This window comes from Rutilus rutilus, assembly GCF_951802725.1.
Source record: "Rutilus rutilus genome assembly, chromosome: 25".
NCBI classification, from domain to species: Eukaryota; Metazoa; Chordata; class Actinopteri; order Cypriniformes; family Leuciscidae; genus Rutilus; species Rutilus rutilus.
In genome coordinates, this window is record NC_140229.1 from 23,754,782 (window position 1) to 23,826,870 (window position 72,089).

Genomic DNA, 72,089 nt, shown 5'->3' on the forward strand with positions numbered 1-72,089 from the left:
AGTCTCGAGGGACTGATCTCCTTATTAGATTATTCATCGGTTACGTCCTGCCAGTAAACTGCTTCAGACCACCGATAAGCACATTATATCACCTGAGACTAACCCAGAGAAATTGATTCCTCTTGTAGATTGTTTAGACGCCTGGTCAGGCCTTCCGAATATATCTAAATGGACCCTGGGTATAGTTAAAGGATATAAAATCCAGTTTAAAGTAAGACCACCCGATTTTAACGGGGTATTTCACACACTGGTTTTCTCACATCAGCGCCAGGTGATGGAAAATGAAGTTGAATCTCTTTTAGCAAAAGCAATAGAAATTGCCCCTAATCAGGAGAGGGATTCAGGTTTTTACTGCCGTTACTTCATTGTTCCGAAAAAGGATGGTGGACTTCATCCTATTGTAGATCTTAGAGTATTGAATAAATCTTTGAGGAGATTTAGTTTCAATATGCTCACTATACCCAGTATCATTCAGCAAATCAGATCTGAAGACTGGCTTGTGACATAGATCTCATGGATGCTTATTTTCATAACTTCATCATCCATTATCATAGGAAGTTCCTTAGGTTCGCTTTTGGGGGGAAAAGCTTACCAATATAGGGTTCTTCCTTTCGGCCTAACTCTATCCCCTTGCACTTTCTGTATGGATGCTGCCCTTGCTCCACTGAGACTTCAGGGGAACCGCATCCTAAATTATTAGATGACTGGCTTATTCTGGCAGAACCAGAGACGCTAGCAATCCAACATCGAGATGTTGTTTTGCGTCATCTTCAGTGCTTGGGGCTAAGGCTCAATGTCAAGAAAAGTTCTCTGTCTCCTCTTCAAAGAATAACATTTCTTGGAGCTGAGTGGGACTCGCAATCTATGCAAGTTCACTTGACCCAGCCACGTATTTAAAGTATCGTGGCTGCAGTTAGAGCTATCAGGTTAGGCCAGGCCATCACTGTCAAACATTTTCAAAGAATTTTGGGCCTTATGGCAACCGCATCAGTAGTGATTCTACTCGGCTTGCTTCATATGAGGGCCCTACAGTGGTGGCTCAGGACCAGGGGGTTTTCCCCAAGGGGCAACCCCTTCCGTACGATTAGAGTTACGTCCAGATAACCTCGTTCTCTAGTCATATGGAAAGACATACGGTTCCTGTCCCAAGGCCAGGTGCTTGGAGCTTCGTGTCCCAGAAAAATTCTGACCACGGATGCTTCCCGCATGGGCTGGGGTGCGGTCATGGAGGGCCGGTACACCCGCGGGGTCTGGAAGGACCATCACCTCGCATGGCACATCAGTTGCCTGGAGATGCTGGCAGTATTCTTTGCCCTTAGGCATTTCCTTCCAGACCTCAGAGGCCATCAGGTCCTTGTTAGGTCTGATAATATATCGGTGGTCTTCTACATCAACCATCAGGGGGGCTTGAGGTCTCGTCCTCTGTGCAAATTGGCCCATCATATTCTATTATGGTCTAAGGACAAATTTCTCTCTGTGAGGGCCATGTTTATACCTGGGGTTGATAATGTGGGAGCAGACACCCTGTCGAGGCAGGGGCCCAGGCCAGGGGAATGGAGGCTCCACCCCGAGGTGGTGGAGCTTATATCGGAGAAATTCGGCCAGGCGGAGGTAGATTTATTCGCTTCTCATGAGAATTCTCATTGCCCGCTCTGGTTCTCTCTCTCGCATCCAGCCCCGTTGGGTCTGGAGGCCATGGTACAGACGTGGCCGAGGCAACGTCTGTACGCCTTTTCCCCCGGTCGCTCTACTCCCTGGAGTTCTGGAGAGGGTCAGAGGATTTTGAGTAGATCTTATTCTCGAAAAACCACACTGGCCTTCTCGAATAGGGTGATCTGGTGGCCGAGGTCATCAGATCAGCTACCTCCAGAACTCCCCGGCTCAGGAAGTTTTAATTGAGTTAGCTGGACCCAGCCTTTTACTGCCCTATGGCTTCAGTACTGGGATTCTTCTATACTCTAATCGGGACCTCTCGTCCACGCTCAGAGCCGCTATGGCGCCTACGGCCTCCGTATGCTCTCAGGGTGGTCCACCCGGGTTGTCCCATGACCTCCATATTTCCCTGTAGCCTTCTAGGATGAATCCTGTTATCCTTGCAGGCTGACAGGTCTGTGGAAAGAAAAGCCCCTGTCGGTTCTGCGGGATACGTGTATATATGTCAGATTAAAAGAAAATCTACATATTTTGGAAATCTGTTAGCTTTCTAGTAGGAAATTTCCCCGGTCACCAATAAGGGTACCGGAGGCTATCTTATGATTTCCTCTGGCTCTTCATCCTTCGTTGCTATAAGTGTGACAGGAGAGCCTTCTAGGCTTTTAGGGTTATCCATTAATGGTGCCTTGGAGTCAGTGTCCTGCCTTTTTAGGCATATGTATATATTGGACCTCACTTCTGAGGCTGTTAACTCAGCCTTTTTCTTACACCAAAAAAGACAAGAATAAAATTCTTAGTATAGTGGGTTCTATAAATTCTCCCCTGTCCTTAGCAATGATCCTCACCTTCAGAGTGCTTTCTGCCTCTGTATGCTGCGTCAGAATTTGGATGAACCCTGTCTCTGCAGGCTATCATATTAAATTGCTTAGAGCCTTTATTCGGCTCCGCAGAGTATATCTATATAGGGTATTAAATGGGAGTTTGTTAGCTTTCTTTGAGATATTTCTCCCCGGTGACCAAGGTACCGGAGGCTATTCTAAAAATTCCTCAGCTCTTCATCCTTCGTTGCATGTACGGTGTAAGCAAGAGAGCCTCTTAGGCTTCCAGAGATTATCCACTAAAAAGGGTGTTAGGAGTTAAGTGTTCTGCCTGTCATTAATCAGGCCTATCTACTTGGACCTTAATATCGAGGTTGCTGATGCGACCTTCCCTTTGTACACCAAACAAGAAAGAATAAAATTCTTAGCACAGTTGGATCTTTCACTCTCCCTTGCTTTAGTGCTCTTGAGTGTGCCAGATGCTTCACACCCAGGGCGCTTGTTCTCTGTGGGGGCTAGCTGGTACTCGTTCCCCGTAGCGTTGTATTCGACGCAGCGGGAGTTCCCCGTAACGAAGGGGAACGTCTCGGGTTACTGGATGTAACCCTGGTTCCCCGAGAGAGGGGAACGAGACGCTGCGTCCCCTCTCCCCACCTTCGGGGCGCCCTGAGAACAGCTGCTTTGAACCTTTTTCGAAGCTGTCATTTCCTTGTTCCTGTGACCCTTATATAGCGTCCGGGTCACCGTCACATGCAACGTCATGACGCACGATGACGCACACCAATCCAGATTGGAATAGTTGTATAGTGACTTCAGATAACGCATGCCGAAGGCATTCCCCGTAGCGTTGTATTCGACGCAGCGTCTCGTTCCCCTCTCTCGGGGAACCAGGGTTACATCCAGTAACCCGAGACGTTTTATGGCATTGAACTTCAGTTTATGGTATAAAAAAAAAAAAAAAACATGCCAGCTGTTGTTGCCTGTAATTTAAAAATATTGTATTACAAACCAATTTGTCATAAAAGTTATTATTGAGAACTACCAGAGGTTCAGACGTTGATGTCTAAAATAATAATAAAGTTTGAAGTCACCATTATGGAGATCAGTGTTTGCTTTAGTTGGGCTCTTGGGACTCTGTGCACCTTCATTATATTAATATGTGCCTCAGCTTGTGGAAAACTAATGGTGGGGAACTTTGAATCATCATGTGGTTTTCTTTTTTACCACCTGTGTTGGTGGTTATCGGTATATTACAGATATATACAGCAGATTTTAATACTTTCGTGAAAATAAATCAAAACGTTTATTGGTTAATGAAAAATAAGGGTTGTCCCGTGAAATCGAAAAGGTTACTACTGTATTTTTTATGGGGAAGTACTGGGAACCACAGCTGATGTTTTTTTTTACCACACATTTAAGTCCTGCTGTTTTTTTGTTTGTTTGTTTTTGCCGTAAATTTAAGTCCAAAGTAAGGTTGCTACCATATTTTTTTACGGTAAAATACTGGCAACCAAGCTGATGTTTTTTTTTACCGTAAATATCACAGCTTTTTTTACGTTGTGTTTTTTTTGCCGTAAATTTAAGTCAATTTTATGTTGCCCGTAAACATAAAAGGTTGCCGCCATATTTTTTAAGGTAAAATACTGGCAACCACAGCTGCCGGTTTTTACCATAAATTTCACAATTTTTTTTAACAGTGCACTGGTTCCTTAACCTGTAACCAAAAAGAATAACACACACACCAACACACAGCTTCTTCAAGGTTGGATTTGGCCAGGCTCTAACTATAAACGAGATAATACTTTCTTTCTCTCAATGAGAGGACACTTTAATCTGACGCAGTAAAGGAAAGCTTTAACAAAGAAATGGTCCCTTAGACTTCAATGACCCCTGTGACTTATAGTCTTCAGGGTACCCTAGAAAAACAGATGTATGTATTGACACATGTTGAAGACCTTTTTCAAACACAAAACTTCCATTTCTGGAAGCCGGGCTAAATGAGCAAGCACTGTTATTGCATTCCTGGCATTTGAACCAGACCCTCAGTCACCTCTCAGATACCAAATACAGACATTAGAGAATACATGAAAAGTACAATTCAGTATTCACACTTATAACTATAACAAAGTAAAATCTCACAAGCCTACAGAAGTCATTCAACACATTTGATATTTAGAAGGAAAAGTATTGATTATTATTATTAACCTTGATTATAATCACTCATTATATATACATTAAAGCAGCAGTGGATTCCAAAAACCACCCCTTCAATGTAGATGTAGCCTAAGAGCATGATTACAAAAGAAAATAAAAAAATCAGAAAAATCTCCAGAGCACTGTCACTACCTTCCGCCATGTTTTCTCGTACAAAAAAAAAAAAAAAAACCTGTAAGTTTCTTTTACTGTTTATCAGGTGTTACTCACTGAAGTGTAATTATTAAGAGTCTAGTGGTTTTTACAGAGTATTTATTGGTCAATTAATATCATATGATTCAGCGTTTTGTTGTTGTATCGTTTGCTTACCTGTTGATTTCTGCTGTGTCCTGGTTCAATCCAGAAGTGCGCGTAACCTATAATAGCAGTGGCAGTGGTCATACCATTTTATGTAGCCCTGCTGCTTCACATGTTATAGTTCTGATGTTTATGTGTTGAATGTATGTTTATTATTGTAATAGTTTACTTTGGTTAATACTGTGCTTAGTGTATTTATTTAGCTAGGCAAAAAAGAAGTTATTGTTTTGATGTCATTAATATAAATGGTTGTCCTCATATCTGTTTGGCTGTTTTACTTATTTAACCAGAGTGTTCGTTTGGTTAAGGGAGGTGGGGAGGCTGCTCTGACCATTTTCCTTTGTGTTCGCCCAGCAAACATTAGTTTTTAAATGTATTTATTTATTTATTTATTTATTTTTAGTTTATTGTTATGATGTACTTTGTACAGATTGCCCAATTATTGTTTATAAATTATCTTGCTTCAGAATCCATCTTGTCGTACTATTTCTTCCTAGCTCATCCTTATAAGCAACTTTCCCCAACCATGCTAGGATGGTGCTGTTAATCTTACTTATTTTGACCTAAAAAAAAAAAAAAAAACCTGTCAATTGTGCATTATTGAATAAGAAAAAATCATATATAGAAGGTTTCATGTCATTTACACTAATGCTATGTTAATACTACTACAACTACTGATAATAATAATACTAATACTTTTATACTATTATTATTATTTCATTTGGTTACTGAAAAAGGTACAAGAAAAGTTAATGATTTCACATATTAATATGCTGATATGAAATCGTATTTTCTTACTTCATAAAAAAGTTCTACTGATATTAAACCCCATTTAAAAATGATTCTTTTTCATATATTATTTTACATCATTTTTTTTTCTTAAATTGAAAAAATAAATAAAAATGAACACTTAAAACCATGTAATAGACATGCAATTTTAATCTTAATTAGTTACATTATTCATTAAAATCAAGACCTTCATTGTCAATGCATAAACATGATTTTATACTGTAAACTATAATCAATTGTCAATCAATCAATCAATACAAATCAATTGTATACTGTTATTTCTATATTCATTTTGTGTGAAAATATGATTAAAAAGCAATATTGCAAGTTATTGGCAGTTGTCATCATCACTCTTTCCACAGGTCGTGTTAAGACTGGCCAAATTCAGCGTAACACAGTTTGTGGGTTATCCTGTCCTTGGGGAGGATTATGTTGTCCTGACGGTGGTCGGTGGAGGGAATGTGCGTGGCACAATAACTTCCTCAGAAGATTCAGATTCACTTGATGCAGACTCATTTGATTCAGGGTTTGAATCCTGTCTGGAACTGGATCCTGAGTCTGATGAATCAAATCCTCTGCGCAAAGGAAACTAGGGGTTCAAACAGTTGAAAAAAATTATTATTAATAATAGTACTGTATGCTTTTGAAAGAAACTGAAGTAGCTATAAAAGTTTTTTTTTTTTTAATGCTGTATATAAAAATAAAAATGTAAAGGAAAACAGATAACTGACACTTACTGATTTTGAAAAGACAGATGCAATAAAAAGCATCAGTAGCATTGCCTGTATTGACTTCATCCTACAACACAAACGTGCTTAAAGAGATTAATGTCAAACATTTATTCTCTAAATATTTTTTTATCACAGAATAACATTTTTTTTATTTATAACACATTTTGCTTGCTCATATTCAGTGATTATTCAGTTACCAGTAATATAGATAGATTCAAAAGCCATAAATGTAGCATAACTCAAGAGATGAGTGAGTTACCTTGCGCTGATGCTCTCGTCCAGTTACTGTAATGTCACAGTCTGTATTACTCTGGCATCTGTGATAATGTGGCTTAAATACTGGATGGATGTGAATAAACCAGGGCTTGGTCCAGTGAATTCCCATGTAGATGACGTGACAATAAGACAACATTTGTGACACTTCCGGGTCTATATCAAAACTTTAAAAATGCCTTGCAAAATCCTTTACTTAATCCTCTTCATCCCCAATGGGACATAAAGCTGCCCCTTCAGTGTGTAGTAATCCAAACAATAGTGTAAATCATGCAACGCCGCTGTCCCAATGCATTGTTCAGACAAATCACATTGTATGCTATGTGTTTAGCTTGTGAAAGGCTCAGAACTTAAAGGACAAGTTCGGTATTTTACACTTAAAGCCCTGTTTACAGATCGTTTCTGATGAAATAGAACGGTTAAGATTAAAATTTGGACACATGCTGCTGTCCCGAGAATTTTAGGTTTATTTCGCTTTCCCCCCCACCTACAGAATGGCTGCATAGGTGCACTCGAACATATCCTTCCTAAAACGCATTAAACTTTCGTTTACAAAGAGATGAAACTCACCGAGTGGTCAGGGGTGTTCACTGATATGCTCATACAAAAATCGCTGCAAAATATGCTTTCCAACAGGTGTTTTACCATTTGTTGTAAAACTGTGGATCTATTTTTCCAAACGTCTCACACCCGTAGATTCTTCCGTTGAGAGCTTGAATAATAGACACTCCAGCCCAGTTGGTGGCGATAATGCACCTTTGCCAATTGCAAGCAAACCACTGGCATTTCATTGAATACACAGAAGAAGAAGCAGAAGAAGAAGCGGCGGAGTAATACCGTACCTCACACAGCTCTTTCAATACACAGACTGATCTCATGAAATGGCGTATGTATGACACGCCAATTCGTATTTCCATTTTTGGCGTGCTATCAACACGCATAATTGCTTTTCAGCGTGTTTATCAACGCCGTTGACTTAACGTTACGATATAAATATATGACCTACCCCAACCCCGTCCCTAAACCTACCTGTCACTGGGGTTAATACCATTTATGAGTCTTCCCCTACCATCCTAGGAAAAAAAATATCGCTCCCCAGATGTAGATATACATTTTGCTTCATTTCGCTCGGACATTTAATGGCGTACACATACACGCGGAATCACTCTGACATTTAACGGCGTACACATACACGCGGAAGATGACGGTTCATTTCGGCGTGGACATACACGCGGATAGCTCAAAATGCGTATAGATAACACGCCACTTGACTTGAAAGTGGCGTGTATGTTTACGCAAAGTCATGATGTCATGTTGCAATACAAGTCAATGGAGTTGGACAAAAACTACGATAAAACCTGTTGGAAAGCATATTTTGCAGCGATTTTTGTATGAGCATATCAGTGAACACCCCTGACCACTCGGTGAGTTTCATCTCTTTGTAAACGAAAGTTTAATGCGTTTTAGGAAGGATTGTTCCAGTGCACCTATACACCCATTCTGGAGGTTTTGGGGAAAGCGAAATAAACCTAAAATTCTCGGGACAGCAGCATGTGGCAAAATTTTAATCTTAACCGTTCTATTTCATCAGAAACGATCTGTAAACAGGGCTTTAAGTGTAAAATACCGAACTTGTCCTTTAAGCGTACTCTATTTAACTTATGTACAGGATTCACTGTACTTTACATCTCAAATCCACATGTGGGAAATTATGGCCTGTGACTTTGGACACGCTCCAGTGCTCGAAACACAGCTTGAGGGATCTTGATGGATCACTGGTTTTTATACTGTATAATACACTGCAAACTCACAACTGAAATGCATTATTTGTCAAATTATTTAAATAGCTATTTGAATACGTTTAATGCCTGACATTTATATGAACTAATGTTGTGTAACATAAATACAGCTTAAAACCTGAGATGTAAATAAGCCTATAAAGGGTTAAAGTGTTGATCTATGACACATAAGTGTGTCCCTGATCAAGAAAAGGACAAATCTCTTGGAAATCTAGTTCAAAACACATGTGACAAGTTCTTGGGGCAAGGTCGGTGGTGCGGCGGAGCTCTGCGACTGTGTCCCGACATCAGCGTCCCTCAAGAGGTCAACATGGTAGCTGATTTCACCAAGTACAACATGTTCCTGGAACAAAATTCCCATCAACCAATCGGATTTGAGGGTTTTATAGTATATTCCAAGTTTAGGCTTACAACCAGGGTTTGGTGCTTCTGCATCAGTGTTATTCACCTATCATTTCCCTCTGATTTTTAGGGATAACTTATGGGTAAGGTTAGGTTTAGGGGGAGGGATAGGGTTAGGACAAAAGTTTTGGACAGTAATGTTGTTACTGGATCAACAAAATATGTTGACCCAGGAACGTGTCTAACTCTGCAAAATCAAAATCGTGTGGCTTGGCACACCTGCAACACCACCAGGTTGGCCCACTACCGCTTTGCCCACAAGTTTAGATGTAAAATGGCAAGGCTTTAAGGGCAAAGTGGGAGCCTCGCCGGATGAGAGATAACCAGCTAACGATTCCTCCATCCAGGGCATCTTCACATACCCATGTTCCTCCAACCCCTTAATGTTAGCATAGCTGGACTTGCTGGGTGGGAACATACAGGCAGAAAAAGATTTCCCCCAAGACCTCAACACCTCATCGTAGAGGTCTGGGAGAAACGGAAGGCTTGCAGGAGATGAATGTTTGTGACCTGCCATGAACCGCTCGCCTAGCCACCGTCCAGTTTAGATTCAGTCTGACGCTGGTGCAAATAATTACATCCAGTAACTCCTCGTACGTTGGTGACAAGGAAGAGGCGGGCTCAGACAAAACATCCGCCTCAACTCCAGTCACATCTAGTTCCTCGGAACTACAGCGGCCAAGCAACAAGCTCTTCGCCGGACCGGAAGAAACCAGTGAGTGGGCTTACAGATTCAGAGCAAGAGCCTCAGGAACTGGCAAAAGGGAAAGACTTGCCCAAGCTCGTCGGCCAAATCAAGCTGCGAAACCCACGACCATAAACGCCACCCAAAAGGTGGGAACGAAGCTTTCTCACTGTGAAGTGATCAGAGTGAGCACAGAGCCCCCTCGAGGGCTGACCGCTCATGCTCCACTCCAAGACAAGATCGTTAGTGTCATTTGGTATGATATATCATTCACACGGAGGCGTACACTTCCTATATCTGCATTCACTCTTTTTGTTTTTTTCGGAGTTCTCTCACACGTACTTATAGCACATGTACACACAAACAAACAGCTTCCTGAAGACAAAGAACATGTGTACGTGTTCTCCTTTATACAGTATAGCCAGTTGGCGCACCTATGACGTCACCTGACTTCTTGCACTGGAACATTTACATTAGCAAAGGTTGAACTTTCGTGACGATGCAGCACTGGCCCAACTGTCCCGAACATCATTCACATTTGTTTAAGTTCATGTTCTCATGACATTGTAATGTTAGAATTGATAAAAAAATTTAACGGCCTCCTGGCGATTGACAACGCTTTATATACTCGCCGATCTTTACTCACATTTGGTGCTTTCAGGCTCATAATAATAAACAACCCCTGCAAACACAATTAAATGAAACATAGGCGATAACTTTCATCAGGACTTCACTGGAACAGAACATGAAAACCGCATCCACACGGCACAGAGCACTGATACAAACTTCTACACATGATTCACTGTCATAGTTTAACATATAGTGACAAATTGTGGTATAAATCCTAAAAAGAATTACACATGCTAAGTATGCATATGTTAGTGGATACATTTGGTGTGTTATTGACCTTCATGACCTTAGACACAGTTGTCTTTACATGTCTCATACAGCTATGATGAGAAGAGCAGAATAAAGTTCAAACTGACAATTCTCTTTCTACAAAATATAACTCTTGATTAGTTTGCTTGTATGAGCAAATTAATTAATTACAAAACAAGTAGATGTTTATTCTCTGGAAGACGGGCTAAATGAGTAAACACTGTTACTGCATTGCATACACGGGTCAGACCCTCAGTCACCTCTCAGATACCAAATACAGACAATGCCTGTAACATAAAGACCAGAACAGATACACTGGTTTTTAAGAAAACCACTGGCCTACATGATCAATGGCATGTATCACATACTTCAATGAAAGAAAAAAAAACATTGTTTTTTAGAATTTCATTGTTCATTGTTGTAAGATGTCAGTGGCATGACATCTGACTGCTGATCCATAATGATGGATATTTAGATTTTACTATGGGATTTTTTTGTCTTGGGTATCGCATGAGTGAGTGTAACACTTCATATGACCAGAGCAAACAGGTTTAGCAGCTCAGACAGATACTTCACCAACCCAAAAGACGTCAACGATGACTGAGGATGTGAAACTGTCAGAAATGTAATTTTCTACATGGATGATATCATCTGACATAATCCCATATATAAACCCCTGCATGAATGGTAGAGGTTATAAATAAATGACAATGAACGATAAACTCCATTTATAATGTAAAAGATATAATAATGTCGGATTTGTTGATGTAACACCTATTACAATTGTTACTCAGTTACTAAACTAACTAAATATATAAATTTTGACCAGTGTTGTTAGGTTCGGCGAAGGAGATTGAGTGTTATGTAAAAAAAAAAAAAAAAAAAAAAAAAAAAAAAAGAAATGGGATGATTAAAGAAATTAAATTAAACCGGCTTCAGTGTGTTACGGGGCGAACAAGACATGAGGCGTGCGGATCCATGTGCAAGCTTTTATTCATAAACATAGTAAACAGGCAGGGTCAGACAACGGCAAGCAGGTATAGTTAGGGCAAGACACAAGAGAAATCCTGGGGCAAGCGTGGGTCTACGATTAGCGAACAATATCCAACAGGGCCAGGCAGAGAGATAATCCAGGTACACAAGCAAAGATCCAAACGAGGGGCAAACAGAGTCCAAAGGGCAAGGCAGAGGGTTAATCCTGGAAACACGGGCAGATGTCAAAACACAAGAAAACAGGCAAGGCATAAACAACTCAGCTCCGTAGAGTAGCTATCGCTAGGATAAGCGCTAAACAATACTCGGCGATCACAGAGAGAAAGTCCAAGGCTTATAAAGAGTGTGTAATTGGTGATAGTGATTGTGAGATAGTTCTCAGCTGGGAGAGTGATTAGTGTAATCAGCTGTGTGTGTCGTCCGTGCAATGAATGATGGGAAATGCAGTCCAGTGTGCTGTGTGAGTCAATATGATGGAGAAGCGACCTCTGGTGGCTATCGGGCAGAAGGCCACAGACCGGATTCGTGACAGAGCCCCCCCACAAGGAGCGGCTTCCAGACGCTCCAATACAATCCAGGAGGGTGGTGGAGCGGAGGCGGACCCGGGGGCGGGCTGGAGGGCCAAGGCCCGTGGAGCGGAAGAAGGCCCGGAGATTGCAACAGGACGGCAGGCCCGGACGGAGCAGGCTGTGCAGGCGACCAGGACGGATCAGGCTGTGCAGGCGACCAGGGCGGGTCAGGCTGTGCAGGCGACCAGGGCGGGTCAGGCTGTGCAGGCGACCAGGGCGGGTCAGGCTGTGCAGGCGACCAGGAAGGAGACGACCCTTCGGGCGGCCAAGGAGGAGACGACCCTTCGGGCGGCCACGGCGGAGACGACCCCTCGAGCGACCACGGCGGAGACGACCCCTCGGGCGGCCACGGCACAGGAAAAGACACCGGCTCAGGAACTGGAACAGACACCGGCTCAGGAACTGGAACAGACACCAGCTAAGGAACTGGAACTGGAACTGGAACAGACACCACCGGCTCAGCGGCGGCCATCTTGTCCGAAGACACAGGCTCAACAGATGTGACGTGAACAGGCTCGGCGGCGGCCATCTTGTCGGGAGACACTGGCTCGGCGGCGGCCATCTTGTCGGGAGACACAGGCGTGGAGTCGGCCATCTTGTCCAGAGACACAGGCGTGGAGTCGGCCATCTTGTCCAGAGACACAGGCGTGGAGTCGGCCATCTTGTCCGAAGACACAGGCGTGGAGTCGGCCATCTTGTCCGAAGACACAGGCGTGGAGTCGGCCATCTTGTCCGAAGACACAGGCGTGGAGTCGGCCATCTTGTCCGAAGACACAGGCGCAGAAAGAGGAAGAGGAACAGATTCAGGCTCAGTATCAGGATCAGATTCAGGCTCAGGAACAGATTCAGTCTCGGCGGGACGAGACTCTTGACGGGCGGACGTGACGTGAAGCTTAGTCTCTGGATCGGCGGACGTGACGTGAAGCTTAGTCTCTGGATCGGCTGACGTGACGTGAAGCTCAGTCTCTGGATCGGCAGAAGTGACGTGAAGCTCAGTCTCTGGATCGGCAGAAGTGACGTAAAGCTCAGTCTCTGGATCGACAGAAGTGACGTGAAGCTCAGTCTCTGGATCAGGATCAGCGCACTCTGAGCTTGACGGGACCAGCGGCGGCGAAGGCTTTGAGCTGGGTAGGACCAGCGGCGAAGAGAACTCTGAGCTGGGCAGGACCAGCGGCGAAGAGGACTCTGAGCTGGGCAGGACCAGCGGTGAAGAGGGCTCTGGGCTGGGCAGGACCAGCGGCGAAGATGGCTCTGGGCTGGGCAGGACCAGCGGCGAAGAGGGCTCTGGGCTGGATGGGACCAGCGGTAAAGAGGATTCTGAGCTGGGCAGGACCAGCGATGAAGAGGGCTCTGAGCTGGACAGGACCAGCGGCAAAGAGGGCTCTGGGCTGGACAGGACCAGCGGCGAAGAGGGCTCTGAGCTGGACAGGACCAGCGATGAAGAGGGCTCTGAGCTGGACAGGACCAGTGGCAATGAAGAAGGCTCTGTGCTGGACGAGACCAGCGGTGAAGGCTCTAGCTTGGCGGGCATGTCGCTTGCTGTCTCAGGCGCGGCGGGCATGACGCTCTCAGTCTCAGGCGCGGCGGGCATGACGCTCTCAGTCTCAGGGGCGGCGGGCATGACGCATACTGCCTTGGCTTCGGCAGATCTGGCGTGAAGTGCGGGCTCGGCTGGACTGGCGTGAAGTGCAGGCTCGGCTGGACTGGCGTAAAGTGCAGGCTCGGCTGGACTGGCGTAAAGCTCTGGCTCGGCTGGACTGGCGTGAAGCTCTGGCTCGGCTGGGACTTCGACGGAAAGAGACTCTGGAACGGTGGTTTTGGCAGGACGAGACCCCGTTCGGCTAATCTTCTTGGCCCTCCGTGCTGACATGAGCGGTGGGTCCATCACGCTGGACATTAATCTATGACGTCCAGATACTGATCCGGCGATGGGCCTGATGGGTGGCATGACGTGATCCTCATCCGCGATACCCATAGTGAATAGTGAGCCAACAGTCAAAGCAAAATCAAAAAAGCCACTCAGTGATGAACGTGGACCCTCACGTCTAAGCTGAGATTGCAATGGTTGATTAATGCCATCACAAAAAAATCTCAATCAAGATAATGTCCGGTAAATCAGAATAACGAGAGAAGACTAAAAACTCTCTAATATGGTTCTCTAGTGATCGTGAGCCTTGTTTGAGGGCAAACAATAGTCTTGTAGTGTCCATACCTGACAAATGTCCATCTGAAAAGTTGCTGGATCCTTTTGTGGCCGAGTATTCTGTTACGGGGCGAACAAGACATGAGGCGTGCAGATCCATGTGCAAGCTTTTATTCATAAACATAGTAAACAGGCAGGGTCAGACAACGGCAAGCAGATATAGTTAGGGCAAGACACAAGAGAAATCCTGGGGCAAGCGTGGGTCTACGATTAGCGAACAATATCCAACAGGGCCAGGCAGAGAGATAATCCAGGTACACAAGCAAAGATCCAAACGAGGGGCAAACAGAGTCCAAAGGGCAAGGCAGAGGGTTAATCCTGGAAACACGGGCAGATGTCAAAACACAAGAAAACAGGCAAGGCCTAAACAACTCAGCTCCGTAGAGTAGCTATCGCTAGGATAAGCGCTAAACAATACTCAGCGATCACAGAGAGAAAGTCCAAGGCTTATAAAGAGTGTGTAATTGGTGATAGTGATTGTGAGATAGTTCTCAGCTGGGAGAGTGATTAGTGTAATCAGCTGTGTGTGTCGTCCGTGCAATGAATGATGGGAAATGCAGTCCAGTGTGCTGTGTGAGTCAATATGATGGAGAAGCGACCTCTGGTGGCTATCGGGCAGAAGGCCACAGACCGGATTCGTGACACAGTGACAAATATTCTGAATAATATTATCTTGTTTTTCAGTCCTGTTGTATGTCTTTTAAAGTGTGTATGTCAGGTTACATTTTTTATTTAGATATATTAAATAATGTTTAGATGTCTGAGTGAAAATGTAATTATCATTAAAAGTATTACTGTAATTGCCCTACAGTAAGCTTTATAGCCATTTCTGTCAAGATCATATTTTTAAAACGCCGCTGAGCTGTGACGTCATAAGAGGGAGACGTGCCAAAAAAGTTCTATTCAAGTATGGAGAGTTTTGAGTCTGAGGAGATCCAAAATCCCCCTCAAACCTACGATGGCCCACAGCCATACAATTTTGAGCCTCCCAGGCGTGAGACGGATGAGGAGCCAAACAGAAATTTAATTACTTCCTATCGAAGAACCATAAACTGGTGTGAAGAGAACCAGTGGAGAGTTGGTCAGGTGTCTTGGTAAGTATAGGCATAACTTAGAGGTGGAACGGTACATGTAAAAGCATTGAACCGAAACGGTACGGTGCATGAATATACACTGAGAATACACGGTATAAAAATAAATAAAACTCGCGTGCAAATTTACATTTACATTTACATTTATGCATTTGGCAGACGCTTTTATCCAAAGCGACTTACATTGCATTCAAGGTACACATTTTACATTTTGTCAGTTCTTGCTTTCCCTGGGAATCGAACCCATGACCTTGGCGTTGCTAGCACCAACGCTCTACTGTTTGAGCTACAGGAAAGTAGTCAAATGAATTAATGAATAGTAGTCAAATGAATTAATGCGGAACTACTGTTAGTCACGCGGGTTATTTAGGGACGCCAAATCTGTAGCTCCGCCTCAGCTCTGAAGCTCCGTGGCTATAATGAACAGGCTGCGATGTCAAGATTGCAATGCTGGAATATGTTGGTTGGTTGGTGGGTTGGTGGATTGGTGGGTGTGTGTGTGAGTGTGTGAGAGAGAAAGAGATAGGCGCGGACACGATCGAACAGTGGAAACATAAAAACATTCTCCGTCATTTTCATTACAAATGACCGAAGTCTTGGATACGGAAGCAGCAGTGAAATCAGCGCGTTTGGTCCGAACAAACTTGACCCAGGCACGGAACACAGACCTGCTTTTTGGGAAAAAGTGGACTCTGTGACTGGTTTTAACAGTGTTTTTGCACCCAGCACAAATGCAGTAATTCACCATCGTGAAAATACGCCTGCGTATACCTAACTAACTAACTTAAATAACTAACTAACTTAAATAACTAACTAACTAACTAACTTAAATAACTAACTAAATAAATAAATGTCCTAATCACTAATTCTCTCGCTCTATCAATCAACACAGCTCACAAACTTCTCCTCAACTCTGAACTGGGGAGACGTCTCCTTCTTATGACGTCAAGCGATTCGTTTGGGGGGAGGAGCAGTTGAAAGTAGTAGCAGAGTACTGAAAATAACGAACTTTTTCATCTTATATTCTGCCTTTAGGTATCGAAAAACATAAAAAAACAATACATCAACTTGTCAAACGTGTATTTCCCCTAATTATTTTGTGTTTATCTAAAAAAAAAATGTAACCTGACATACACACTTTAAGTCTTCTTTCCCTTTTGTGGAGGAAGTCAAGAAAGTCCAGTCCTTATTTCAAACAAATCAAAGACAACAGTAATCCTACCACTCTGGTTGAGGCCTTAAATGAATCACTTCCGTTCTTGTCTTTGTTCTTTCTTTAGGTTCTTTCATGGAGTTGACTCGCCATCTCAAAAAACTGAAGAAATCCATTGATGCAGCGATAAGGGAAGAAAAATAGATTCTGATAGTGTGTCCAGTGAAAAGAAGAAAATAAAATTGAGGGAACTTCTATAAACAAAACAATATTTTCTGTTCCTCTTAAATTAACAACTTTGTTTTAATCACATTTTCATCAAACTCTGTATGGATCCATCTCGTGCAGGGTGGCGGAACATAACTTAACTACAGCTCTGATGGGATAGCTGCCATTCCTCTCTTAAAGGGGTCCTATTTGTCTTTGGGGTGTACTAGAATATGTTTTCATGCTTGATTGTTCACATAATTTTTCACATATTTTACACTATTACAGCTCCTCTCTACCTAGTCTGGTTGAACGCGTCGTTTTCGATGAAGCCCCTCCTTCCGAAATACGGAATGTGCTGTAATTGGTTAGCTGACCCAGTGTGTTGTGATTGGCAGCGTTTAGTGCATGTTCGAGAAATGTGGCACCCCTTCATAACCCGCAAGATCTACTCAGATGTAAATATTACCGGTCGCATCAATTTCATACCATTCCAGACCCTGACAATGTTAACGAACAAGAGGATCGTGCAAAACGAATTTCACAGGACGTTTCAGAGTGGTATGTTTTTATTTTTATTTTCTTATAGATACAGTGTTATCCTCCATTTATTCATATTTGTCAGAAAACTATGGTACAAACAATACAAACAGTAATCAATCACAAAATCATGGATAATTTTCCTAAGGGGTGGTGAACAGTCTTACAAAAGCAAGATCTTACAAAAGCTACAGTAAACTATATCAATACTGTAATGTTAGTTAGCAGGCTAGCGGAGGCAAAGCTTTGCCCTTCATTGACATCATAGCTATCATAGCAACTACATAAAACTTATAATCGGAATTGTTATTAGAAACACAACTACAAATAATAAGACATACTTATAAGTTATGATTCTTAAACAACAGATAGTCTTGACAAAATGGGAATGGCTACGTCTTTCAGGAGAAGCTTTTGTGTGTATAGCTTTTTTATAGCATTGTACTCTGTCTGTCTGCTGTTCTCCATAAAATGTGCAGCGCACAGATAAACGTTGTGGTTATAATCTTCAGGAACAGTGTTAAAAATCAATTTTAAACTTTCTAAGTTCATTTTCCTTAGGACAAACTTTTTCAGTGGGTGGATAAAACAGTGACAACACTCTTCATCTTCTCTAGCGCAGCTTGACCAGGGGCCTGTTCTTCGTACGTTGCTTAAAACATCCGAGATCAAATGAGACATCCAAGATGATATCATAGTGCTAATCATGATCTGGCTAACTCGGTTCTTCGAACACACTTGCCGGATATGATTAGTATAGCTGGATTGAGTCATCTGAGATAATTGCGCGTTCATGCGCTGGTTAAAAGGGGATATGTATCGATAGTAGAAACATTGATCAGCAACGCTGCTATTGGCTGCTCAGCGTGGGCGTGGCCAAAGAGTGCGCACAGTTTTTCTCCTCAGCAGAGCAAGAACTAATAGCCAAAGTTTATTCGGAATTTTAATGTTTAATTAAAACGCCAGGGAACACCTCAAAGTCTGCAAAAGCCAGGAGAGAGGGCTGGCAAAAAGTAGCAGACAATTTAAATCCGTTTGAAGTGGCCATGTTAGATGTTTTTATCACTTATTAGCCAAAATTTTTGTATTTTAATAATTGCATAATTACTTTGTTCATTGTAATGTCAGAGTCACCACACTAGAACATGGGAACAAATAAAAGTGAAGTACAAAAATATTCTACAAAATGGTAATTTTTAGTTATATAGTCTCTTTTATAAAAGGCACTGTTAAATAAATGGTTGTCTGATTATGAAAGCAACCAAGAAAAAGGCTGAGAAAAGAAAAGATCTTAGTAGCCTACACTGTAAAATAATTTTTGCTGCATTAAATTAAGGCCGTATAGTCATTTCAACTGTTAAATATTGAGTGATGAATTGCTTTGACTTGTGAAAGTGAAAACTGATAAACTTATGTTAATGTAAAAATATTAAGACTTGTATCTGTTCCCAAGAAAGTGGTGGCTGAAATATGTGCAGTAAGTGGACATTTTCTAACTTTCCAAAATAAATAAAGTATAAGACTTTGTAATGTCCATTTGTTTCTATTGCACTGGACAGTGAATAAACCCTCTCAGATAACTGTCATATGGAGGAACTAGCCTACCTGCAAGTGCATAAATAACTTTACCTAATTTATACTTGTATGCTTTATGGCTGCAATATAAGTTGCAGGATTCCACATCTACAGAAAGGCCTACAGAAGAGTCTGCACAGACAGAGAGACATAGGCCTACAGGTGGGCAGTGGATAGCCAACTTTTCCTTTTTATTTGTTGCATGAGGCATGTGTCTAATATCTCTTGTTGCAGACACTTGACCACTGGCTTTTCTTTACAAAGCACAATTGAAATAAAACTCAAGGAACTAAGCATATTTGTCTTTTATTAAACATTTAATGAAAAGTGTGTTTTTTTTTGGCAATGTTGTGTAATATGGCACATGCAACAATGTCACAGGCCCTGTCAGGTGTGCAACCCTCAGACTTTTCAGACACTGAAATCTTTAGTTAGCCAAAGTTAATTTCATTGTGTGCCCTTGTCCTGGCTAGAGCTGCATTGTAACTGGTTTGGGTCAGGGAATGGGGTCATAAAACACCTGTCTGCAGGCAGGAACATGTCATAATCACCTATGAAAAAATGCAGTTCTGTTAGGATCAGCATAAGTGTATGTAATACAGTGAGCTTGCTATTTAATTGTGGAACTTTTCTTACCACTTTCAAATAATGTGCATAAATGTGAATCTCTGAAAATGCTTAAGTCATGCACAGATCCTGGCCATTTTGCTTTCACATTTGTGATATGGAAGATTTTAGTCAACTGCCTTTTTTTTATTTTTATTTTTTTATAATATTACTAATCTGGAATATTAAGAATCACAATAGTAACTGGGCTGCACATTTACATTGTGAACCCCCTTTCTGTTCATAAACCCCTTCATTGAGGCCTTGATGGCAGTCTATGGTCTAGCCTATAGTCTATGGTACCAATCACGTTCGTGAAGCCTGAGTGACATATACTGTAATCAGCATGGTCATGATTGCATGATCTTCATAAAAAATTATGATAGCCAAAAAAAAAAAAAAAAAAATGCTTTAAAAAAAAAGGCTTTACAACATTGGGTCTTAAGTGGCTTGGAAATGCCACAAAAAAAAAAAAAAACTAAAACTGTTTTTTAAACCTAAAAGCGCCAGGTAAACTCCGAATGACACGACAGACAGCACTTTCCATCAAGTTCTCCGCATCTCCAATAGTGTAAAGGAAAGAGCCACTCGCAAATAATCTTAGGGCAATGCAAACAGTTTGTGCTGTAGTTAAAGCCCGACTCTGACAAGTCTAAAATAAATGTGCGTTTCAACAAAATTAAGAATGTAAACGACAATCTCACGAGTCACGAGAAAAAATATATATCTCAGAAAGTGCACTATCGCGCTGCGCTGGACTTCCCGTATCAGCTCCGCTTATGAAGCCGCAGTCTAATCCTGTTAACATGAAATAAGCCTGCTCCCGAGCAGGTTCAAGCTTGCGCACCTGTTGCTATGACAGCAAGTCCAGGATGAGCGTCGAAGAACCAAACAATCCAAGATCATGCCAAATCGCCAACAATCAAATCCAGCTAACTGAGTTAGCGACGTACGAAGAACGGGCCCCAGGCCTCACCAATTTTGTTTGCGTATTCTCTGGGCGGGGATTATTTAAATGAGGAGAATTATGACATCATAACATCCGGAAAAAGTGTATTGTAGTCCAAATGAGCCATTCGTTGTAGTTCTTGAAAAGTGGATTCTGTTAAATAAAATATCTCCCTTTGAAGTGGACTTTGAGCTTTGTAACCTTGCAGATAATTTTTATGCTCAAACAGCAACATTACAGACTATCTAAAGTTGAAAAAGTTAAAAAGCATAATGGGACCCCTTTAAAGAACCCTTGCAAATATATATAACTTTAATATATTTCTTTTGTCTGGGTTACACCCTCCCTGCTTAAACGTATGCACGTCCCGTTGCATAGTCTTTTAAAGCACCAATTTATTCATGCAAAATATCATGGGTATCAGCATACCCATAGTGTGCAGATCTTCGTGTGCAGACGCTGCCTGGAAAGTCATTGCCTGATAGTGCAGGGAGGCAACAAGTCACTGCCTACGTTTTCGGAGGAAGCCATGATGACATGTTTGCAAGATACATGAGGAGCAAGGGAAGCACATGACAAACAGGAAGCATAACTAAGGCCTTGTCCACACTAACACATTTTTGTTTGAAAACGCATCTTTTTCTCTCTGTTTTGGCCTTGCGTCCACACTGAGATGGCGTTTTTATTAATGAAAACAGCTTTTAGAAAAAGCTCTACAAAGTGGATAAATTAGAAAACGCCGTTTTCGCGTTGTAGTGTGGACTGTCAAACCGGAGGTATTTAAAAACGATGACGTAAGTTTAGTCATGTGACGCATATTGTACCAATAGATATTCATGTTAATACCGGTATTGTGCCTGTTATCTGCTATTCACTTTCACACTGTTGCTAAAATGTTACTTTGCACACTCTTCATACTACAGTACTGCAAAGATGACAGAAAATGTACTCAGATTTGCTGTTCTGCAGCAAAACATGAGAACAGTGGCGCTTTAGACCAAACATATGGTAACTGAGTGACCTGGACGCATCAGTGAATGGTGAGATATTTTTCTAAATAAAATGATCCTGTCGAAGAATTGTGCGATAACTTTATTTATTTTTCCGTCTGTATCATCTTAGTGAGATTTTGTGAGGTTTTACGCATGCGCAGTAAGGTGAATTTAGCGTTTTCAGGCGTTTTCCAAAAGTTTCTCAACCACACTGAAACGTTGGTAAACTGCCCGAAAAAGCTAGTGTGGATGGAGAGCGTTTTTAAATGAAAACGCCGTTTTCAAATGTATCCAGATTAATTAGCTGGATACATTAGCTACGTCCTTGTCTCAGGTTAAATGATTCTGATTGGCTAAGAAATAGATAAACATAGTAATTTTCTACACATATACAGACAGACTGAAGCATATCTCCATCAATTATGCAGCTGACACTCGGACCCTGAAGTTAGGCACGTCATGACCGTCCAGGTCACAGATTTGGGTTGCTGGGCACCAGCCTGTTCCGAACAAAAACTCAGTCAATCTCCAATAATGCCACACTTTAAAAAATGCAAAAAGCAATGGAAAAGACATGTTAATTGCTTAACAGTATGTACCCTTACTATACACAGTAAAAAAAAACTGCAATAGGTCTCATGGGACATTTCATGTAATTTTACAGTAAAATACTGTTAAATGTACAGACTTTGGAAGTACACTGTAAAAAAAAAAACCTTACCGTTGCATTTACCGTACCTTATCGTAAAAAATACAGTAGCAATTTTTAGATTTTACATCATTGAACTAAAATTTACTGTAAAAAACTAGCAGCTGTGGTTGCCAGTACTTTACCGTAAAAATAAAAACGGTAGAAATATGTATGTTTTACGGCATTGAACTAAAGTTTACGGTAAAAAACTTGCAGCTGGTTGCAAGCGATTTACCTTAAAAAATATGGTAGTAATATTTTAGGTTTTACGGCCGTGATCTAAAGATTACGGTAAAAAACTGGCAGCTATGGTTGCCAGTATTTTACCGTAAAAAATACGGTAGAAATATTTTAGTTTTTACGGCACTGAACTAAAGTTTACGGTAAAAAACTGCAAGTGCTTTACCGTAAAAAATACGTAAGTAATATTTTAGGTTTTATGGCATTGAACTTCAGTTTATGGTATTAAAAAAAAAAAAAAACATGCCAGCTGTTGTTGCCTGTAATTAAAAAATATTGTATTACAAACCAATTTGTCATAAAAGTTATTATTGAGAACTACCAGAGGTTCAGACGTTGATGTCTAAAATAATAATAAAGTTTGAAGTCACCATTATGGAGATCAGTGTTTGCTTTAGTTGGGCTCTTGGGACTCTGTGCACCTTCATTATATTAATATGTGCCTCAGCTTGTGGAAAACTAATGGTGGGGAACTTTGAATCATCATGTGGTTTTCTTTTTTACCACCTGTGTTGGTGGTTATCGGTATATTACAGATATATACAGCAGATTTTAATACTTTCGTGAAAATAAATCAAAACGTTTATTGGTTAATGAAAAATAAGGGTTGTCCCGTGAAATCGAAAAGGTTACTACTGTATTTTTTATGGGGAAGTACTGGGAACCACAGCTGATGTTTTTTTTTACCACACATTTAAGTCCTGCTGTTTTTTTGTTTGTTTGTTTTTGCCGTAAATTTAAGTCCAAAGTAAGGTTGCTACCATATTTTTTTACGGTAAAATACTGGCAACCAAGCTGATGTTTTTTTTTACCGTAAATATCACAGCTTTTTTTACGTTGTGTTTTTTTTGCCCGTAAATTTAAGTCAATTTTATGTTGCCCGTAAACATAAAAGGTTGCCGCCATATTTTTTAAGGTAAAATACTGGCAACCACAGCTGCCGGTTTTTACCATAAATTTCACAATTTTTTTTAACAGTGCACTGGTTCCTTAACCTGTAACCAAAAAGAATAACACACACACCAACACACAGCTTCTTCAAGGTTGGATTTGGCCAGGCTCTAACTATAAACGAGATAATACTTTCTTTCTCTCAATGAGAGGACACTTTAATCTGACGCAGTAAAGGAAAGCTTTAACAAAGAAATGGTCCCTTAGACTTCAATGACCCCTGTGACTTATAGTCTTCAGGGTACCCTAGAAAAACAGATGTATGTATTGACACATGTTGAAGACCTTTTTCAAACACAAAACTTCCATTTCTGGAAGCCGGGCTAAATGAGCAAGCACTGTTATTGCATTCCTGGCATTTGAACCAGACCCTCAGTCACCTCTCAGATACCAAATACAGACATTAGAGAATACATGAAAAGTACAATTCAGTATTCACACTTATAACTATAACAAAGTAAAATCTCACAAGCCTACAGAAGTCATTCAACACATTTGATATTTAGAAGGAAAAGTATTGATTATTATTATTAACCTTGATTATAATCACTCATTATATATACATTAAAGCAGCAGTGGATTCCAAAAACCACCCCTTCAATGTAGATGTAGCCTAAGAGCATGATTACAAAAGAAAATAAAAAAATCAGAAAAATCTCCAGAGCACTGTCACTACCTTCCGCCATGTTTTCTCGTACAAAAAAAAAAAAAAAAACCCTGTAAGTTTCTTTTACTGTTTATCAGGTGTTACTCACTGAAGTGTAATTATTAAGAGTCTAGTGGTTTTTACAGAGTATTTATTGGTCAATTAATATCATATGATTCAGCGTTTTGTTGTTGTATCGTTTGCTTACCTGTTGATTTCTGCTGTGTCCTGGTTCAATCCAGAAGTGCGCGTAACCTATAATAGCAGTGGCAGTGGTCATACCATTTTATGTAGCCCTGCTGCTTCACATGTTATAGTTCTGATGTTTATGTGTTGAATGTATGTTTATTATTGTAATAGTTTACTTTGGTTAATACTGTGCTTAGTGTATTTATTTAGCTAGGCAAAAAAGAAGTTATTGTTTTGATGTCATTAATATAAATGGTTGTCCTCATATCTGTTTGGCTGTTTTACTTATTTAACCAGAGTGTTCGTTTGGTTAAGGGAGGTGGGGAGGCTGCTCTGACCATTTTCCTTTGTGTTCGCCCAGCAAACATTAGTTTTTAAATGTATTTATTTATTTATTTATTTATTTTTAGTTTATTGTTATGATGTACTTTGTACAGATTGCCCAATTATTGTTTATAAATTATCTTGCTTCAGAATCCATCTTGTCGTACTATTTCTTCCTAGCTCATCCTTATAAGCAACTTTCCCCAACCATGCTAGGATGGTGCTGTTAATCTTACTTATTTTGACCTAAAAAAAAAAAAAAAACCTGTCAATTGTGCATTATTGAATAAGAAAAAATCATATATAGAAGGTTTCATGTCATTTACACTAATGCTATGTTAATACTACTACAACTACTGATAATAATAATACTAATACTTTTATACTATTATTATTATTTCATTTGGTTACTGAAAAAGGTACAAGAAAAGTTAATGATTTCACATATTAATATGCTGATATGAAATCGTATTTTCTTACTTCATAAAAAAGTTCTACTGATATTAAACCCCATTTAAAAATGATTCTTTTTCATATATTATTTTACATCATTTTTTTTTCTTAAATTGAAAAAATAAATAAAAATGAACACTTAAAACCATGTAATAGACATGCAATTTTAATCTTAATTAGTTACATTATTCATTAAAATCAAGACCTTCATTGTCAATGCATAAACATGATTTTATACTGTAAACTATAATCAATTGTCAATCAATCAATCAATACAAATCAATTGTATACTGTTATTTCTATATTCATTTTGTGTGAAAATATGATTAAAAAGCAATATTGCAAGTTATTGGCAGTTGTCATCATCACTCTTTCCACAGGTCGTGTTAAGACTGGCCAAATTCAGCGTAACACAGTTTGTGGGTTATCCTGTCCTTGGGGAGGATTATGTTGTCCTGACGGTGGTCGGTGGAGGGAATGTGCGTGGCACAATAACTTCCTCAGAAGATTCAGATTCACTTGATGCAGACTCATTTGATTCAGGGTTTGAATCCTGTCTGGAACTGGATCCTGAGTCTGATGAATCAAATCCTCTGCGCAAAGGAAACTAGGGGTTCAAACAGTTGAAAAAAATTATTATTAATAATAGTACTGTATGCTTTTGAAAGAAACTGAAGTAGCTATAAAAGTTTTTTTTTTTTTAATGCTGTATATAAAAATAAAAATGTAAAGGAAAACAGATAACTGACACTTACTGATTTTGAAAAGACAGATGCAATAAAAAGCATCAGTAGCATTGCCTGTATTGACTTCATCCTACAACACAAACGTGCTTAAAGAGATTAATGTCAAACATTTATTCTCTAAATATTTTTTTATCACAGAATAACATTTTTTTTATTTATAACACATTTTGCTTGCTCATATTCAGTGATTATTCAGTTACCAGTAATATAGATAGATTCAAAAGCCATAAATGTAGCATAACTCAAGAGATGAGTGAGTTACCTTGCGCTGATGCTCTCGTCCAGTTACTGTAATGTCACAGTCTGTATTACTCTGGCATCTGTGATAATGTGGCTTAAATACTGGATGGATGTGAATAAACCAGGGCTTGGTCCAGTGAATTCCCATGTAGATGACGTGACAATAAGACAACATTTGTGACACTTCCGGGTCTATATCAAAACTTTAAAAATGCCTTGCAAAATCCTTTACTTAATCCTCTTCATCCCCAATGGGACATAAAGCTGCCCCTTCAGTGTGTAGTAATCCAAACAATAGTGTAAATCATGCAACGCCGCTGTCCCAATGCATTGTTCAGACAAATCACATTGTATGCTATGTGTTTAGCTTGTGAAAGGCTCAGAACTTAAAGGACAAGTTCGGTATTTTACACTTAAAGCCCTGTTTACAGATCGTTTCTGATGAAATAGAACGGTTAAGATTAAAATTTGGACACATGCTGCTGTCCCGAGAATTTTAGGTTTATTTCGCTTTCCCCCCCACCTACAGAATGGCTGCATAGGTGCACTCGAACATATCCTTCCTAAAACGCATTAAACTTTCGTTTACAAAGAGATGAAACTCACCGAGTGGTCAGGGGTGTTCACTGATATGCTCATACAAAAATCGCTGCAAAATATGCTTTCCAACAGGTGTTTTACCATTTGTTGTAAAACTGTGGATCTATTTTTCCAAACGTCTCACACCCGTAGATTCTTCCGTTGAGAGCTTGAATAATAGACACTCCAGCCCAGTTGGTGGCGATAATGCACCTTTGCCAATTGCAAGCAAACCACTGGCATTTCATTGAATACACAGAAGAAGAAGCAGAAGAAGAAGCGGCGGAGTAATACCGTACCTCACACAGCTCTTTCAATACACAGACTGATCTCATGAAATGGCGTATGTATGACACGCCAATTCGTATTTCCATTTTTGGCGTGCTATCAACACGCATAATTGCTTTTCAGCGTGTTTATCAACGCCGTTGACTTAACGTTACGATATAAATATATGACCTACCCCAACCCCGTCCCTAAACCTACCTGTCACTGGGGTTAATACCATTTATGAGTCTTCCCCTACCATCCTAGGAAAAAAAATATCGCTCCCCAGATGTAGATATACATTTTGCTTCATTTCGCTCGGACATTTAATGGCGTACACATACACGCGGAATCACTCTGACATTTAACGGCGTACACATACACGCGGAAGATGACGGTTCATTTCGGCGTGGACATACACGCGGATAGCTCAAAATGCGTATAGATAACACGCCACTTGACTTGAAAGTGGCGTGTATGTTTACGCAAAGTCATGATGTCATGTTGCAATACAAGTCAATGGAGTTGGACAAAAACTACGATAAAACCTGTTGGAAAGCATATTTTGCAGCGATTTTTGTATGAGCATATCAGTGAACACCCCTGACCACTCGGTGAGTTTCATCTCTTTGTAAACGAAAGTTTAATGCGTTTTAGGAAGGATTGTTCCAGTGCACCTATACACCCATTCTGGAGGTTTTGGGGAAAGCGAAATAAACCTAAAATTCTCGGGACAGCAGCATGTGGCAAAATTTTAATCTTAACCGTTCTATTTCATCAGAAACGATCTGTAAACAGGGCTTTAAGTGTAAAATACCGAACTTGTCCTTTAAGCGTACTCTATTTAACTTATGTACAGGATTCACTGTACTTTACATCTCAAATCCACATGTGGGAAATTATGGCCTGTGACTTTGGACACGCTCCAGTGCTCGAAACACAGCTTGAGGGATCTTGATGGATCACTGGTTTTTATACTGTATAATACACTGCAAACTCACAACTGAAATGCATTATTTGTCAAATTATTTAAATAGCTATTTGAATACGTTTAATTCCTGACATTTATATGAACTAATGTTGTGTAACATAAATACAGCTTAAAACCTGAGATGTAAATAAGCCTATAAAGGGTTAAAGTGTTGATCTATGACACATAAGTGTGTCCCTGATCAAGAAAAGGACAAATCTCTTGGAAATCTAGTTCAAAACACATGTGACAAGTTCTTGGGGCAAGGTCGGTGGTGCGGCGGAGCTCTGCGACTGTGTCCCGACATCAGCGTCCCTCAAGAGGTCAACATGGTAGCTGATTTCACCAAGTACAACATGTTCCTGGAACAAAATTCCCATCAACCAATCGGATTTGAGGGTTTTATAGTATATTCCAAGTTTAGGCTTACAACCAGGGTTTGGTGCTTCTGCATCAGTGTTATTCACCTATCATTTCCCTCTTATTTTTAGGGATAACTTATGGGTAAGGTTAGGTTTAGGGGGAGGGTTAGGACAAAAGTTTTGGACAGGAATGTTGTTCCTGGATCAACAAAATATGTTGACCCAGGAACGTGTCTAACTCTGCAAAATCAAAATCGTGTGGCTTGGCACGCCTGCAACACCACCAGGTTGGCCCACTACCACTTTGCCCACAAGTTTAGATGTAAAATGGCAAGGCTTTAAGGGCAAAGTGGGAGCCTCGCCGGATGAGAGATAACCAGCTAACGATTCCTTCATCCAGGGCATCTTCACATACCCATGTTCCTCCAACCCCTTAATGTTAGCATAGCTGGACTTGCTGGGTGGGAACATACAGGCAGAAAAAGATTTCCCCCAAGACCTCAACACCTCATCGTAGAGGTCTGGGAGAAACGGAAGACTTGCAGGAGACGAATGTTTGTGACCTGCCATGAACCGCTTGCCTAGCCACTGTCCAGTTTAGATTCAGTCTGACGCTGGTGCAAATAATTACATCCAGTAACTCCTCGTACGTGGGTGACAAGGAAGAGGTGGGCTCAGACAAAACATCCGCCTCAACTCCAGTCACATCTAGTTCCTCGGAACTACAGCGGCCAAGCAACAAGCTCTTCGCCGGACCGGAAGAAACCAGTGAGTGGGCTTACAGATTCAGAGCAAGAGCCTCAGGAACTGGCAAAAGGGAAAGACTTGCCCAAGCTCGTCGGCCAAATCAAGCTGCGAACCCCACGACCATAAACGCCACCCAAAAGGTGGGAACGAAGCTTTCTCACTGTGAAGTGATCGGAGTGAGCACAGAGCCCCCTCGAGGGCTGACCGCTCATGCTCCACTCCAAGACAAGATCGTTAGTGTCATTTGGTATGATATATCATTCACACGGAGGCGTACACTTCCTATATCTGCATTCACTCTTTTTGTTTTTTTCGGAGTTCTCTCACACGTACTTATAGCACATGTACACACAAACAAACAGCTTCCTGAAGACAAAGAACATGTGTATGTGTTCTCCTTTATACAGTATAGCCAGTTGGCGTACCTATGACGTCACCTGACTTCTTGCACTGGAACATTTACATTAGCAAGGGTTGAACTTTCGTGACGATGCAGCACTGGCCCAACTGTCCCAAACATCATTCACATTTGTTTAAGTTCATGTTCTCATGACATTGTAATGTTAGAATTGATAAAAATGTTACTGGCCTCCTGGCGATTGACAACGCTTTATATACTCGCCGATCTTTACTCACATTTGGTGCTTTCAGGCTCATAATAATAAACAACCCCTGTAAACACAATTGAATAAAACATAGGCGATAACTTTCGTCAGGACTTCACTGGAACAGAACATGAAAACCGCATCCACACGGCACAGAGCACTGATACAAACTTCTACACATGATTCACTGCCATAGTTTAACATATAGTGACAAATTGTGGTATAAATCCTAAAAAGAATTACACATGCTAAGTATGCATATGTTAGTGGATACATTTGGTGTGTTATTGACCTTCATGACCTTAGACACAGTTGTCTTTACATGTCTCATACAGCTATGATGAGAAGAGCAGAATAAAGTTCAAACTGACAATTCTCTTTCTACAAAATATAACTCTTGATTAGTTTGCTTGTATGAGCAAATTAATTCATTACAAAACAAGTAGATGTTTATTCTCTGGAAGACGGGCTAAATGAGTAAACACTGTTACTGCATTGCATACACAGGTCAGACCCTAAGTCACCTCTCAGATACCAAATACAGACAATGCCTGTAACATAAAGACCAGAACTGATACACTGGTTTTTAAGAAAGCCACTGGCCTACATGATCAATGGCATGTATCACATACTTCAATGAAAGAAAAAAACTTTGTTTTCAGAATGTCATTGTTCATTGTTGTAAGATGTCAGTGGCATGACATCTGACTGCTGATCCATAATGATGGATATTCAGATTTTACCATGGGATTTTTTGTCTTGTGTATCGCATGAGTGAGTGTAACAGTTCATATGACCAAAGCAAACAGGTTTAGCAGCTCAGACAGATACTTCACCAACCCAAAAGACGTCAGGATGTGAAACTGTCAGAAATGTAATTTTCTACATGGATGATATCATCTGACATAATCCCATATATAAGCCCCTGCATGAATGGTAGAGGTTATAAATAAATGACAATGAACGATAAACTCCATTTATAATGTAAAAGATATAATAATGTCGGATTTGTTGATGTAACACCTATTACAATTGTTACTCAGTTACTAAACTAACTAAATATATTAATTTTAACCAGTGTTGTTAGGTTCGGCGAAGGAGATTGAGTGTTATGTAAAAAAAAAAAAAATCACAGAAATGGGATGATTAAAGAAATTAAATTAAGCCGGCTTTACTGACAACTATTCTGAATAATATTATCTTGTTTTTCAGTCCTGTTGTATGTCTTTTAAGTCTTCTTTCCCTTTTGTGGAGGAAGTCAAGAAAGTCCAGTCCTTATTTCAAACAAATCAAAGACAACAGTAATCCTACCACTCTGGTTGAGGCCTTAAATGAATCACTTCCGTTCTTGTCTTTGTTCTTTCTTTAGGTTCTTTCATGGAGTTGACTCGCCATCTCAAAAAACTGAAGAAATCCATTGATGCAGCGATAGGGGAAGAAAAATAGATTCTGATAGTGTGTCCAGTGAAAAGAAGAAAATAAAATTGAGGGAACTTCTATAAATAAAACAATATTTTCTGTTCCTCTTAAATTAACAACTTTGTTTTAATCACATTTTCATCAAACTCTGTATGGATCCATCTCGTGCAGGGTGGCGGAACATAACTTAACTACAGCTCTGATTGGATAGCTGCCATTCCTCTCTTAAAGGGGTTCTATTTGTCTTTGGGGTGTACTAGAATATGTTTTCATGCTTGATTGTTCACATAATTTTTCACATATTTTACACTATTACAGCTCCTCTCTACCTAGTCTGGTTGAACGCGTCGTTTTCGATGAAGCCCCTCCTTCCGAAATACGGAATGTGCTGTAATTGGTTAGCTGACCCCGTGTGTTGTGATTGGCAGCGTTTAGTGCATGTTCGAGAAATGTGCCACCCCTTCATAACCCGCAAGATCTACTCAGATGTAAATATTACCGGTCGCATCAATTTCATACCATTCCAGACCCTGACAATGTTAACGAACAAGAGGATCGTGCAAAACGAATTTCACAGGACGTTTCAGAGTGGTATGTTTTTATTTTTATTTTCTTATAGATACAGTGTTATCCTCCATTTATTCATATTTGTCGGAAAACTATGGTACAAACAATACAAACAGTAATCAATCACAAAATCATGGATAATTTTCCTAAGGGGTGGTGAACAGTCTTACAAAAGCAAGATCTTACAAAAGCTACAGTAAACTATATCAATACTGTAATGTTAGTTAGCAGGCTAGCGGAGGCAAAGCTTTGCCCTTCATTGACATCATAGCTATCATAGCAACTACATAAAACTTATAATAGGAATTGTTATTAGAAACACAACTACAAATAATAAGACATACTTATAAGTTATGATTCTTAAACAACAGATGGCAAAATGGGAATGGCTACGTCTTTCAGGAGAAGCTTTTGTGTGTATAGCTTGCATTGTACTCAGTCTGTCTGCTGTTCTCCATAAAATGTGCAGCGCACAGATAAACGTTGTGGTTATAATCTTCAGGAACAGTGTTAAAAATCAATTTTAAACTTTCTAAGTTCATTTTCCTTAGGACAAACTTTTTCAGTGGGTGGATAAAACAGTGACAACACTCTTCATCTTCTCTAGCGCAGCTTGACCAGGCCTCACCAATTTTGTTTGCGTATTCTGTGGGCGGGGATTATTTAAATGAGGAGAATTATGACATCATAAGATCCGGAAAAAGTGTATTGTAGTCCAAATGAGCCATTCGTTGTAGTTCTTGAAAAGTGGATTCTGTTAAATAAAATATCTCCCTTTGAAGTGGACTTTGAGCTTTGTAACCTTGCAGATAATTTTTATGCTCAAACAGCAACATTACAGACTATCTAAAGTTGAAAAAGTTAAAAAGCATAATGGGACCCCTTTAAAGAACCCTTGCAAATATATATAACTTTAATATATTTCTTTTGTCTGGGTTACACCCTCCCTGCTTAAACGTATGCACGTCCCGTTGCATAGTCTTTTAAAGCACCAATTTATTCATGCAAAATATCATGGGTATCAGCATACCCATAGTGTGCAGATCTTCGTGTGCAGACGCTGCCTGGAAAGTCATTGCCTGATAGTGCAGGGAGGCAACAAGTCACTGCCTACGTTTTCGGAGGAAGCCATGATGACATGTTTGCAAGATACATGAGGAGCAAGGGAAGCACATGACAAACAGGAAGCATAACTAAGGCCTTGTCCACACTAACACATTTTTGTTTGAAAACGCATCTTTTTCTCTCTGTTTTGGCCTTGCGTCCACACTGAGATGGCGTTTTTATTAATGAAAACAGCTTTTAGAAAAAGCTCTACAAAGTGGATAAATTAGAAAACGCCGTTTTCGCGTTGTAGTGTGGACTGTCAAACCGGAGGTATTTAAAAACGATGACGTAAGTTTAGTCATGTGACGCATATTGTACCAATAGATATTCATGTTAATACCGGTATTGTGCCTGTTATCTGCTATTCACTTTCACACTGTTGCTAAAATGTTACTTTGCACACTCTTCATACTACAGTACTGCAAAGATGACAGAAAATGTACTCAAATTTGCTGTTCTGCAGCAAAACATGAGAACAGTGGCGCTTTAGACCAAACATATGGTAACTGAGTGACCTGGACACATCAGTGAATGGTGAGATATTTTTCTAAATAAAATGATCCTGTCGAAGAATTGTGCGATAACTTTATTTATTTTTCCGTCTGTATCATCTTAGTGAGATTTTGTGAGGTTTTACGCATGCGCAGTAAGGTGAATTTAGCGTTTTCAGGCGTTTTCCAAAAGTTTCTCAACCACACTGAAACGTTGGTAAACTGCCCGAAAAAGCTAGTGTGGATGGAGAGCGTTTTTAAATGAAAACGCCGTTTTCAAATGTATCCAGATTAATTAGCTGGATACATTAGCTACGTCCTTGTCTCAGGTTAAATGATTCTGATTGGCTAAGAAATAGATAAACATAGTAATTTTCTACACATATACAGATAGACTGAAGCATATCTCCATCAATTATGCAGCTGACACTCGGACCCTGAAGTTAGGCACGTCGTGACCGTCCAGGTCACAGATTTGGGTTGCTGGGCACCAGCCTGTCCCGAACAAAAACTCAGTCAATCTCCAATAATGCCACACTGTAAAAAATGCAAAAAGCAACGGAAAAGACATGTTAATTGCTTAACAGTATGTACCCTTACTATATACACAGTAAAAAAAACCTGCAATAGGTCTCATGGGACATTTCATGTAATTTTACAGTAAAATACTGTTAAATGTACAGATTTTGGAAGTACACTGTAAAAAAAAAACTTACCGTTGCATTTACCGTACCTTATCGTAAAAAATACAGTAGCAATTTTTAGATTTTACATCATTGAACTAAAATTATGTCACGGTTCATGAATTCACTGACTCTTTCTCGCGCTGTGTTGTATTGTGTGTGTGTGTGTGTGTGGGCGTGGTCACTGATCAGTTGCTGATTGTCATCAGCGCCAGCTGATTCTGATCAGCGATCTCTATTTAAGCTCATGGTTTTCGTCTTGTGTTTGTCAGATCGTTGTGGGATTTTTCCCTTGTCCTGTTGGTCTTCGTTGGTGTTCCCGGTCCCCGTTTGATGTTCACGCTGAGTTCTGCCTGCCTGTCCTCGTTCAAGGATCCTGTCTCGTCTCTTCACTTCACGGGTTCGTGTTGTGTTCCTGTCAGCCCACGTCGTCGGAGGATTCGTCTCTTCTCGTCACCACATCGCGGGATTCGGGTTGCCCATCTGCTCCCTGCGCTACCGGGGATTAAAGGACTGAGCTTTGAGTATTGTTACTCTTTCTACGTGTTCATTCAATAAAACTGAGTTCTTGCATCTGCATCTTCTGTCTTCATTACACGTAACAAATTTACTGTAAAAAACTGGCAGCTGTGGTTGCCAGTACTTTACCGTAAAAATAAAAACGGTAGAAATATGTATGTTTTACGGCATTGAACTAAAGTTTACGGTAAAAAACTTGCAGCTGGTTGCAAGCGATTTACCTTAAAAAATATGGTAGTAATATTTTAGGTTTTACGGCCGTGATCTAAAGATTACGGTAAAAAACTGGCAGCTGTGGTTGCCAGTATTTTACCGTAAAAAATACGGTAGAAATATTTTAGTTTTTACTGCACTGAACTAAAGTTTACGGTAAAAAACTGCAAGTGCTTTACCGTAAAAAATACGTAAGTAATATTTTAGGTTTTATGGCATTGAACTTCAGTTTATGGTATAAAAAAAAAAAAAAACATGCCAGCTGTTGTTGCCTGTAATTTAAAAATATTGTATTACAAACCAATTTGTCATAAAAGTTATTATTGAGAACTACCAGAGGTTCAGACGTTGATGTCTAAAATAATAATAAAGTTTGAAGTCACCATTATGGAGATCAGTGTTTGCTTTAGTTGGGCTCTTGGGACTCTGTGCACCTTCATTATATTAATATGTGCCTCAGCTTGTGGAAAACTAATGGTGGGGAACTTTGAATCATCATGTGGTTTTCTTTTTTACCACCTGTGTTGGTGGTTATCGGTATATTACAGATATATACAGCAGATTTTAATACTTTCGTGAAAATAAATCAAAACGTTTATTGGTTAATGAAAAATAAGGGTTGTCCCGTGAAATCGAAAAGGTTACTACTGTATTTTTTATGGGGAAGTACTGGGAACCACAGCTGATGTTTTTTTTTACCACACATTTAAGTCCTGCTGTTTTTTTGTTTGTTTGTTTTTGCCGTAAATTTAAGTCCAAAGTAAGGTTGCTACCATATTTTTTTACGGTAAAATACTGGCAACCAAGCTGATGTTTTTTTTACCGTAAATATCACAGCTTTTTTTACGTTGTGTTTTTTTTGCCCGTAAATTTAAGTCAATTTTATGTTGCCCGTAAACATAAAAGGTTGCCGCCATATTTTTTAAGGTAAAATACTGGCAACCACAGCTGCCGGTTTTTACCATAAATTTCACAATTTTTTTTAACAGTGCACTGGTTCCTTAACCTGTAACCAAAAAGAATAACACACACACCAACACACAGCTTCTTCAAGGTTGGATTTGGCCAGGCTCTAACTATAAACGAGATAATACGTTCTTTCTCTCAATGAGAGGACACTTTAATCTGACGCAGTAAAGGAAAGCTTCAACAAAGAAATGGTCCCTTAGACTTCAATGACCCCTGTGACTTATAGTCTTCAGGGTACCCTAGAAAAACAGATGTATGTATTGACACATGTTGAAGACCTTTTTCAAACACAAAACTTCCATTTCTGGAAGCCGGGCTAAATGAGCAAGCACTGTTATTGCATTCCTGGCATTTGAACCAGACCCTCAGTCACCTCTCAGATACCAAATACAGACATTAGAGAATACATGAAAAGTACAATTCAGTATTCACACTTATAACTATAACAAAGTAAAATCTCACAAGCCTACAGAAGTCATTCAACACATTTGATATTTAGAAGGAAAAGTATTGATTATTATTATTAACCTTGATTATAATCACTCATTATATATACATTAAAGCAGCAGTGGATTCCAGAATCCACCCCTTCAATGTAGATGTAGCCTAAGAGCATGAATACAAAATAAAATAAAAAAATCTGAAAAATCTCCAGAGCACTGTCACTACCTTCCGCCATGTTTTCTCGTACAAAAAAAACCCCTGTAAGTTTCTTTTACTGTTTATCAGGTAAAAGTGTAATTATTAAGAGTCTAGTGGTTTTTACAGAGTATTTATTGGTCAATTAATATCATATGATTCAGCGTTTTGTTGTTGTATCGTTTGCTTACCTGTTGATTTCTGCTGTGTCCTGGTTCAATCCAGAAGTGCGCGTAACCTATAATAGCAGTGGCAGTGGTCATACCATTTTATGTAGCCCTGCTGCTTCACATGTTATAGTTCTGATGTTTATGCGTTGAATGTATGTTTATTATTGTAATAGTTTACTTTGGTTAATACTGTGCTTAGTGTATTTATTTAGCTAGGCAAAAAAGAAGTTATTGTTTTGATGTCATTAATATAAATGGTTGTCCTCATATCTGTTTGGCTGTTTTACTTATTTAACCAGAGTGTTCGTTTGGTTAAGGGAGGTGGGGAGGCTGCTCTGACCATTTTCCTTTGTGTTCGCCCAGCAAACATTAGTTTTTAAATGTATTTATTTATTTATTTTTAGTTTATTGTTATGATGTACTTTGTACAGATTGCACAATTATTGTTTATAAATTATCTTGCTTCAGAATCCATCTTGTCGCACTATCTCTTCCTAGCTCATCCTTAAAAGCAACTTTCCCCAACCATGCTAGGATGGTGCTGTTAATCTTACTTATTTTGACCTAAAAAAAAACATACAAACAAACAAAAAAAAAACCTGTCAATTGTGCATTATTGAATAAGAAAAAATCATATATAGAAGGTTTCATGTCATTTACACTAATGCTATGTTAATACTACAACTACTGATAAAAGGGGTGGTGATGGCGCAATGGATAAGACACATGCCTTTGGTGTGAGAGACCTGGGTTCGAATCCACTGTGAGACACCAATGTGTCCCTGAGCAAGACACTTAACCCCTAGTTGCTCCAGAGGCGTGCGACCTCTGACATATATAGCAATTGTAAGTCGCTTTGGATAAAAGCATCAGATAAATGTAAATGTAAATAATACTAATACTTTTATACTATTATTATTATTTCATTTGGTTACTGAAAAAGGTACAAGAAAAGTTAATGATTTCACATATTAATATGTTGATATGAAATCGTATTTTCTTACTTCATAAAAAAGTTCTACTGATATTAAACCCCATTTAAAAATGATTATTTTTCATATATTATTTTACATCATTTTTTTTTCTTAAATTGAAAAAATAAATAAAAATGAACACTTAAAACCATGTAATAGACATGCAATTTTAATCTTAATTAGTTACATTATTCATTAATATCAAGACCTTCATTGTCAATGCATAAACATGATTTTATACTGTCAACTATAATCAATTGTCAATCAATCAATCAATACAAATCAATTGTATACTGTTATTTCTATATTCATTTTGTGTGAAAATATGATTAAAAAGCAATATTGCAATTTATTGGCAGTTGTCATCATCACTCTTTCCACAGGTCGTGTTAAGACTGGCCAAATTCAGCGTAACACAGTTTGTGGGTTATCCTGTCCTTGGGGAGGATTATGTTGTCCTGACGGTGGTCGGTGGAGGGAATGTGCGTGGCACAATAACTTCCTCAGAAGATTCAGATTCACTTGATGTAGACTCATTTGATTCAGGGTTTGAATCCTGTCTGGAACTGGATCCTGAGTCTGATGAATCAAATCCTCTGCGCAAAGGAAACTGGGGATTCAAACAGTTGAAAAAAAAAATATTATTAATAATAGTACTGTATGCTTTTGAAAGAAACTGAAGTAGCTATAAAAGTATTTTTTTTATGCTGTATATAAAAATAAAAATTTGAAGGAAAACAGATAACTGATACTTACTGGTTTTGAAAAGACAGATGCAACAAAAAGCATCAGTAGCATTGCCTGTATTGACTTCATCCTACAAAACAAAGGCACTTAATGTCAAACATTTATTCTCTAAATATTTTTTATCACAGAATAATTTTTTTTTAATTTATTACACATTTTGCTTGCTCATATTCAGTGATTATTCAGTTACCAGAAATAAACATAGATTCAAAAGCCATAAATGTAGCATAACTCAAGTGATGAGTGAGTTACCTTGCGCTGATGCTCTCGTCCAGTTACTGTAATGTCACAGTCTGTATTACTCTGGTATCTGTGATAATGTGGCTTAAATACTGGATGGATGTGAATAAACCAGGGCTTGGTCCAGTGAATTCCCATGTAGATGACGTGACAATAAGTCAACATTTGTGACACTTCCGGGTCTATATCAAAACTTTAAAAATGCCTTGCAAAATCCTTTACTTAATCCTCTTCATCCCCAATGGGACATAAAGCTGCCCCTTCAGTGTGTAGTAATCCAAACAATAGTGTAAATCATGCAACGCCGCTGTCCCAATGTATTGTTCAGACAAATCTCAATGTCTGCTATGTGTTTAGCTTGTGAAAGGCTCAGAACTTAAGCGTACTCTATTTAACTTATGTACAGGATTCACTGTACTTTACATCTCAAATCCACGCCGTGGGAAATTATGGCCTGTGACTTTGGACACGCTCCAGTGCTCGAAACACAGCTTGAGGGATCTTGATGGATCACTGGTTTTTATACTGTATAATACACTGCAAACTCACAACTGAAATGCATTATTTATCAAATTATTTAAATAGCTATTTGAATACGTTTAATGCCTGACATTTATATGAACTAATGTTGTGTAACATAAATACAGCTTAAAACCTGAGATGTAAATAAGCCTATAAATGGTTAAAGTGTTGATCTATGACACATAAGTGTGTCCCTGATCAAGAAAAGGAAAAATCTCTTGGAAATCTAGTTCAAAACACATGTGGCAAGTTCTTGGGGCAAGGTCGGTGGTGCGGCGGAGCTCTGCGACTGTGTCCCGACATCAGCGTCCCTCAAGAGGTCAACAAGGTAGCTGATTTCACCAAGTACAACATGTTCCTGGAACAAAATTCCCATCAACCAATCGGATTTGAGGGTTTTACAGTTTATTCCATGTTTAGGCTTACAACCAGGGTTTGGTGCTTCTGCATCAGTGTTATTAACCTATCATTTCCCTCTGATTTTTAGGGATAACTTATGGGTAAGGTTAGGTTTAGGGGAGGGGTTAGGACAAAAGTTTTGGACAGGAATGTTGTTCCTGGATCAACAAAATATGTTGACCCAGGAACATGTCTAACTCGGCAAAATCAAAATCGTGCGGCTTGGCACGCATGCAACACCACCAGGTTGGCCCATGTAAGAACTGATTTTCCTGCTAAAACAAAAACTCACCCTGCAATAAACCCATATAATGCACCCTGGACAGGGGATAGCAAAGACAGAGAACAGGACCTGTCCAAACTTATCTCCTTGTCTCCTTGTTTGACTTCAACTCATCCCCCCTCTCCCTCCTCAAGTCACTGAAAGTTCATTAAGAATGTCTATATATCACATATGGTGTATCTTGTGAATATATTGTTTTTCCATTTCATGTTTGGTATCATTTTAAGTGTCTCAGTGCGATTGGTAAAATTGTCTTAATTTCATTGCAGTCATTGGTTTAATGAGAAAGATTGAGAACTTAGGAAAATCCTGTTCTCCTCTCTGGGTGATGTCTCTTAAAGCTATCTCCTGAAACCAGGTGCTACCCCCTGGGGTACATGGATTGACCCAAACAACTCTAACCAATATTTGTATAACCCTTTTGTTCTGGTCTGGGTATTTAAGGCTAGGTGTCAGAGCAGTCTTTGGGACCCTTTACCAGGCATCCCCCATACAGTGCTGTTTCAGTGTTTTCCTGTTGGAAAGCCCTGACACACCACTGTGTGTCTCTGTCAGGAAAGCATTACTTACTTTTAGAGTCATCTTTGAGTAAATGATGTCATGTATTTATTATTTCTGAATTGGCTTTTAATCATTTACTTGTGTAATTGGCAGGATACATTTTTACCTGACAAATAAATGTTACATCTTGATTTATTCTGAAGGTTTCTGAAATCATTATTTTTAGACTATGAGGAGGCTGGTGCTACCGCAGCTTTGTGTCCAGGATAGCATATGAACAGAGCAGTAGGCACGTCATCTGAAGACCTTTTGATTTCTATCTATCACTGACTTGGCAAGTTGTACGGAAGTGGCTAAATAAACTACACTTTTTTGTATGAGTGAGCAGTAGGCAACCGACTTAAGAGGTAAAAGCAAACCCTGCACCCTCTAACCAAGATCAGACTGGCGAGGCTGTGTGCGTGAGATCCACGTAAACCCGGGGCGTGTGACTCTGTGCGGCATCGGGTCCCTTAATGAATTAATAATTGAAAGTATGGGATACTCAGAATAATCAAAGATCTAAATTAATTCATAATCAATATTTATGACTATTTTCTAATCAGAAACACAATCTAAATTTGATTATCATTTGAAATTGGAGTCAGATTAAGCATAAAGCTAAAGTAATGTTGAAACTAAATTCCAATAAATTAAGTGAACTTCACTGGAGCGCTGAAAAGACACACACGCATTATTCCTTCGCCCAGGCCGTTGGATTCCGTCGTTGGGCCAATGGGTGGTCATTACACCCACTACAGCTTTGCCCATAAGTTTAGATGTAAACTGGCAAGGCTTTAAGGGGAAAGTGGGAGCCTCGCCGGATGAGAGATAACGAGCTAACGGTTCCTTCATCCAGGGCATCTTCACATACCCATGTTCCTCCAACCCCTTAACGTTAGCGTAGCTGGACTTGCTGGGTGGGAACATACAGGCAGAAAAAGATTTCCCCCAAGACCTCAACACCTCATCGTAGAGGTCTGGGAGAAACGGAAGGTTTGCAGGAGACGAATGTTTGTGACCTGCCATGAACCGCTCGCCTAGCCACCGTCCAGTTTAGATTCAGTCTGACGCTGGTGCAAATAATTACATCCAGTAACTCCTCGTACGTGGGTGACAAGGAAGAGGCGGGCTCAGACAAAACATCTGCCTCAACTCCAGTCACATCTAGTTCCTCGGAACTACAGCGGCCAAGCAACAAGCTCTTCGCCAGACCTGAAGAAACCAGTGAGTGGGCTTACAGATTCAGAGCAAGAGCCTCAGGAACTGGCAAAAGGGAAAGACTTGCCCAAGCTCGTCGGCCAAATCAAGCTGCGAACCCCACGACCATAAACGCCACCCAAAAGGTGGGAACGAAGCTTTCTCACTGTGAAGTGATCAGAGTGAGCACAGAGCCCCCTCGAGGGCTGACCGCTCATGCTCCACTCCAAGACAAGATCGTTAGTGTCATTTGGTATGATACATCATTCACACGGAGGCGTACACTTCCTATATCTGCATTCACTCTTTGAGAATTTGAGAGAATTTGAGCTCTCTCACATGTACTTATAGCACATGTACACACAAACAAACAGCTTCCTGAAGACAAAGAACATGTGTATGTGTTCTCCTTTATACAGTATAGCCAGTTGGCACACCTATGACGTCACCTTACTTCTTGCACTGGAACATTTACATTAGCAAGGGTTGAACTTTCGTGACGATGCAGCACTGGTCCAACTGTCCCGAACATCATTCACATTTGTTTAAGTTCATGTTCTCATGACATTGTAATGTTAGAATTGATAAAAATGTTACCGGCCTCCTGGCAATTGACAACGCTTTATATACTCGCCGATCACATTTGGTGCTTTCAGGCTCATAATAATAAACAACCCCTGCAAACACAATTAAATAAAACATAGGCGATAACTTTCGTCAGGACTTCACTGGAACAGAACATGAAAACCGCATCCACACGGCACAGAGCACTGATACAAACTTCTACACATGATTCACTGTCATAGTTTAACATAGTGACAAATTGTGGTATAAATCCTAAAAAGAATTGCACATGCTAAGTATGCATATGTGTTAGTGGATACATTTGGTGTGTTATTGACCTTCATGACCTTAGACACAGTTGTCTTTACATGTCTCATACAGCTATGATGAGAAGAGCAGAATAAAGTTCAAACTGATAATTCTCTTTCTACAAAATATAACTCTTGATTAGTTTGCTTGTATGAGCAAATTAATTCATTACAAAACAAGTAGATGTTTATTCTCTGGAAGACGGGCTAAATGAGTAAACACTGTTACTGCATTGCATACACGGGTCAGACCCTCAGTCACCTCTCAGATACCAAATACAGACAATGCCTGTTACATAAAGACCAGAACAGATACACTGGTTTTTAAGAAAACCACTGGCCTACATGATCAATGGCATGTATCACATACTTCAATGAAAGAAAAAAAACACTTTTCACATTTCATTGTTCATTGTTGTAAGATGTCAGTGGCATGATGTCTGACTGCTGATCCATAATGATGTATATTCAGATTTTACCATGGGATTTTTTGTCTTTGGTATCGCATGAGTGAGTGTAACAGTTCATATGACCAGAGCAAACAGGTTTAGCAGCTCAGACAGATACTTCACCAACCCAAAAGACATCAACGATGACTGAGGATGTGAAACTGTCAGAAATGTAATTTTCTACATGGATGATATCATCTGACATAATCCCATATATAAGCCCCTACATGAATGGTAGAAGTTATAAATAAATGACAATGAATGATAAACTCCATTTCTAATGTAAAAGTCTCTAAAAACAAAATTCACACTTATACAGAGGTATAAATTGCTAAAAATAATAACAGAGACGCATTTTAGCGTTTTAATAATAATACATTTGACATGCAACATCATTGTGCAAATAAAATGGTGAATTTTATAAATAGAGTTAAAAAAGTAGAACATTGCTTGTTTTTGTCAGTCTTTCTGTCTTCAGTCTTCAGAGCTTTTCTGCTTCTTTGGGCGTACAGATACTGATTCTCCTGTTGTCTCCGCTGGTGAAGTACAATAAAACTTGCCTTTTATTGTAAAATTTTCGCTCTCACACTACCACATACACTACAACACTAGTACTAGCGAATCTACAGAGGCGGCAGCCAATGAGTGCGAGGATTCTCTCTGACGTTCAGACAGTGGCCGCATTTACAATGCAGGACTTGATGCCCAGTTCGGATTTGTTGATGTAACACCTATTTCAATTGTTACTCAGTTACTAAACTAACTCAATATATTAATTTTGACCAGTGTTGTTAGGTTCGGCTAAGGAGATTGAGTGTTATGAAAAAAAATAAAAAAATCACAGAAATGGGATGATTAAAGAAATAAAATTAAGTCGGCTTTACTGACAAATATTCTGAATAATATTCTCTAGTTTTTTAGTCCTGTTGTATGTCTTTTAATTCTTCTTTCCCTTTTGTGGAGGAAGTCAAGAAAGTTCAGTCCTTATTTCAAACAAATCAAAGACAACAGTAATCCTACCACTCTGGTTGAGGCCTTAAATGAATCACTTCCGTTCTTGTCTTTGTTCTTTCTTTAGGTTCTTTCATGGAGTTGACTCGCCATCTCAAAAAACTGAAGAAATCCATTGATGCAGCGATAAGGGAAGAAAAATAACCTAACCAATCGAATGAGACAAAATGACAAAATAGATTCTGATAGTGTGTCCAGTGAACTTCTATAAACAAAACAATCTTTTCTGTTCCTCTTAATAGTTAACAACTTCGTTTTAATCACATTTTCATCAAACTCTGTATGGATCCATCTCGTGCAGGGTGGCGGAACATAACTTAACTACAGCTCTGATTGGATAGCTGCCATCGCTCTCTTAAAAGGCTCCTATTTGTGTTTGGGGTGTACTAGAATAAAACATTATTTTTCACATATTTTACACTATTACAGCTCCTCTCTACCTAGTCTGGTTGAACGCGTTGTTTTCGATGAAGCCCCTCCTTCCGAAATACGGAATGTGCTGTAATTGGTTAGCTGACCCAGTGTGTTGTGATTGGCAGCGTTTAGCGCATGTTTAAGAAATGTGCCGCCCCTTCATAACCCACGAGATCTACTCAGATGTAATTATTAACGGTCACATCAATTTCATACCATTTGAGCCCGATTCAGACCCTGACAATGTTAACGAACAAGAGGATCGTGCAAAACGAGTTTCATGCACGGACTTTGCAAGCACGGATTTCACAGGACGTTTTAGAGTGGTATGTTTTTATTTTTATTTTCTTATAGATACAATGTTATCCACCATTTATTCATATTTGTCGGAAAACTATGGTACAAACAATACAAACAGCAATCAATCACAAAATCATGGATAATTTTCCTAAGGGGTGGTGAACAGTCTTACAAAAGCAAGAGCTTACAAAAGCTAAAGTAAACTATAACAATACTGTAATGTTAGTTAGCAGGCTAGCGGAGGCAAAGCTTTGCCCTTCATTTATATCATAGCTATCATAGCAACTACATAAAACTTATAATCGGAACTGTTATTAGAAAACACAACTACAAATAATAAGATATACTTATAAGTTATGATTCTTAAACAACAGATGGCTACGTCTTTCAGGATAAGCTTTTGTGTGTATAGCCTGCATTGTACTCTGTCTGTCTGCTGTTCTCCATAAAATGTGCAGCGCACAGATAAACGTTGTGGTTATAATCTTCAGGAACAGTGTTAAAGATCAATTTTAAACTTTCTAAGTTCATCATCCTTAGGACAAACTTTTTCAGTGGGTGGAAAAAACAGTGACAACACTCTTCATCTTCTCTAGCGCAGCTTGACCAGGCCTCACCAACTTTGTTTGCGTATTCTGTGGGTGGGGATCAGAGGTGTCAAAAGTATTCACATTCATTCCTTCGGAGTTTTGGCGCTTCGCACAACCAAATGTGACTACAGCCTCTCACAAGTTAGAAAGAAAACACAACGCCAATCAGTTTAGCGATGTGTATTCAGGAGGCGGGACTCAGATCTAAACCGTTTGTGTAATTGGCCAATTTATTTTTTTAACGACGACAAGCCGGAATGAAAACAAGCCGAAATGAAATAGGAGTAATAAGGCTATTTTTAAAATGTAAGGAGTAGAAAGTACAGATAATTGCGTGAAGTGGAAGGAGTAGAAGTAAAAAGTCGTCTGACAAAGTGAATGAATTTGAAAACGGCGTTTTCGCATTGTAGTGTGGACTGTCAAAACGGAGGTATTTAAAAACGATGACATAAGTTTAGTCATGTGATGCATATTGTACCAATAGATATTCATGTTTATACCGGCATTGTGCCTGTTATGTGCTATTCACTTTCACACTGTTGCTAAAATGTTACTTTGCACACTCTTCATACTACAGTACTGCAAAGATGGCAGAAAATTGACTTACATTTGCTGTTCTGCAAAACATGAGAACAGTGGCGTTTTAGACCAAATGGTAATAGTAATATGGTTCTGAGTGACCTGGACGCATCAGTAAATGGTGAAATATTTTGCTAAATAAAATGATCCTGTCGAAGAATTGCGCGATAACTTTATTTATTTTTCCGCCTGTATCATCTTAGTGAGCTTTTGTGAGGTTTACGCATGTGCAGTAAGGTGAATTTAGCGTTTTCAGGCGTTTTCCAAAAGTTTCTCAACCACACTGAAACGTTGGTAAAACACTCGAAAACACTAGTGTGGATGGAGAGCGCTTTTAAACGAAAACGCTGTTTTCAAATGTATCCAGATTAATGTTGTAAGGGGATTTACAGTCAAAGACCCAGAACCAGATATGATGAATGAAGACCAGGGGGCAGAATTATAATAAACTGAAGACATTTTTTACTGAAGATAGTTTACAGTTTCATCAGCAGAAGTCAGCTTAAAGACTCATAAGGAGTTCGTAGGCCACCCCGTTTACAGTTACAAAGATCATAGCAATTATACCCCTTACCAAGGTCTGAGCTACGTCCTTGCTTCAGGTTAAATGATTCTGATTGACTAAGAAATAGATAAACATAGTAATTTTCTACACATATACAGATAGACTGAAGCATATCTTCCTCAATTATGCAGCTGACACGCGGACCCTGAAGTTAGGCACTTTGTGACCGTCCAGGTCACAGATTTGGGTTGCTGGGCACCAGCCTATGAAGGTAAAACAGTAGCAAAACTCGAGAGCTTGCTAATTTGAATGTGAGAACTTGTAAAATTAATATTTGTATTTGTAAGTTGAAATTTATACTTGCAGCTCTGATGTGAAAAGCTGCATCTATCGATTTGCACACACAGACAATACTCAGAACACCTGTGTTTTGAATTCGAAGTTGCAGATTAATAGTTACAAATGTGTAAAGTGTCATTTACATAAACAAAATGACAGGCACAATTGTGTACTACACATTTATCTTTGTGCTTTAGTTCAGTTTCGTTGTACAACCACAAGTCGGCACTCACAACCTCTCATATCTGGCAGTACAGCTTCAAATCCTAGCGCTTTGACTTTTGCTACTCTTTTTGCGATATGCCTGTAGCAAAACTCACTCGTGCACTTGTAAATGCAGACTTGAGAGAGCAGAGTCGGGGGCGGGGCTGGGGGCGGAATGAAGTCATTTTATTGGTCGATGCCTCACCAATGAACAACGCCAGCCACAATGCAAACATTTGTATGCATATGTATCAGCTATTTTTTAAAACGCTTGGAAAATATTTTTATGAAATATCATTAGTTTTACTGGAATAGTTTTACAGAATATGAACGCAACGCGTTTAATTGAGACAGTGGTATTAAAAGACCAAACAGGAAACACCATATAGCCTATACAGAAAAAAATTGAGCACAGAATATGAACGCAACGCATTTAATTGTACGTTTTCCTCGAAACCCAAGAAAACGCTTAATGGGGCTTAATGGACCTACAGTTATAAAATAAAAATTAAAAACAATAAAAAAACACATAATTTGTTACTTTATTAATAAAACACTAGGCAGCAAGTTTATTTGCACTGAACACACATTTGCTTACATATATATATATATATATATATATATATATATATATATATAAAGAGTTCAGATGCTCGTATATTTAAATTCAATAATTTCACTTAAATGGCAGTGAAGATTACCTATTAATTATCATTTAAGTGAAATTACTGAACTTAAATATACGAGCTTGATAAAAATGATCATTCTATAAGAAAATTTCAAATGGCATTTAGAGGCTTTTGCATCTGAACTCTTCATATATATATATATATATATATATATATATATATATATGTGCCAATTCCATTGCAATATGAAAATGCACCTAAATTATCTGATAAGAATGTAAAATGTATACCTTAATATGCAATGTAAGTCGCTTTGGAAAAATGTAAATGTTTTAAATATTCACCCTAGCCTAACTGTTGGACACACAAAAACAAACAAAACATAAATAAATTATATATATATATATATATATATATATATATATATATATATATATATACGTACGTGTGTGTGTGTGTGTGTGTGTGTGTCTTTTACAGTCTGGTATACATATATAGGGCATATATATATATATATGGCATACGTCATATGTTTTACGTCATATTCTGTGCTCATCTGCTTTTCTGTAGTATGCATTAGCATTGTGTTTACTGAGTTTGATAATTTCGTTTATTTATTTTAATATCAGTCTAATGCATTAAGCCATGTTAGTGTTTCAGTGCACGCGGGTTTCGTGACATCATCGAACTCCCATTTCATTGGCTAGGTGCCAACCAATAAAACGGCTCCTTTGACCCCCCCTCCTCCCGCCCCCCTTTCCCTCTCACCGCCTCTGAGTTTCAAGTGCACAAGTTAGTTTTGCACCTAATAAATCGCGAAAAGAGTAGCAAAAGTCAAGGCGCGAAATTTGAAATTGCAGTGACAGATTTGAGAAGCTGCAAGTGCTTAATTGAGGAAGTACCGCGAATGTGAACGTAAGATTAAACGCAAAATATATATTACAAGTTTGTGTCTGTCGTTGTATTTCAGTGAATGGCATTTTACACATTTGTGTCTACTTGTCTGCAGCTTCAGATTCAGAATACAGGTTTGTGACTATTGTTTGCGAGTGCAAATTTCAACATTCAACTTCAGATTTTTATTTTACAGGTTTTCACATTGGAGCTGTGAGTGTAAATGTTCATGTACAAGTACGAATATTTATTGTACAAGTTCTCAAATTCACATTTACATGCTCTCGAGTTTTGCTACTGTTTTACCTTCATACCAGCCTGTCCCGAACAACAACTCAGTCAATCTCCAGTAATGGCACACTGTAAAAAAAAACAACTTTATTTTAACAGTAAAAAACTGTAAAAAAGCAACGGAAAATACATGTTAATTGCTTAACAGTATTTACCCTTACTATATACAGTAAAAAACATACTCGGTTACTATCGTAACCTCGGTTCCCTGAGACTTAGGGAGCGAGTATTGCGTAGCTATACGCAGTGGGGAAACTCCTTTTCCTCAAAATTCTGAAGCCTAAAATGTAAAACGCATTTTGCAGCTGCACAGCTAGCACAGTGAGTGTCTGGCTCACTTATTGGCAGTGCTGCGGCAACTGCAAATCAATTGGCGCGGGCGTCTCTGACGTGTGCGCCAATGAGCTAGCATCACAGCATTACATGTCAGATCCCGCCAAGGGGGCGTGGCCCGAGCCTATATTAGCCCCCGAAACAGCCATTATAGCAGGTTACATCAACTGAAGCGACATACTGCCATGTTACTCAGTGCGACCGGCTACGCAATACTCGTTCCCTAACTCTCAGAGAACCGAGGTTACGATAGTGTGTAAAACGCCACACCAAGTAACTGGTTGCAACTGCGGCTCGAGAGCTCTGAGTCCACAGAAACAAGCCAGAACCCCATATTATAGAATTTCACAAACGTAGAAGGCGAGGACCAGCTGGCCACCGCGCAAATATCCTAAATGGGAAACCCAGAAGACCAAGCCCAAGACGAGGCCATTAGGGGTGGAATGGTACACAGAAGTCACGGTTCGGTTCATACCTCGGTTCAGACATCACGGTTCGGTACGAGTTCGGTACAATGGAGGGAAAAGCAAAACAAAAATGCAGAAGGCTTGTGCATGTCTCAGGCTGTACCACCAAAGGAAAATAAATTACTTAAGCCTTGTACTTAAGCTAGTTTTAAAATGGCTAGTTTTATTAATAAAGTAAAGGCATAGAACCAGTTTATTTGTAGTGCACTGACAATAGTTTTATATAATTAGTTTATTAATTAAATGAATTAAAAGACAAAAAGACCTTGAGATATGTTTGGTAATTGTACCTGAATTAATTGAAAATTAATTTGCTACATTTCAGATTAATATATTTGTTTTCCTTAAAATTTTAATTAACAGTAACTTAAACACTTTGCAGTTTGAATGATGTCCTGTATAAACAAAATGACGGAGTATGTTTTTATGTTTCGACTGTTCGATCGCGCCCGCGCCTCACACACACACACACACGCACACAAATATAAGTAAACACTTTGCGACTTTTCGATCGCGCCCCTCTCTCTCTCTCTCACACACACACACACACACACACACACACACACACACACACACACACACACACACACACACACACACACACACACACACACACACACACACACACACACACACAACATATTCCAGCATTGCAATCTTTACATCGCAGCCTGCTTCAGAGCTAAGGCGGGGCTACAGATTAGGTGTCCCTAAAAAACCTGCGTATCTAACAGTAGTTCCGCATTACATTAATTCATTTGCACGCAAGTTTTATTTATTTTTATACCGTGTTTTCTCCATGTAAATTTATGCACCGAATCGTGACGCCCATACCGTTTCGGTTCAATACGAATACATGTACCGTTCCACCCCTAGAGGCCATGCCTCTAGTCGAATGAGCTCTAGTACCAATAGGGCAAACCTGACCCACTGAGATATATGCCAGAGAAATGGCATCTACTATCCATCTGGATAGTCTTTGCTTTGTGACAGGAGACCCCTTGGACCAACCACCAAAGCAGACAAAGAGCTGTTCTGAATGTCTAAAAGACGCAGAACGCTCCAGATATATTCTCAGTGCTCTGACAGGACAAAGTAGATTAGCCTCCCCATCCTCCGTGGAAGGGGGAAGAGCTAATAAAGTGATAACTGTGCTCTAAACGGTGTTGAAAGCACTTTAGGCACATAACCGTGTCTGGGTTTGAGGATGACCTTCGAGTCACCGACACCAAACTCCAAACAGGAGGGGCTCACAGAGAGCGCCTCCAAATCTCCCACTCGCTTGATAGATGCCAGTGCCAGCAGGAGAGCATTCTTCAGCGAGAGTAGTTTGAGATCAACCGACTGGAGCAGTTCAAATGGTGGACCCTCAGGGCCCGAAGGACCGTGGAGAGGTCCCATGACGGCACAGACGGAGGTCTGGAGGGTTTCATCCTCCTGGCTCCTTTCAGAAACCGTACCACCAAGTAATTTCTTCCTACCGATTGGCCAGCCACCGGAGAAAGATAAGCTGCGATGGCTGCCAAATACACTTTGAGCGTAGACGGGGTCCTACCCGCGTCTAGCAGCTCCTGTAGGAAGGAGAGCACCACTGGTACCTCGCATGACATGGGTTCAAAATGTTTGTCCAAGCACCAGCTGGAAAACACTGACCATTTAGAAGCATACAAGCACCTAGTAGAAGGGGACCTGGCCTCTTTGATCATGTTTAGGACCTTTTCAGGAAGGTCCCTGGGTACCCATTGAGGGGCCACACATGGAGAGCCCATAAATCGGGTCGCGAATGCCATATCATCCTGTTCGCCTGCGTGAGGAGATCTTTTCTCAACGGAACAGGCCAGGGGACTTTGTCTCTCATCTGAACCAGCTCTGGAAACCACGGTCTGGATTTCCAGAGGGGCCCTACTAGGAGAACTGGGCATACGCTCTTCCTGACCTGTTCGATGACCTGGGAATCATTAAAACGGGGGGAAATGCATAAAGGGGGAGGTTGGGCCAACGATGGGCCAACGCATCCCTGCCCTTCGAGAAGAACACTGCGCAGTGAGGGTTGTTCTTTGAGGCAAAGAGGTTCACTTCGGCCTCGCTAAACACATATCAGAAGCACCGTCTGAGGATTCAGTGACCACTCGCCTAGGGGAGTGTTGCCCCGTGACAGCATATCCGCACCCGTGTTCAGGATGCCAGGGATATGTGCTGCTCTCAGAGATTTCAGATTGACTTGCGCCCAAATAAGGAGGTCTCTCGCCAGGGCGTACAAGCTGCCCGACCTGACACTGCCCTGGCGGTTTATGTATGACACCACGGATGTGTTGTCCGTGCAGACTAACACCTGGTGTCCCCTGATGTTTGGCAGAAACGTGCTCGACCAGAGACCGGAGACAGGCTTGCCCTTGTGCAACGCTCCCCAACCTGGGTTGGATGCGTCTGTGAAAACCACCTTCCAAGTGGAAATCACCCCCAAGCTCACGCCCTCGAGGTACCAGTCTTGACCCTGCCAGGGAATCAGGGTCTATAGACAACCGTGATTCACCATGACATACAGGCTGCCTGACCGCCATGCACATGCTGGCACACGGCGTTTGAGCCAGTGCTGCAGTGGGCGCATGTTCAGTAATCCCATACGGAGTACTGACGATGCGGCTGCCATGAGACCGAGAAGTTTCTGAAACTTTTTCAGGCGTGAGCACTCGCCTGCCTTGAAGGAGGCTGCGAGTTGTTGAATAGAGAGCACGCGCTCTGTTGTGAGCCGCGCTCTCATAGTTGTAGAGTCGATAACTGTGCCCAGAAAGATCACACTCTGGCTGGGACTCAGTTTTCTCTTGGATACATTGATTTTGAGACCCAGACATTGCAAATGGCTGAGAATCAGAGCTCTGTGTTGTAACAGTTCGGTTCTCGACTGAGCTAGAATCAGCCAATCATCGAGATAATACAGCACGCACACCCCCTGAAGCCTCAGGGGAGAAAACGCCGCGTCCATGCTTTTCGTAAATGTACGGGGTGCTAGAGACAGGCCGAACGGCAGAACTGTGTACTGATAAGCCTGCCCCTCGCAGGAAAATCTCAAGAATGGCCTGTGACGAGGGGCTATCTGAATGTGAACGTAAGCGTCTTACAGATCCACAGTAAAAAAACAATCCCCTGGGCGAACTTGCACAAGGATTTGTTTGATAGTCAACATTTTGAATGGCCGTCTCATGAGAGCCTTGTTCAAATGTCTCAGATCTAAGATGGGTCTGATACCGCCCCTTTTGCTAACAGATTCTGTATTTCGTAACGAAGCACGTGACACAAGCTGCTTCTCATGGAAGCCTCTATAACCGCCTGAAACTTTGGGGGTCTGCGAGCGAATTGGAGCGAGTAGCCTCGCTTTATTGTGTTTATAACCCAACTCGACACACCGGGAATGGCTTGCCAGGCCAGGGCTCGTGTGGCTAGGGTTTGACACATGTTTTGGGACGGGCCACCTAACACAGGGGGACCTGATACCTGCATATTGTGATTTGTGCACATACTGAGTGTTGGGCTGACTATAAAGGCTTTCGCCTGGGATAAAGTCAGGGAAGCAACTGGGAGGGGGCCACCTAATGAAGGGGGACCGTGAACCTGTGTGTTGTGTGCTTGAAACATACTCTTTTTGTGCTTTATTTGGGTCGCTGTGGAAACGCTGTTTGTTTGCAAAGGCGCGCGCAGTGTAGCGGGCCTGTTTACAGTAATAAAATCTCCAGCCGCCCGAACTAAACAGAGAGCTGTGAGAATTGTCCTGGGCCTTTTTGAGGGTGGTCCAGCTAGAGTGAGACACGAGCCCTCCCTTTTTCCCCCAGATGCTAGGAAGTAGCCGGAGGCCTGGGATCCGACGTGCCGCTGGGACGAGGGCCCTGGCGCCGGGGCAGCGGGTAGCGTTTAGCCGGTCGTGACTGACGGCGGGCATTAGCTGCAAGGCGGGGCTGAGAGGAGTTTGGCCTGGTAGACCTGTAACACTGCCATAGTGTGCAGGGCCGAAGCAGCTTGACCAGAGTCGGCGTAGGCACGTCCAGTGAGAGCTGAAGTGTTACGGCACGGCTTAACAGGGTGCGCCGCTCTAGTTCTCCAACTAGCAGTGGTGTTCGGGCAGAGATGAGCGGCCACAGCCTCTTCGAGGGGCGGCAAAGACTCGTAGCCCTTTTCCGCTGCGCCATCCACGGAGGAGAGCGTTGCGGAAACTGAAGATCCTGTGCGTGCAGGGTAGGGAGTGCGCCATGTTTTTGACAGTTCTTCGTGTACCTCAGGGAAGAACGGTGCAGGTCTATGACGAGGGGCCTGCTGGCGCCCCGGCAGGAACCAGCCGTCCAACCAACTTCGAGGAAGCTCCTCGGGCGAGGACCACTCAATCCCCCGAGGTCTGCGACGGCCTTCGTGAGGATCCGCAGCATCTCCGCATCAGAGTTAGTTATGGTAGCTGCGGCGCTGGCGCCCGACTGAGAAGCGATGGTGGGGTCGACCGAGCCTGTCCAATCTTCCTCAGAAGCAGCAATGGAGAGGCTGTCGTCGCGGCCGTCGATAGATCCGCCGAAAGAGACTAGGCCCCCTGCGCGTGAACAGGACCGAAGACGGTGTCTGGGAAGGAGAAAGCGAAGCATGGGCGGTTCCCAGGCATGAGATGCACTTAGCATGTCCGTCGGCCTCATGCAGAAGACAGCCGCACGTGGCACAGGAAGAGCGAGGCATTTTAAACAACGCTCGCGTTCCTAAAAGCAAATAGCAATTCAAGCAAAGGATATGCGTAGGTCGCCGGATAGCGACAGCAGAGCGGCGACAGGGGAAGACGACTTCTGTGTTGAAGGCGAAATCCACTGTAGGGCTGCCTACTCTAACTGTAGGGCTGGTTTCAACGGTGAAAGGCTTGCAGAGGACTCAGAGACGTGAAGTATGTCACTGAAGGAGATGAATCTGCTATAATGGCTGTTTCGGGGGCTAATATAGGCTCGGGCCACGCCCCCTTGGCGGGCTCAGATGTGTAATGGCGTGATGCTTGCTCATTGGCGCACATGTTAGAGGCGCCCGCACCATTGGATGTGCAGTTGCCACAGCACAGCCAGTGAGTGAGCCAGACACTCACTGTGCTAGCTGTGCAGCTGCAAAATGCGTTTTACATTTTAGGCTTCAGAATTTTGAGGAAAAGGAGTTTCCCCACTTCATATAGCTACGCAATACGAAGTGACCGTTCTCGAAAGGGAACTGTAATAACTCTCATGGGACATTTCATGTAATTTTACAGTAAAATACTGTTAATTTTGGAAGTTGGAAGTACTCTGTAAAAAAAACCTTACCGTTGCATTTACCGTACCTTATCGTAAAAAATATGGTAGCAACTTTTATATTTTACATCATTGAACTTAAATTTACTTTAAAAAAAACTGGCAGCTGTGGTTGCCGGTACTTTACCGTAAAAATAAAAACAGTAGAAATATGTATGTTTTACGGCATTGAACTAAATTTTACGGTAAAAAATTGGCAGAAAATATTTGAGGTTTTATGGCATTGAACTTCAGGTAATAGTACAATAAAAACAAAAAAAACATACCAGCTGTTGTTGCCTGTTATTTAAAAAAATATTGTATTACAAACCAATTTGTCATAAAAGTTATAATTGAGAATTTCCAGAGGTTCAGACGTTGATGTTTTATTGAAAATAATAAAGTTTGAAGTCACCATGGAGATCAGTGTTTGCTTTAGTTGGGCTCTTGACCCTTGACTTTCTTACTTTAGATTTTCTCTGACTGCTTTAACTGTGTGTTTATAAAACACATTTGTTATGGCATAAAAATCAGAGAAAAAATTTGATCAGGTGTTGTTGGCTATTTATTGATGATAACATAATCGTCATGTAGATTAGATTAGATTAGATTCAACTTTATTGTCATTACACAAGTACAGGTACAAGGCAACGAAATGCAGTTTAGGTCTAACCAGAAGTGCAATAGCAGCAAGTGCAGGATATACAGTGGTTCCATAAGTGCAGAACATGGATATGTACTGAATAAATATAGAGTTGAATACTATTATAAACAAAAATTTACAGATAGATTGTCCTATGAATATAATATACAGATAACTATTACTGTGAACAGAGTTTACAGCTAGATATGTACTGAATATAATAATATACAGATGGCTATTACTATAAACAGAATGTTTACAGATAGATATGTACTGAATATAATATACAGATGGCTGTTACTATAAACAGAATTTTACAGATAGATGTAGTGGCCTGATTCACTGATCTCATAAAGAGTCTTTCATTGTATGAGGAATGTTTAATACTAATATATTCACGTTTTTGAGTAGCTCTGTGACCCTGACGCACGCAAGCCAGCAGTGACAAACAGATCATCTGAACTTTAAAACACATTGTATATAATAAAGGACCAACACAGACATCAAGAATCAACGTGAATCTCAACAACGGTGACATTCAACAAAATAATCAGATAAAACTCTGAACATCACAAAACAAGCTACTAAAAAGTTGCAACAAAAACAACAGCAAAAATAAAAGCAGATAATAATAATAAAAGAAAATACTAAGGCAATTCAGCATAATTTATTCATGCTGCAAAATGATGGCTCCCATCATGCACTGCACTTTTATCATCACCGTTGTTGAGATTCATATGCTGATTCTTGATGTCTGTGTGTGTCTGAAAGATACAGTAGTTCAAACCTTTATTGTGCACAATATTTCTTTAAATTCTTCAGATAATCACAACACTAATGCATCACATACTGTAGAATCATAGACTCATATTATCAGATAAAAATTTCTATATAATCTCAGTGAATCAGACCACGACATGATGGTAATTATGTTATCGTCAATACATGCCAATATTAACTGACTCATTATCTCTCTCTGATTTTTTACCATAATCAATGTGTCTTATGAAAACAGAGTTACAGCAGCCAGAGATAAACTATTAGGATGTCAAGGGTCAAGAGCCCAACTAAAGCAGTCACTGATCACCATCATGGTGACTTCAAATGAAACAATACATCATCAACATCTAAACCTCTGTTAATTCTCAAACAGAACTGTAGTTGTATGACAGAAATGAAGTAAATCTGGTTAATAAGTGAAGCTGGTAATGCTGTTTGTGGAGTTGTTTAATCCTCCTCTGCTGAGATCTTCAGATATTTAATGTTTTTTATCTTCAGTTGATTTCATCTAAGGCTGTGTCTGAAGTCAGTTGTAGTTCTGTGTTTCTGCTCATCTCTTCTCTTTTTTCTGTTCTTGTTGTTTCTCTAAATTGACATTCCCAGAATTCCCCGCGTGACACTTCACATTTGATGTTATTTAATTTAAATAATTAAGTTTCTTCTTAGTTTTTGTTATCAGTTATGTACATTTGGGGTTTACATTACATCATACAGTATATTGTTTAATGAATGTTTATGGCATTATTTGGAGTCGTGTGTGTGTCACCATGATGGTGTTTTTTATTTGTGTGTATGACTTTGTGCACCCTCATTATATTAATATGTGCCTCAGCTTGTGGAAAACTAATGGTGGTGAACTTGTAATCATCATGTGGTATTATGATGATTATCGGTATATTACAAATATATAAAGCAGATTTTAATACTTTAGTGAAAATAAATGATATAGTTTATTGGTTAATGAAATATGAAAAGGGTTGTCCCGTGAAATCTAAATGGTTGTTATCATATTTTTTACGATAAAATACTAGCAACCAAGCTGACTTTCTTTTTACCGTAAATATCACAGGTTTTTTAACATTGTGTTTTTTTTTTTTTACATTTACATTTACATTTACATTTAGTCATTTAGCAGACGCTTTTATCCAAAGCGACTTACAAATCAGGACTAAATTAAGCGAGTCATCATGAAGAGGCAAAAGACAACAACAACGCAAGAAGTGTTCAGAATACGAAGTTCATGCATTATTCAGAGTAGCATAAGCATGATAAGTGGGATTTTAAGGGAAAGGTTTTTTTTTTATTTTTTTTTTATGAGTTTAGGTGCTCATGGAAGAGATGGGTTTTCAGCTGTTTTTTGAATGTTGTCAGGGATTCTGCATTCCGGATGAGGGTGGGGAGAGTGTTCCACCAGCATGGAACTGTGAATGAGAATGATCTGGAAAGTGATTTTGTGGCTTTCTGTGATGGAACCACGAGACGTCGCTCGTTGATTGATCGTAGGCGTCTGGTGGGGATGTAGGCTCGTAGGAGTGAGTGAAGGTAGGAGGGAGCTGAGTGTGTGATAGATCTGTAAGCAAGCGTCAATGCCTTGAACTTGATGCGAGCAGCGAGAGGTAGCCAGTGCAGAGAGATTAACAGAGGGGTGACGTGGGCCCTCTTGGGCTCGTTGAAGACAAGACGAGCTGCAGCATTCTGGATCATCTGAAGAGGTTTGGTAGCACATGCTGGAAGTCCGGCCAGAAGAGCATTGCAGTAGTCAAGCCTAGAAATGACCAGGGCCTGGACGAGGAGTTGTGTTGCGTGCTCAGTTAGGAAAGGCCTGATCTTCCTGATGTTGTGCAGCGCAAACCTGCATGATCGAGCTGTCTTTGAAATGTGATCTGTGAAGGTCAGCTGGTCATCAAACGTTACTCCCAGATTTCTGACCGACCTTGATGGGGTGATTGATGATGAATCAAGCTGGATGGTGAAGTCGTGCTGTAGAGACGGATTGGCAGGGAGGACGAGCAGCTCAGTCTTTGCCAGGTTGAGCTGCAGGTGATGTTCCTTCATCCATGTGGAGATGTCTGCCAGACAGCTCGAGACCCGTGCAGCTACTGTGGGATCATCTGGTCGAAATGAGAGGAAGAGTTGTGTGTCATCAGCATAGCAGTGGTAGGAAAAACCGTGTGCCTGTATGATGTGTCCCAGTGATGTAGTGTAGATGGAGAAGAGGAGGGGACCAAGAACTGAACCCTGGGGAACCCCTGTGGTCAGTTGATGTGCTCTGGATACCTCGCCTCTCCATGCGACTTTGAAGGACCTACCTGTGAGATATGATTCAAACCAGTCGAGTGAAGTTCCTGTGATGCCCAGTGATGAGAGGCTGGACATAAGGATCTGATGGTTCACGGTGTCGAAGGCAGCAGACAGATCAAGGAGAATGAGGAGTGAAGATTTGGAAGCAGCTTTAGCGATCCGTAGGGCTTCTGTGACCGACAGTAATGCAGTCTCAGTTGAATGCCCTTTCTTGAAGCCAGATTGGTTGACATCCAGCTGGTTGTTTAGAGACAAGAAGGATGTTACTTGGTTGAAAACAGCTCTTTCAAGTGTTTTTGCAATGAATGGTAGGAGAGAGATGGGTCTGTAATTCTCTACAAAAGATGTGTTTAGCGTTGGTTTTTTAAGCAGTGGAGTGACCCGAGCCTGCTTGAATGCTGTAGGGAAGGTGCCAGTATGGAGGGATGAGTTGATGATGTGTGTGAGTGCTGGTAGAAGTGTGGGAGAGATGGCTTGTAGAAGGTGTGAGGGGATGGGGTCTAGAGGGCAGGTGGTAGGGTGACTGGAGAGGAGAAGTGTAGATACTTCTTCCTCTGTTAGCGGCGAAAAGGAGGACAGAGGGGTATTGGCTGTGGAAGGGGTCGGTCTGGGTTCCTGTGTGTGTGGAGCTGAGAATTGACTGCTGATAGTTGTTGTTTTGTTGGTGAATTTGCCCGTAAATTTAAGCCCCGTAAAAACATAAAAGGTTGCCACCATATTTTTTAAGTCGTCAGGGTACCCTAGAAAAACAGATGTATGTATTGACACATGTTGAAGACCTTTTTCAAACACAAAACTTCCATTTCTGGAAGCCGGCCTAAATGGGCAAGCACTGTTATTGCATTCCTGGCATTTGAACCAGACCCTCAGTCACCTCTCAGATACCAAATACAGACATTAGAGAATACATGAAAAGTACAATTCAGTATTCACACTTATTACTACTATAACAAAGTAAAATCTCACAAGCCTAGAAAAGTCATTCAACACATTTGATATTTAGAAGGAAAAATACTGATTAATACCTTGATTATGATCACTCATTAGATATTCATTAAAGCAGCAGTGGATTCCAGAAACCCCTTCAATGTAGACGTAGCCTAAGAGCATGAATACAAAATAAAAGACATGAACACAAACAAAAGCCACACGCTGCAAATTTTTCTTTGTGGAAGCTTCACAGTACAAGTGAGAAAATCTTATTTTACAGAAATACAATTCTGAAAATTACAATATTTTGTGTCCAATTATTTCCCCAACTAAGTTTTGGTATTGAGGTAAAAGTTAATTTATCTTGAATTTGCTATACAAGCTGTTGGTCACGAAGATGATTTCAAGTGTTTCGCCCTTTTGCAGTGACTTTGTGCATGTTCTGCAGACAGGGTGACCATCCTCCATTAAAGGCACAATATGTAACTTTTTTGCTTTAAAAATAGCAAAAATCACTATATCTATGTTATATATATATTTTTAGTTGTGTACTTACATTATCCCGACTGTTTCCAACAACTTTCAAACCAGGAGAAATTTGTAATTTAATTCGAAGACACGTCCCGTTTCTTTATTTCCGGTTTGTCGCTGTCAATGGCGTCATATCCGCGTTATCCCTGGTTTCCGCTTGTACTGCCATAGCAACCAGAGCCCTCTGATAGTAACCAAGGCAACAGACGTGGACAACTGTGTAGTTCGTAATGTCTATCTGCACGCTGTTGTTGTTTCATTCAAACATTATGGCAAGCAGACTTTGGATAAAAAAGGAGAACTAAAACGAGAATCAATATCAGCGCGGTGTTTTTGAGATGCCGAGAGCTCCCATAGACAGTATATAAACGAGAGCTCCACGTCCGAGACTTCGACCGCTCCTACATGTAACGTAACTTTATTAAACAGGTGAGCACATTTACATAAAACTAATCAATGTTATATAGTTCAACAATGATAAAATGTTCGAATATGATCTGTATGTTATCAGAGAACGTCTAATGAGGGGAGAAGTGCCACTCAATAAACTTCCGGTTGCAGTTCCACTCTTGTTCCATATGAGGGCGCTCACATGACGAGTGCAGAATGAATGGAGGTCTATGGAGCTATACCGCTCAAAATCCACTTTTCTCAGGATATAATTTTTTGTCTAGTAATTTGAATGTTGTTTTCGAAAGGGGATGCAAAGAAATTACACATTGCTTGGTGTTAGATTTTTTAGAGTCACTTATTTACTTTAAAAAGTCTTTCAAAATGTCAATGACGTCAGAATGCTGACGTCATTAGCAGAATGCTAGCGTGTTATGGGCAACAACAACTCAACCTGTAAGAAATCGAAAAGAAATAAGTACTCGTTCATTCAACTTTCGATCTATAACCCATGTTGAACTTGCAAAACCTACAATCAAATCTGAGATTTCTCAACGGCAATCGGGTGAGGGAGACAAATTTAGCCGTCTAGCCCCATTGACTCCCATTCATTTTGCACTCATGGCGAGCGCCCCCAGAGGAACTCTGATTGGAACTACAACCAATAGGACTTAATAGGGCGTTGGAGTGAACAGGCTTTCCGTAGACGGGCTTTGATGTTATTCTAATGTTGATCTAGCTTACTGCTAGTCTCATACAGACAAACTAACACATAAATTTCAACACATTCAAATGCAGTTTAGTGTGATAGTGTAATGTTAGACCAAGTGAAACAGCGCTGCGTTACCTCACAAGTTTGTCTAATAAACTGACCTGTAAGTTGTAATTCTGCACTTGCGTGTAGTTCGGTAGAATGAAATGTCCATATTCCTTTTATATCCGCGGGACTCACGTCGCGTGTGGAGCTGATAGCTGTCTCTTAGCAATCCCAACCTGCTTCATATCACATGATAAAAACATAGATGTATTTACTCATCCATAAACATTATTAGATCGTTGACGACGTTGACGACAAGATCCATAATTCTTAGCAAATGTTGCGTCATCAAACTAGGCCTTTGTTATTGTAAGAGGTTAGCGACCCCTAGCGGCGAAAAAATTACATACTGTACGTTTAAGTTTCCCCAGGACTTTTGTAAAGGGCAATATATATACAGTATATATATATATATATATATATATATATATATATATATATATATATATTCAAATTATAAGGAGTCGAGTGTTTATTGGTCAATTAATATCATATGATTCAGCGTTTTATTGTTGTATCGTTTGCTTACCTGTTGATTTCTGCTGTGTCCTGGTTGAATCCAGTAGTGCGCGTAACCTATAATAGCAGTGGCAGTGGTCATATCATTTTATGTGACCCTGCTGCTTCACATGTTATAGTTTTGATGTTTATGTGTTGAATGTATGTTTATTATTGTAATAGTTTACTTTGGTTAATACTGTGCTTAGTGTATTTATTTGGCTTGGCAAAAATAAGTTATTGTTTTGATGTCATTAATATAAATGTGCATTGTTGGAATATGTTTAAAATGGTTGTCCTCATATCTGTTTGGCGGGAAAATTACTTATTTAACCAGAGTGTTCGTTTGGTTAAGGGAGGTGGGGAGGCTGCTCTGACCATTTTCCTTTGTGTATGCCCAGCAAATATTCGGTTTTAAATTAATTAATTTATTTTATTTATTTTATTGTTGTGATGTACTTTGCACAGATTGCACAATTATTGTTTATAAATGATCTTATTTTGCTTCGGAATCCATCTTGTCGTACTATCTCTTCCTAGCTCATCCTTATAAGCAACTTTCCCCAGCCATGCTAGGATGGTGCTGTTAATCTTACTTATTTTGACCTCAAAAAAAAAAAAAAAAAAAAAAACTGTGAATTGTGCATTATTGAATAAGAAAAAAATCATATATAGAAGGTTTCATGTCATTTACACTAATGCTATGTTAATACTACTACAACTACTGATAATAATAATACTAATACTTGTATACTATTATTATTATTTCATTTGGTTACTGAAAAAGGTACAAGAAAAGTTACTGATTTCACATATTAATATGCTGATCGTATTTTCTTACTTCATAAAAAAGTTCTACTGATATTAAACCCCATTTAAAAATTATTATTTTTCATAATATTATTTTACATAATATTATAAAAAAAAAGAACACTTAAAACCATGTAATAGACATGCAATTTTAATCTTAATTAGTTACATTATTCATTAATATCAAGACCTTCATTGTCAAAGCATAAACATGATTTTATACTGTAAACTATAATCAATTGTCAATCAATCAATCAATACAAATCAATTGTATAAACTGGCCAAATTCAGTGTAATACAGTTTGTGGGTTATCCTGTCATTGGGGAGGATTATGTTGTCCTGACAGTGGTCAACAGATTTGTTGTTCTGCTAGTTGGAGTGGCTGTCGTTGTGATTGTGGATTGTGTTGTCTAGACAGTGGTCGGCGGATTTGTTGCTCTTCTAGTTGCAGTGGCTGTTGTGGGGATTGTGGATTGTGTTGTCTTGACAGTGGTCGGCGGATTTGTTGTTCTTCTAGTTGGAGGGAATGTGCGTGGCACAATAACTTCCTCAGAAGATTCAGATTCACTTGATTTAGACTCATTTAATTCAAAGTTTAATTCAAAGTTTAATTCAGAGTGTAAATTCTCTCTGGAACTGGATCCTGAGTCTGATGAATCAAATCCTCTGCGCAAAGGAAACTGGGGATTCAAACAGTTGAAAAATATTATTATTAATAATAGTACTGTATGCTTTTGAAAGAAACTTAAGTAGCTATAAAAGTAATTTTTTTTATGCTGTATATAAAAATAAAAATGTAAAATAAAACAGATAACTGATACTTACTGGTTTTGAAAAGACAGATGCAATAAAAAGCATCAGTAGCATTGCCTGTATTGACTTCATCCTACAAAACAGCGTTTAAAGAGATTAATGTGAAACATTTATTCTCTAAATATTTTTTATCACAGAATATATATATTTTTTTTATAACACATTTTGCTTGCTCGTATTCAGTGATTATTAAGTTACCAGTAATATAGATAGATTCAAAAGCCATAAATGTAGCATAACTCAAGTGATGAGTGAGTTACCTTGCGCTGATGTTCTCGTCCAGTTACTGTAATGTCACAGTCTGTATTATTCTGGCATCTGTGATAATGTGGCTTAAATACTGGATGGATGTGAGTAAACCAGGGCTTGGTCCATTGAATTCCCATGTAGATGACGTGACAATAAGACAACATTTGTGACACTTCCGGGTCTATATCAAAAGTTTAAAAATGCCTTGCAAAATCCTTTACTTAATCCTCTTCATCCCCAATGGGACATAAAGCTGCCCCTTCAGTGTGTAGTAATCCAAACAATAGTGTAAATCATGCAACGCCTCTGTCCCAATGCATTGTTCAGACAAATCACATTGTCTGCTATGTGTTTAGCTTGTGAAAGGCTCAGAACTCAGATGAATACCAAATACAGACAATGCCTGTAACATAAAGACCAGAACAGATACACTGGTTTTTAAGAAAACCACTGGCCTACATGATCAATGGCATGTATCACATACTTCAATGAAAGAAAAAAACACTGTTTTCAGAATGTCATTGTTCATTGTTGTAAGATGTCAGTGGCATGACGTCTTGACTGCTGATCCATAATGATGGATATTCAGATATTACTATGGGATTTTTTGTCTTTGGTATCGCATGAGTGAGTGTAACAGTTCATATGACCAGAGCAAACAGGTTTAGCAGGTCAGACAGATACTTCACCAACCCAAAAGACGTCAACGATGACTGAGGATGTGAAACTGTCAGGAATGTAATTTTCTACATGGATGATATCATCTGACATAATCCCATATATAAGCCCCTACATGAATGGTAGAAGTTATAAATAAATGACAATGATCGATAAACTCCATTTATAATGTAAAAGTCTCTAAAAACAAAATTCACACTTATACAGAGCAGAGGTATAAATTGCTAAAAATAATAACAGAGATGCATTTTAGCGTTTTAATAATAATACATTTGACATGCAACATCATTGTGCAAATAAAATGGTGAATTTTATAAATAGAGTTAAAAAAGTAGAACATTGCTTGTTTTTGTCAGTCTTTCTGTCTTCAGTCTTCAGAGCTTTTCTGCTTCTTTGGGCGTACAGATACTGATTCTCCTGTTGTCTCCGCTGGTGAAGTACAATAAAACTTGCCTTTTATTGTAAAATTTTCACTCTCACACTACCAAATACACTACAACGCTATACTAGCGAATCTACAGAGGCGGCAGCCAATGAGTGCGAGGATTCTCTCTGACGTTCAGACAGTGGCCGCATTTACAATGCAGGACTTGATGCCCAATTCAGATTTGTTGATGTAACACCTATCTCACTTGTTACTCAGTTACTAAACTAACTCAATATATTAATTTTGACCAGTGTTGTTAGGTTCGGCTTAGGAGATTGAGTGTTATGTAAAAAAAAAAATCACAGAAATGGGATGATTATAATTTTTTAATTAAGCCGGCTTTACTGACAAAAAAAAACAAACAAAAAACAAACAACACAATCAATCAAACAATCAACATACAATTGTCAAAAGAGAGTATACCACTTCCTTTAAAGGGGAACTTGGAAACTATTTCAACTTAATGAAACCATTTAGAAATCATTTGGATGGTTAAATAACCTGTTCCCTTTCGTAAAGGGAACTCCCGCTGCATCGATACTCGATACTTTGGGGAATGCCTTCGGCATGACGCGTCTGAAGTCTACTATACAACTATTCCAATCTGGATTGGTGCAACGTCATTACGTCACGCGTGACGCCGCATGTGACGGTGATCCGGAAGCTATAAAACGGTCACAGGAACCAGGAAGTGTTAGCTTCTGGTCTTCAGCAAGCGCTCTATGTACAACTTGTCAGTCTTATTTGGTGTTGTTTGTCTGGTAAAAGGTATTTGATGGTATGAGTATGGCCGAGAAAAAGCAATACAGACAGTGTGCGTCCCCTTGCCCACGTTTTCTCGCTGAGGGTGACACACACTCGCTCTGTGTAGTTTGTTTGGGAGTGGAGCATGCACAGGCAGCGCTCGAGGGCGCTGTCTGTGCTAACTGTGAGATCATGCCCCTGAGAACGCTCCGCTCCCGGCGAGCTATGTTCAATGAATCAGGCCAGCCCCGCGATCCTCGTGGATCAGGTCCCGCGTCTGCTGAGGCAGCGCGGCGTCTGCATTCATGGGGATCGCAGCGGGATTTAGTGGATAATGCTGAGACGGCTTCGGCCCTTTCTCAGCATTCTGAAACTACTTCCCGTAGTTCCGCTCAGGGTGCGGAAGCCCGCGCTGCGGCTTCTTCCGCCCCGGTAGCGGGACCGATGCTCGAACTCTCTGGTTCTGAGGAATTGGAGAGTATGAGCATCGACGCGGGGGAATGTGAAAGTCCCATCAGTCCATTCCCCTGCATTTGAGGAGCTGCTAGAGGTTGTGACCAGAGCAGTTGAAAAATTAAAAATTGACTGGCCACCTGAGGTGCAGGAAGCGACAGTAAAAAGTAAGCTCGATGAGCGCTTCCTGCAGTCTCGGTCACAGCCTCTACGTCGGAGCCTGCCATTTTTTCCCGATCTCCACACTGAGGTGTCGAGATCGTGGAATAAGCCCTTCTCCTCACGTATATCTGGCCCCAATGTGCATTTATATTCTAATATATTGGGTGCTAAGGAGGAGGGCTATGGGATGATGCCCAGGGTTGAAGAGTCGCACCTCTCCCCTGATGCTGCATCATCCCTACGGGCTCCGACGCTTCCCACCAAGCCCTGCCGTACAACATCGGCCTTGGTGGGAAAGGCATATATGGCGGCAGGTCGGGCTGGTAGCTGTCTGCATACGATGGGGCTGTTGCAGGCATACCAGGCCGACCTCCTCAAAGAGGTGGACGACAGCGGGGAGGTCGCCTTCGACGACATCAGGGAGATGCATCGAGTGGTTGACTTGTCTCTCCGTGCTACCAAGGAGACGGCCCGCGCCATCGGCCGCTCCATGGCAGCATTGGTAGCTACGGAGAGACACCTGTGGCTGAATCTGTCGGTTTCGCCTTCTGGCCTTTTCGGCGACGGAGTCAACCAGGTCGTCGATAGGTTTCAGGAGGCGAAACGACAGTCAGCCGCTTTTAAAGAATTTATCCCCCGCCGTCGTTCCAGGTCTCGTGGGTCTGCTGCCAGGGGGCAGTCCCAGGAGGCCGCCGCCAGCTCCTCACACCTGCTGAGGCAGAAGGAGAGTGTTGCTTCTCGTGCTCCCCCCCAAGGGGCCTGGAGGCAGAAGCAACACCCTCAGTCGAAGTCTTCCAAGCCGAAAACAGATCTGAGGACTGTTATTCAGGCAAAGAAGGCTTCGGCTAAGAGGCCATGACGGGACATCCAGGCCTCTGAGGGCATCCCCCTCCGCGTGGGCTTTTTAAAACTTCGCTCCGCGGAGCCCTCAGGAAATCGATGTTGCTTCCCGCCGTCAAGTGCGCCTCGGGACGCATCGAGTTCCAGCGAATGTATCACACAGAATATTTCTATAACATCTACTGGGTTGAAACGTTCGCTACCTCTCACGAGGCCTGTAGAAAAAATGATTCGGTTAGCTCCTGCCAGAAAACTGCTTCAGGTCACCGAAAATAAAAATAAATACAAGAATAAGGAAACAAATATAGATGTGAACATAGCACCTGAGGTCAGTCCTGAGAGGCTGATTCCCTTAGTAGATTATTTAGACACCTGGAAAGGTCTTCAAAATATATCTCAGTGGGTCCTGAATACAGTCGAGAGGGGATATAGAATCCAGTTCCAGTTTAGACCACCTAAGTTTAGTGGCGTTATTCACACACTGGTATCTCCTGATCAGGCTCAGGTGATGGAAGATGAAGTTCAGACTCTCTTAGCTAAGGAGGCTATAGAATATGTGCCCTTAGAGCAGAGGGATTCCGGGTTCTACAGCCGGTACTTCATAATTCCAAAAAAGGATGGTGGGTTGCGTCCCATTATAGATCTTAGGGTATTGAATAAATCTTTGAGGAGATTTAAATTCAAAATGTTAACTATACCTATGATCGTTCAACAAATCAGATCCGAGGACTGGTTTGTTACGATAGATCTTAAGGATGCGTATTTTCATATTTCCATCATCCCACATCATAGGAAGTTCCTTAGATTTGCTTTTGGGGGAAAAGCTTATCAATACAGAGTTCTTCCGTTCGGCCTAGCCTTATCCCCTCGCACCTTCACTAAATGTATGGATGCTTCCCTTGCTCCTTTGAGACTTCAGGGGATTCGTATCCTGAATTATATAGATGACTGGCTCATTTTAGCTCAGTCGGAAGAACTGGCGATTCAACATCGAGATGTTGTTTTGAACCATTTGAGGTGCTTGGGGCTGAGACTCAATGTGAAGAAGAGTTCCTTGACTCCTCTTCAGAGGACTACGTTCCTGGGGGTAGAGTGGGACTCAGTCACGATGCGGGCACAATTGTCTCCCGCTCGTATTGAAACCATTTTAAACACAATGAAGAGTATCAGGTTAGGCCAGGCTATCACCGTGAAACATTTTCAAAGAGTTTTGGGTCTTATGGCTGCAGCTTCCACGGTAATTCCCTTTGGTCTGCTTCATATGAGGGCCTTGCAGTGGTGGCTCAGGAACAAGGGATTTTCTCCTCTGGGAAATCCTTTTCGCACAGAGTTACGCACAGATGTCTTCGTTCTCTGGTCAGGTGGAAGAAACCATGGTTCCTGTCTCAGGGCCCGGTTTTGGGAGCACCATGTGAGAGAAGAACTCTTACCACGGATGCGTCCCTCACGGGCTGGGGTGCGGTTATGGAGGGCCGTTACACCCGAGGTGCTTGGAAGGACCATCATCTCTCGTTGCATATTAATTGTTTGGAGATGTTGGCTGTATTTTTTGCCCTGAGGCACTTCCTTGTATACCTCAGAGGTCATCATGTTCTCGTTAGGACAGACAATATGTCGGTGGTCTCGTATATCAACCGCCAAGGAGGTTTGAGATCTCGCCCTCTTTGTAGACTGGCGCATCAAATTCTTCTTTGGTCCCAGGGCAAATTTCTCTCTGTGAGATCTATTTATATTCCTGGGGTTGAAAATATGGGAGCAGACATCCTGTCAAGGCAGGGGCTGAGGCCCGGGGAATGGCGGCTCCACCCTGAAGTGGTTGAGCTTATATGGAGAGAGTTTGGCCGGGCGGAGGTTGACCTGTTCGCTTCTCATGAAAACTCTCATTGCCCGCTCTGGTACTCTCTCTCACATCCAGCTCCTTTGGGTTTGGATGCCATGGTACAGAGGTGGCCGAGGTCACTTCTGTATGCTTTTCCCCCGATCGCTCTGCTCCCTGGGGTTCTAGAAAGGGTCAGGAGGTACGGAGTGAGACTACTCCTTGTAGCTCCGTACTGGCCGGCCCGAATTTGGTTCTCGGACCTTAATAGTCTCCTGGAGAGTCCTCCATGGAAGATTCCTGTTAGGAGAGATCTTTTGTCTCAGGCTGATGGTACATTATTTCATCCCAGACCAGAGTTATGGAGACTATGGGTCTGGCCCCTGAGGGGGTCACCTCCGTAGTTAGGTTGCCTTTCCACTGAGGTGGTTAGGACAGCCATACTAGAACCCCACTCTACTAGGAACTAAACAATTAAGTTAGGGAGGGCATTGAACCCAGTGTTATTTCTGCCCACTGGTTTCAGTTCTGGTGTTCCATCCTACTCTCTAATGGGATCTCCCGTTCATGCTTAGGGCCTCTGTGGCGGCCTTAGTGCCCTCCGCAAGCCTCTAAGGGTGTGTACGTAGGGACATTCCCACTCAAACTCCATGTTCCTGTAGATTGGAGGATGAATCCTTTCATCCAGCCTATTGGCATCAGGCTGATGGGGTATCCCTGGCATCCATCATGTCCTGTGGATGACATATATTATATATATGAGTATATATATATATAGAAGAATCTAATGAGTCGGCTTCCTGTTTGTATTACTCCCTGGAAGAGTGGTGATGCTGCCCCCTCTCACTTATTACTGGAGGAGCCACTCCGCATCATTTTTTGCTCCGGTACTGAGGTGCCGGGAGGTAATATTATGATTCTTCAGGTATTCTATCCTCCATCGCATGTGTCGGATGGTCAAGGTCATAGCCTTAGAGGGTTCTATATACGCCTCAGGTTGAGAGGAGTCAGTCCATCTAGTCAGGTCCAGGTTAGGAGCTATTTCCCCTTATTGAAAAAGCAGCTGGTTATCTAAAGACCAATCATATCTAAAGTTTAAGGTGCGCTTTTGCCTTCACCTCTTATCTAATGCTTTCTATCTGTATGGGGCTCCCAACCAGGAGGTCAGTCGAGCCTCTAGCTCCAGACCTCCACTTTCTACACCAAATCTTGTGACAAACTAGTTTGGATCTGTCCTCTACTTATTCTACCGTTCGTGAGTGTACCAGATGCTTTGTACCAGGGCGTTTTTCTCTCAGTATGGCGGCGTGGGTATTCGTTCCCCAAAGTATCGAGTATCGATGCAGCGGGAGTTCCCTTTACGAAAGGGAACGTCTCGGGTTACGTATGTAACCCTCGTTCCCTGAGTAGGGAACGAGACGCTGCATCACTCGGCCATACTTTTTCGCGCCCTGAGAACGACTTGCTTTGACCAATTAGAAGCTAACACTTCCTGGTTCCTGTGACCATTTTATAGCTTCCGGATCACCGTCACATGCGGCGTCACACGTGACGTAATGACGTTGCACCAATCCAGATTGGAATAGTTGTATAGTAGACTTCAGACGCGTCATGCCGAAGGCATTCCCCAAAGTATCGAGTATCGATGCAGCGTCTCGTTCCCTACTCAGGGAACGAGGGTTACATACGTAACCCGAGACGTTCTGGTGAGAATGGTGACTTTCCCCGCTCCCCCCAGCTTTCCCAGGCGGAAAACCAACCTTGCAACATAAGAACTAACGTCCCGGTAAGTTGGAAATTGGAAGTCTTGTGAGAAGCGAGAACGAGTGAGAAACACAAACTGCTTTACGGCAATTCGACATAAACACAAGGTTCTATGATACTGTGTATGATGTATTACCCACCTCGGTAGACATAGCTCCACATGATGAAATTGTCCGGCTCCGATAATAACAACATAACATGAGCAGCGGTAGAGAGGGGGAGGAGGCCGCCGCAAGTCATTTTTTTTATGACAGTGTTGTGAAATATACGCACCACAGCTGTAGGGGGAGCTCGTTGAGAAAACATGCGACAACAAAAGTGAAAATCAGCGAAGAAATGGCTAGAGTTGCTGTTTTCCCCTTTTAGATAATTGTCCGCTAAAGTTTTTCAGTCCTGTTGTATGTGGTATGTCTTTAAGTCTCACAAGCCTTTTGTGGAGGAAGTCAAGAAAGTTCAATCCTTATTTCAAACAAATCAAAGACAACAGTAATCCTACCACTTAAATTAATCACTTCCATTCTTGTCTTTGTTCTTTCTTTAGGTTATTTCATGGAGTTGACTCGCCATCTCAAAAAAAAAAAACTGAAGAAATCAATTGATGCAGCGATAAGGGAAGAAAAATAACCAAACCAATCGAATGAGACAAAATGACAAAATAGATTTAGATAGTGTATCCAGTGAAAAAAATAAAATAAAATTGAGGGTACTTCTATAAAGAAAACAATCTTTTCTGTTCCTCTTAAATTAACAACTTTGTTTTAATCACATTTTCATCAAACTCTCTATGGATCCATCTCGTGCAGGGTGGCGGAACTTAACTTAACTACAGCTCTGATTGAATAGCTGCCATCACTCTCTTAAAGGGCTCCTATTTGTTTTTGGGGTAGCCTATACTAGAATATGTTTTCATGCTTGATTGTTCAAAAAACATTATTTTTCACATATTTTACACTATTACAGCTCCTCACTATCTTGTTTTACTTGCATAATTCCGCTTCATGATGACTGCCGAGGAGGTTTTGTATTTTGCCGGCAGCAGAGATCACGTGGTTGGTTGGCTGCTGTCAGCGACTACTGAGGGGGCCCCCCTTGAGGGGGATCCCGATAACAGTGTCATTGCACTTTACTGCATTGACTATCAAAGGGGCGCTCACACAGTTTGTCGTTGCATTTTATTCTTAACCAGTCATTGTCTTGAGGCCCCAGGCCAGCTCGGGGCCCCAAGCAATTGCTTGGTTTGCTTGCCTTGTCGCGACGGGCCTGCTCCTCTCTACCTAGTCTGGTGGAACGCGTAGTTTTCGATGAAGCCTCTCCTTCCGAAATACGGAATGTGCTGTAATTGGTTAGCTGACCCAGTGTGTTGTGATTGGCAGCGTTTAGCGCATGTTCAAGAAATGTGCTGCCCCTTCATAACCCGCAAGATCTACTCAAATGTAAATATTAACGGTCGCATCAATTTCATACCATTCAAGCCCGATTCAGACCCTGACAATGTTAACGAACAAGAGGATCATGCAGAACGAATTTCAAGCACGGACTTTGCAAGCACAGATTTCACAGGACGTTTCAGAGTGGTATGTTTTTTATTTTTATTTACTTATAGATGCAATGTTATCTATTTATTCATATTTGTCGGAAAACTGTGGTACAAACAATATACAGTGAACAGTAATCAATCACAAAATCATGGATAATTTTCCTAAGGGGCAGTGAACAGTCTTACAAAAGCAAGAGCTTACAAAAGCTACAGTAAACTATATCAATACTGTAATGTTAGTTAGCAGGCTAGCGGAGGCAAAGCTTTGGCCTTCATTTACATCATAGCTATCGCAACGACATAAAACTTATAATCGGAACTGTTATTAGAAAACACAACTACAAATAATAATACATACTTATAAGTTATGATTCTTAAACAACAGATGACAAAATGGGAATGGCTACGTCTTTCAGGAGAATCTTTTGTGTGTATAGCCTGCATTGTACTCTGTCTGTCTGCTGTTCTCCATAAAATGTGCAGCGCACAGATAAATGTTGTGGTTATAATCTTCAGGAACAGTGTTAAAAATCAATTTTAAACTTTCTAAGTTCATCATCCTTAGGACAAACTTTTTCAGTGGGTGGAAAAAACAGTGACAACACTCTTCATCTTCTCTAGCGTAGCTTGACCAGGCCT

General features: G+C 40.7%; 4 long non-coding RNA genes across 4 annotated transcripts; all 4 read right to left on the reverse strand.

Moving 5' to 3' along the window:
• Positions 1-5,965: 5,965 nt before the first annotated feature.
• On the reverse strand, positions 5,966-6,856 carry LOC311285699. Its single transcript, XR_014626391.1, has 3 exons — positions 6,762-6,856; positions 6,509-6,569; positions 5,966-6,360 (listed from the first exon to the last, which is right to left on the reverse strand). It is a non-coding gene; the product is annotated as an uncharacterized lncRNA (long non-coding RNA).
• An 18,268-nt stretch (positions 6,857-25,124) lies between these two features.
• LOC311285630 lies at positions 25,125-26,014 on the reverse strand. Its single transcript, XR_014626382.1, has 3 exons — positions 25,921-26,014; positions 25,668-25,728; positions 25,125-25,519 (listed from the first exon to the last, which is right to left on the reverse strand). It is a non-coding gene; the product is annotated as an uncharacterized lncRNA (long non-coding RNA).
• An 11,380-nt stretch (positions 26,015-37,394) lies between these two features.
• On the reverse strand, positions 37,395-38,434 carry LOC311284676. Its single transcript, XR_014626257.1, has 3 exons — positions 38,179-38,434; positions 37,936-37,996; positions 37,395-37,789 (listed from the first exon to the last, which is right to left on the reverse strand). It is a non-coding gene; the product is annotated as an uncharacterized lncRNA (long non-coding RNA).
• Positions 38,435-62,158: 23,724 nt separating this feature from the next.
• LOC311285474 lies at positions 62,159-63,079 on the reverse strand. Its single transcript, XR_014626363.1, has 3 exons — positions 63,041-63,079; positions 62,793-62,853; positions 62,159-62,647 (listed from the first exon to the last, which is right to left on the reverse strand). It is a non-coding gene; the product is annotated as an uncharacterized lncRNA (long non-coding RNA).
• Positions 63,080-72,089: the final 9,010 nt, after the last annotated feature.